General features: G+C 57.4%; 3 protein-coding genes across 6 annotated transcripts in view; 2 read left to right on the plus strand and 1 right to left on the minus strand.

The window, feature by feature from the left end:
- The window catches only part of LOC111147089 (cullin 4A), a 43420-nt gene extending 31558 nt beyond the window's left edge, over positions 1-11862 (plus strand). For all 3 annotated transcript variants that reach the window (XM_022502974.1, XM_022502972.1, XM_022502975.1), the window contains exons 16-20: positions 2857-2970; positions 4430-4535; positions 4720-4892; positions 8553-8705; positions 10274-11862. In XM_022502974.1, the coding sequence (XP_022358682.1) occupies positions 2857-2970; positions 4430-4535; positions 4720-4892; positions 8553-8705; positions 10274-10369 (642 nt within the window). In that variant the 3' untranslated portion in view covers positions 10370-11862. The remainder of the gene's footprint in view (positions 1-2856; positions 2971-4429; positions 4536-4719; positions 4893-8552; positions 8706-10273) is intronic.
- A 10419-nt stretch (positions 11863-22281) lies between these two features.
- Positions 22282-39226, plus strand: LOC111146989 (lysosomal associated membrane protein 1). 2 transcript variants are annotated; one of them, XM_022502809.1, is made up of 9 exons: positions 22282-22406; positions 28052-28173; positions 29801-30017; positions 30145-30303; positions 35775-35962; positions 36641-36766; positions 37560-37626; positions 37702-37872; positions 38245-39226. In XM_022502809.1, the coding sequence occupies exons 1-9, from the start codon at positions 22355-22357 to the stop codon at positions 38382-38384; spliced, it is 1242 nt and encodes a 413-aa protein (XP_022358517.1). In that variant the 5' UTR covers positions 22282-22354; the 3' UTR covers positions 38385-39226. The 2 variants fall into 2 exon arrangements, with proteins under 2 accessions (XP_022358517.1, XP_022358518.1); XM_022502810.1 differs by having other exon boundaries at positions 28055-28173.
- Positions 39227-40669: 1443 nt separating this feature from the next.
- Positions 40670-59362, minus strand: LOC111147084 (growth hormone regulated TBC protein 1). The gene is made up of 8 exons (XM_022502967.1): positions 59280-59362; positions 58894-59045; positions 53241-53399; positions 50384-50508; positions 48447-48543; positions 42978-43150; positions 42709-42894; positions 40670-40759 (listed from the first exon to the last, which is right to left on the minus strand). Exons 1-8 carry the CDS (start codon positions 59315-59317, stop codon positions 40670-40672), a joined length of 1020 nt encoding a protein of 339 aa, XP_022358675.1. The 5' UTR covers positions 59318-59362.
- Positions 59363-68307: the final 8945 nt, after the last annotated feature.

The following is a 68307-nucleotide window of genomic DNA, read 5'->3' on the forward strand; positions in this document are numbered from 1 at the left end:
CACTTTCACCTTGACGAGGCGCAGCTTTCTCTGTACCACTAACGGACCCCTGGTTACTTGCCTCCACGTTCACGCTGGCGCGCCTCTCGCTGGCCCTCTTACAGGCCCTTTGTCCTTCTACGTGCTTGTGTGGTTTTTTAGTACTTTTTCGTTTCCTAGCTAAAGATGTTTGAGGCTTGCCATACTCTGCCTTTTTAGAAAATATGCCTACAGTATGAATGTAAATAACGCAATTGGAGGTGAAGTGTACCTACAGTTTAGGGCTTTAAGCTGTACAGTTGGGGGACACCTTCTAGTTCATTGCAGACAGAGCCTGCAGCCGTCGCGCTCCCTCCCATCCCCCACCTCCCCCAGCCCAGACCTCGGCACCCACCAGCCCTCCGTCTCTGGGTCTCCTGTTCTGGTAGTAACATAAACGGAACCTCACGCTGTGGCCTTGGTGTTGGGCCGCTTCCTCTGGCTTCCTGTTTCCAAGACCCGTCTATGCTGCTGCCTGTACCAAGCCTCCTTCCTTTTTAGGGCTGAGTGGTACTCCAGGGTGCGTACAGACCACGTATTATCCATCCGTCTGTCCGTCCGCCACGGATACTTGAGTTGCTTTTGGCTTTTGGCCGCTGTGGGTGTCGTGGTTGTGACGGGTGTGGAATGCGGGGTCCCTGGGGTCCTTGCTTTCAGTTCATTTGCGGTCCACGCCTGGGAGCAAAAGTGCTGGCTCACGGGAAGGCCGTCATCCCCCAGTTTCTGCAGTGGCTGCCGCTCCACTCCCACTCCTGGCGGAGGCACACAGGCCTCCAGCGTCTCCGCATCCGCGTCCACGTTCGTCATTTAGCTGTCGTAGCGGCAGAGAAGCAGCGTCTCGTTTTGGTTTGATCTGCTTCTCCCTAATGAATGACGACACTGTTCAGTGTCACTCCGCGTGCTCATCGGTCACTGTCGCTCTGGGAAGGACCGTCTGTGCGAGTCCCTTGCCCGTCTTGACACTGTGTCACCCGCCTTCCTGTCGCTAAGTCGCCAGAGTTCTGCATGTATTCGGACACTGCGTCTTCTACCAGGTGTGCGATTTGCAGGTCTCTTCTCCCATCGAGTGAGCTGTCTTTTTCCTTTTTTAATAGTGATTTTTGCACAGAATTTTAGAATTTTGATAGAGTCTGATCTGTTTCTTTGTTGTTACTTTTTGGTGTCCTGTCTAAGAACTATGGCCAGCCCAAGGTCATGGAAATGCACTCGTATGTTTTCCACTGAGGCCTTTGTGGTCGTAGCTCCCACTTGTAGGTCTTTGGTCCATTTGGAGCCTGGGGCTGTAACCGGCGCACAGTAATCACCCAGAATTAGCCGCCGTCCTCTCCCTCTTCTTGCTGCTGTCAGGAGTTAATCTCAGGGAAAACGTTTTTAAGAAGCGTGTCACTGTACCGGCTTTTTTTGTTTGGGGGTCGTACGGTGCCAGATGCACATTCTGAGTCGCTGCCTTTCAGATACATACCGGGAAACTTAGAGACGGGATGACAGTCACGTCTGGGATTTGATGTTGACGACAGGTAATGGGTGTGGTGATAGTTTCGAAGCATGAGGACAGGTTTGCCGCGTGGGTACAAGGCCGGTGGGCGTCGTGACTTGGAGGGAACGCACGGGAGGGGTGCAGGCAGAGCGGGTTCACTCCCTCACGCCTGCCGTGCGGCAGTGCGGCCCTGCCCCTGGGCTCCCTGTCCAGTCGTTGTAGCTGCTGTCAGAGGCAAGAAGAGCAGCTGGAGAAGACCCGTGAGGAAGGCGTTCTCACAGGTCGTGGGCGTGGTGGCGGGTTCCCACTGGGAGCCCGAGGGGGGTTGGCGTGGCGCACCGAGTCGAGTGGAGGAGGCCAGGAGAGGCCCGCGCGGTCGGCGGTTCAGATGGAGGGGACCTTGGCTAGCCTCGGGAGGGTCTCACTCTTGCTCCTTAGAACTTGGAAGCAGCCAAGGACGCTGACAGCGGATGCGCCGAGTGGCTGACACGGAGGGCCAGAAACTGAAGGTGCCACGGTGGCTGGGGTGGGCGGGAGACCAACCGAGGAAGGCTCCGAAGGACGGAGGTCTAAGCGATGAGTGTCGTGGAGGGCAGGGGAGGCTGCCGTCCGCCGTCCGTGCACAGAGCCGTCAGTCAGGTCGTCTCGCTAGTTGGAGCCTGAAGCAGCACTTGGCTGTCCTGGGCAGAGCGGGGGACGTCCAGGGACCCGAGCACAGAGAGGGTGGGGGGCGTCTGGCACCCCAGAAAGCACATGTGGAAATGCTGTCGGGGACATAAGAGAGCTGGTCTGTTAGGAAGAGTGGGGTGCCGGGGTGTAGACCGCACGGACACCTGGACAAGGAGGAGGGGCTCAGGAACTTGGAAGCAAGATCACAGCAATAAAGAACTGGGAGAATGTCTGGAAGGTGTGAGGAAATCCCAGAAAGTAAGGACAGAATACGCAAGCAGGCTCCCGGCATCTCACGGCCCCGTCCTGCAGGGGGGGTGTGGGCGGAGCACCAGGAGCTGGTGCAGCTGTGGGGCCTGTGGCCAGCGTCTCTGGGGCTGTTCCCGGTGGTGCTGACGGTCTCTGCCACTGGCCCGGGGAGCCCAGTGTACAGCGTGGGCACTGCTGAGCGCGGCCTGTGTGTCCATCAAGTGCCACTTCCAGCAGCATCGTAGGCGGGAGGAGACCCTGGTGTGCCGATGGCGCACAGCTCCAAGGGCCGTAGGTTAGTCCGGAACCACGGCGGTCAGAATACAGAGCTGATCTTTCTATCCCGCTGAGAAAACCTACAAAAACTCTGTGAGTTGCACAGTACGTGGTCTTAGATGACGGTGTTACTGCGATTACATGTGCTGTTTTCCTGCACTTGGCAGATGGTTAAACTTCAGGAAGTCTTTAAGACGTTTTATCTTGGAAAGCACAGTGGTCGGAAACTTCAGTGGCAGACGACACTGGGACATGCTGTTCTCAAAGCAGAGTTTAAGGAAGTAAGTTCTTTGTCTGGTTCACTTATTTTTTATAAACAGTTACTAGCATTTTTTAAATTGTGGTTGAGCTTCAGTAACAAACGAAAGGTCATTCAGTATAACAGCACTGGCTTTTCCGGGTCGATAGAATGAAATAGTTGAAGGGTTGATTCTCTAATCAATAAACGTCAATAAGAAATCAATAAAAATAGAAAAGCGTTTACCTAACTGAAAAAGGAGCAAAGGGAGGCTGGCTTGGGCGGCACGCGGACCGGGACCGGAACAGCAGAGAAGACGAGCACGAAGATGACACGCGAGTCCGTGAAGCGTCCGTGCTTTACAAAGAGCAAAGGATAGAGGTGGCTCGTGAAAGCCAGGCTAAGAAGATCGAGTTCAATGAAAATATGTTCTGCTTCTCTGCGAGTCAAAGGGTTATGTATTAAAATGCAGTAAAATAACACATTTTAAGTGCAGAAGTGATCAAGGCTAAAACTTCAAGGAGCAGCGCCTCTCACTAGTGGGAGCGTGGGAGTGTTCGGGAGGGCCGTTGGCATAGCCTGTCCAGCCTCTGACGTCCCAGGCCTCGTCACAGTAGTGCGGGCGCTGGAAATTCCTCTTAACGGGACGTTTGCTCAGAGCAGGAAGTAAGCCTGTTTGTCTCAGTGCTAGCATCAGAGGGAACGTGATGGGAGAGCAAAGTGCACACCGTGATGACAAGCGGTCACGAGACGGTGCCTTCGTGTTACTGGTGACTTCAGTTCTGTAAATAAGATTTGATGGGATACGCCAAGCAAAACCTTGACAGAAGTTCTGCTTTGCTGCTGTTACAACGTACTAGTGCATTGTATCCTGTAGATGAGGCAAACATACGTACACGACGTGTAAATCACACATACCCTGACCTGCCTCTGCACAACTGACCCTCCCCCACACCCTGCAGCTTTCCTCCGCATGGGGCTCCCTGTGTGCGTGCTACAGCGTGCGTGCGTGCGTGCTCCCTGCCCGCTCAGCGCGTGCGTGCGTGTGTGCTCCCTGCCCGCTCAGCGCGTGCGTGCGTGCGTGTGTGCTCCTTGCCCGCTCAGTGCGTGCGTGCGTGTGTGCTCAGCGCGGGCGTGCTCCCTGCCCGCTCAGCGCGTGCGTGCGTGCGTGCTCCCTGCCCGTTCAGCGCGTGCGTGCGTGTGTCCTCAGCGCGTGCGTGCTCCCTGCCCGCTCAGCGCGCACGTGCGTGTGTCCTCAGCGCGTGCGTGCACGTGCAGGCCTCTGCTGTGGGGACTTGGTGAACAGAAGCGGGAGATGCTGTGAGGTCCAAGGCCCAGTTTCTCTTTATTCTTGTATAGTCCGTTGCTGCTGCTTGTTTGGTGGCTGGTTAGTAGTTCCCTAGCCCCACACCCCATACAGTTTGAGAGAAAAAAGAAACCTTTTCAGCTTTTCCATAGATTGTGCGGACCACTCCCCACACGCTGTGCCCATTTTCTTTCAGGGAAAGAAGGAGTTCCAGGTGTCCCTCTTCCAGACGCTGGTGCTTCTCATGTTCAACGAAGGGGATGCGTTCAGCTTTGAAGAAATAAAAATGGCCACGGGGATAGGTAAGAGTCCTACTGTCTGGATGAACGCGTGGCTTCTGCATGTCCTTGTTGTGAAAACCTGTGTTCGTGGAAGAGAGGATGTGGGCTCAGGCTCTGCTGGCCGCACTGAGAGCATGGCTCCCTTTGTTCTGCTGAGTCTCCTTCCCTTTGACGGCGGCCGCTGCCTGGTTTTCTCCCCACGCAGAGGACAGCGAGCTGCGAAGGACGTTACAGTCCCTGGCCTGTGGCAAAGCACGAGTTCTGATTAAAAGTCCCAAAGGCAAGGAGGTGGAAGATGGGGACACGTTCACGTTCAACGGGGAGTTCAAGCACAAGTTGTTCCGGATAAAGATCAACCAGATCCAGATGAAGGAAACCGTACGTATGCGCTTCCTCGTGAGGGCCCGGTGCTCGCGGTCCTTCTCGTGCGCCCTGATGTAGCGCCGGCTCACTTGGTATTCGTGGTCGGGCTGAACGTGAGACAAGTGCGTGCAGGTCATCCTCCCTCCTCACGAGAGTGCGGTGACAGATCTTTCCCGGCCGGATTCTGTCAGCATTGAGAGCTCGTGTCCAAAACCCCATCACTTGCCTTTTTATTTGCGCCCAGCGCCCTTCAGCCTCAGCCTCAGCCAGGGCCTGGGGAGGAAGTGCTGAGGGTCGTGGTGTCGCAGGCCCGCTGACACGGTGGCTGCGGGCTGTGCAGGTGCAGCGTCTGGAGCTTTGACGGGACACCAGCTGTCTCGTGTCCAGAGCACGGTCTGCGCCGCTGCCCTCAGGCCCTTCCTGACGCGGCTGCCCTCACGCTCCTGGGCTGCTGTCGCGCACCCAGGCCAGGAAGGCAGCGGCCCCCCTGCTTCCTACGTACAGAACGGGGTGTCCAGGGGCCCCCGGGCGTGTGTGAGTGGAGTGGCCTTGTGAAGGCACGAGGCCGCCTCAGACAGTGTCCGGACAGCTTCAGTCGGCCTCAGGGGGCTTCCCAGGCGGAGACACTGGCTGCTTCACGGGCCTGCGGGCGTCCGGGGGGCCCAGTGGGAAGTAAGTTGAGATCACACAGAAAGGAGCGCAAGAGGCCGGTAAACTATGTAAAAGATACTCATTCTCATCAGTAATTGCTTTTAATTGGAATTAAAGTAATATTCCACTTTTCATCTGTCAGTGTGGGAAATGTTTAAAAGTTTGATAATATCCAGAGTTGGCAAGTATGTGAGAAAACGGGCATTCTCTTCGCGTTTCTGTCTTGAAAGATGCTTTTAGGGGCAGCTTGACACACTTGTTAAGGATTTAAATGCATTTGTCCTTTGATCCATCTTTTTTAATATTGGGAATTTCTGATAGATTAAAAGGCGTACCGTTTTAGAGCGCAGATTTCAGAGTGGAACTGTCCTCTTTCTCCCCTTGAGATAACCTCTCCCGCCACTTGTGTTTGCACTTGTGCAGCTTTCTCCTGCGCTGTAAATAGACAATCTTTTTTCTGATGGGATTACTCTGTATATGCCATTTGTATGTAGCATTTTGTAACCTGTTTTTACTCTTTATTACGGGCTTCTTTCCATGTCAGGACTTGGTTTTTCATGGAGGCGGAGTAGTTAGTTGTGTGAATCTGTGGGAGCTTGACAAAGCCGTGTTGAAAGGCATTTAAGTTCCTTCCATCTCTACTGGAAATAACGTTCCATGAAACATCCTGAGGAATCTCTGTGCCTGTCTGTTTCTTCAGTGTAAAATCATTGCCCTGGGGAGCACCTGGATGGCTCAGTGGGTTAAGCCTCTGCCTTCAGCTCAGGTCATGATCTCAGGGTCCTGGGATCGAGCCCCACATCGGGCTCTCTGCTCAGCGGGGAGCCTACTTCCCCCTCTTCCACTCCCCCTGCTTGTGCTCCCTCTCTCACTTTATCTGTCAAATAAGTAAATTTTTAAAATCTAAGAAAATAAAATAATAAAATTGTTCCTGTTGAATTACAGGGTCAAAGAACGTGTACTTTTGTTAGTTTGACCAGCCTTTGCCGAATGGAAGTCTGGAGTACTTTTACCAGATTTCAGTGTCCAGCTTCGCAGGAGAGCTGGCCCTCCCTCCACCTGCCTTTGCCCACCCTGTTGTGCCTGCCGTCTTAGCTTGAACTTGATCATCTTTATGCCACTTAGTAGCTTATGCAAATTCTGTAGCCTTTCTGATCCTCAAGTCTTCATCTTTTAAAGTAGATCTAATACGACCACAGGCTGTGTGAATCAGTGCGGTGCTCGCAAAGCCTCCTAGCTGAGACCTGTCAGCGCTTTGTCGGTGTGGCCGGTTCCTGGTGAGCCGTTGCTGTTTTGTCTGCTGAATCGCTTGTTCAGGTCACTGGCACGCTTGCTGGCGTATTCGTTCTCATTAGTCAATGTTCTTTGTATATTAAAGAGACTGACCCTTTAGTGTTTATGACAGTTTTGTCTTCTGAGATTTTTTTCCCCCACGTCGTAGTTTTTAAGTTCTTAAATATAGTCTTTGCCTTCGTGGTTTCTGACCTGGGGGGGGGGGTCATGCCTAGGAAAAAAGACCTTCCTTTACCCCAACATTTAAAAAATAATAACTTGTATTTTTCTGGTAGTTTTTACATTTAAGTTTTTCTTTGAGCAATGTAGAAATTACTTTAATATCAAAAAGCAATCTAACTACTTTTCCTGTTCTAAAACTATGGATTGAAAATACAGTTCTTTGACAACTTATTTGAATTGTTCCCTTTATTTATTAAGTTTACATATTATGGGTCAGTTTCTCAATTGTGTTCTACGACGTTGATTGATCTGTTTTATGACCAGCACTCAAATTCTTTTAATGAATGTGCCTGTTCCTCTAAACTTACTCTCCCAGTGAGCTTGAGAGTAATTTTACTTTGTCTTAGCCCTCTGAATAAGAACATACATTTTTTAATCAGAGTGCATTACATTAATTTCCAGTTTTCATTTTCATCATACTAAGTCTGATTTATATCTGTGTTTGTATGTATATGGATATAAATCTCTTCTCTTCAAGGGATTTTTCTACAAATACCAAGCGCCTTCTCTGGGCCAGGTCCTCTGTGAAGCACAGAGAACTCCTCTGTGAACAATAACACATTCTTACCAAGTGTCTGTCTTTTGAGCCAAGGGGTGCTAGATGATCACGTACCCATGAGCTTGTTAGACTTGAGGTCAGAGTCATGACCGAGAAGTCCAGGAAAGCTGGTCTAGTCCCGAGGGTCAGGGAGGGCTTTCCTCCAAAGCAGAGTGGAGCTGGGTGAGGCCTGGAGAGGCGTGGGGGAGGCGCTGAGGACTGCTGCACATTCTGCCCGCACGTGCGCGTGAACGCCCTTTGTCTTTGGGTCTTTATCTTGTTTCCAGCCCCTTTACAGAATTCTCATGGTCTTCGGTCATTCTTCAGTTGATTTTCTTGGGTTTTTGGGTTTATAGCGCATCTACAAAGAATTACCATGTGTCTGCTCCTCTTCAGTAAAGTTCTCTTAGTGCATAGCTAGAGCCTCTGAAATAACTTTCTCTGTTTTATTTTTAATTAACTTATAATGTATTATTGGCCCCAGGGGTACAGGTCTGTGAATCGTCAGGCTTACACCCTTCATAGCACTCACCATAGCACACATCCTCCCCAATGTCCATCACCCAACTTTTTATCCTGTCCAGGTTTTTATTTTTTATTTTTTAATTGTTCCTTGTATGTTAACATGTGTTTTAGATCAAGAAGATGTTCAGTTTCAGTAGTGGGTTTCCGGATGATGAGCAAAGCTGACATTTCTGGAGCGATCTCTGATAGCTGTTGTGCTGTTTTTACTGTGCTACTGGATCTAATCCAGAATATGTAGGATTTATATAGTGTTTTGTAGCTTTTTTGTGAGGGAAATGTAACTTTATTTTTGAAGGTCTGGTACTGAAGTCGTGTTGTCCTTGGGAAGCTAGGTTTTGCTAGCGTAACAGAACAGGATTTACCCAAAGGTTGGCCTTTCTTTGCATCAGAAGTTTCTCCTCAAATTCCACACTCTGAAATAACACATCGTGTGTCCGCGTGTGCAGGTGGAGGAGCAGGTAAGCACCACGGAGCGCGTGTTCCAGGACAGACAGTATCAGATCGATGCGGCTATCGTCAGGATAATGAAGATGAGGAAGACTCTCGGTCATAACCTTCTAGTTTCTGAATTGTACAATCAGCTGAAATTTCCAGTAAAGGTAAGTGTATATTATCTTAATGAAAAGTGTCGTGTTGTGCTGAACATTGGAAAGACGTGTTCCATTCTTAACACCATAGACTCATTTGTCCCACATCACGGGAGATTGTTTCTGCACAAACCCACCTGTGCGTCCACCAAGTGTCGAAAAACCGGCAGGTGAGGACAGCAGAGTCTTTATCCCAAATGCTGCCCTTCACCGTCGCAGGAATGAGAGGTCGCTAACCCTCGCCCTTGCAGGGATGTTGTACTTGCTGGGGAGGGGAGGCCTGCGGTGCAGCTCCAGACAGTGTCTCTCAGTAGTGTGGCTCTTCAGATTATGCCCAGGGAGATCCCACAGACAGCTCATTTACTCAGCAGTGACGAGCACCAGAGCGTTTTCTGTTTTGATAATATCTCCTTATTTCTGTGCGTAAGAAAGTCGACCCTGAACCATTCAGTCCGTGCACATGTCCAGGACTGAGAGCTGTCCTGGGCGTATGTGGGGTCCCAGCGGGTAGGGAAGCATTAGGGAAAACTTGAAAACGTGAGCCTCCACCTGGAGAGATATGGGATTCTCCTGAGACCTGGCTTTCCAGTGCCTGCGCCTGGCCAGCCCCGTGTTCCTCTGGGGCGGAGGCTCCCTGATCCCGTGCCATCTGGTTTGGTACAGGAGCAGCCAACTCTGTCCTCTCCAAGGGGCCCAGTTAGATGGCTCAGTGAGCAGACACCGATGCGGCCGCAGGGGTCTCCGCAGGCAGGCACAGGGCTGCTGTGCACACCGGAGACGGCACATTCTCCACAGTCACGAGACCCTGCTGCGGGCGCCGTCCTTTCCTGCCTCCGGCAGGGTGGGGCTTCAGTTCCCCTTTGCAGATGAGAGACCCACAGTTAAAGGACTGAACGGGGGCGAGGTGTGCAGCGGCCCCTTGTCTTGTGAATGTACGATCTGTTGCCAAACAGGTGGTCAGGCCTTGGATAGGGACCGTGTGCCTTTGCACAGGGGAAGCTGGTGCGTATGTGCCACAGGTGTGCTTCCTGCCACAGCAGAGCCAGGGGTGCCCTTTCCAGGCAGCCTCGCCACAAAGCCCGTCGTCTGCTTTCAACACAGGAGCACTTGCAGTCTGGGGCACCCCACCCCCCCCCCAGAGCATAGATCGCCAGGACGCGCTAACACAGCACGGGACTTAGGGAGACACGTCCTCACGAAGGATGAAAGTGCCCTGAGACGACGTCAGATTTCTCTGTCAAACAAATGCAACGTGTGGCCCCCAGAGTGGGGCTGCCGTGCTTGGGAGTCAGTGAGCACTGGCCGAGAACGCAGTCTCCCTTGACCCCTCATGGCCTGCTCTGACCATTCACAGGGGAGCACTTCGATCGAGGGAGAATGTTAGCATTGTCTTTGAAGTGCAGGGACTTCCACTGGGTTCATTTTGTAATTGGCTTACAATCGCCGTTGACATATGGATACGTACATCTCCTATAATCATGCACTGGCTTGTAACCATGTGCTTCCTGCGTATGTTCTGTTCCCCTTTGTTTGTAAATTGAATGCTGCTATAATGGAGGGGTTTTGTTTTTCTTTTTCAGCCTGGAGATTTGAAAAAGAGAATTGAATCTCTTATAGACAGAGACTATATGGAGAGAGACAAGGACAATCCGAATCAGTACCACTATGTGGCCTGATGTGTTTTTCTCTCAGCAAGACACTAGAATGTACCTTCAGAGCAGTGACGCACTGCCGTGCTGTTTCCAGGACTTCTGACATGGAGCCAGCACGGAGACTCTGGGATTAGAAGGAAAAGAGATGATTCTTGAGTCGCCTTTACAAAGTTCATGGGTTTGCAAACGACATATGTAACTTTCCCTCCAGTTCTCCTCTTATTCTCTCGGTGTTCAAATTGTTTCTGTTGCTCGGATGCAGATTGACTTTGCGATTGGACGAGAAGATGTTGGTTAGAAGAGTTTCCTTTGTGAGATGTTGCTCTTGTGGCAGGAAGCTGAAGGTTTGGCTTGGCCTGTGTGTGTGCGTGTGTGTGTGTGTGATCACGAATGCACAGCGCAGAGACCCTCCGGGCTGCATTTGCAGGCTGCGGGGGGCTCAGGCGGACTCCTGAAGGCAGGCTCTCGCGGTTGACAGGACGCCTAGTTAGAAACGAGAGCCCTGCGTGGCGAGCATTAGGAGGAAGCGGTCGGTGTCAGACACTGGCTCATCGATTATGTGACCCAAAACTGGCATCTGTTTGTTTCCTGTATTTTCCATACGTTTTCGCTCTGATGACTGACTAGAGCGAGGCTTCTCCGTGAGACTTCTCTCATGTGCCAGGACAGCACCGGGCCGGGCGTGCCTGCCGCGGGAGCCGCGCGCGTCTTTGTTCTTCTTCCACTGAGTTGTTGTGAATTTTCTGTTCGGGGGCTTGGGGGACGTTGTTTGTGTGCGTACAGATTGCGTCGAGCAGCCCCTGGCTTTGCGTCGGGGGAGCTGCTGTTTGATTTAATTGCTCGAATAAAGTTTGGTTTCACTGCCCTGCACGGGGACGGCCGTCGCGCTCTGTGCTGGGGCCACTGTAAAAAAGTTTTCTAGGGGACTTCACGCCTTGCTGTTGGAAGCAGAGGTTATTTTGACAAAAGATTAGAAGCATTTTGTTGGCACCTGGTTTCACGTTGTGTGTACATAGGTGAGGCTGAGCAGGGGACAACGATGTTAGTGCCGTAACTGTAACAAAGATACTTTTCTGGTAACATTTAAAAGTACTTTATATTTTACATAATAGCATGTTTCATTTTGATTAAAAGCTACCAAAGGAATTTTGATCATGGTATAAGTGTTTAAAGCAATATTTTCTGGGATATACCAAGTTTATATAATTTAATTTTGTGCTAAATAATTAAAATTTCTCCCTTTTTGAAACATGCGTGTTTAAAATACGACATCTTACGGGTTTCCATGTGAAAATCCTCACTCTTGAAGTATCATTATTTCTATATTTGTAAATTTTCATTTGTCTGTTCTATACTACATGGTCTGTAAGAGACCAGATAGATTTCTACTTCTTAAATTTTACGTTCATTGTCTCTAGAAATTGTTAATCTTGTAATTTAATGTAGACTTAACTCTGAATAAAATTAGTTTAATTGGCCTTAAAATTACATTAATAAAACTTGCAGTATGCAAACGACACATTCTCCTGTTAAGCAACTCGAAGTCCACGTCCAGGACGGTGGACAGAGAAACACAGAAGTGGGTCGACGGGGCCCCCTCTCAGGAGTGGAGCTGTCCCGTCCGCTCACCAGTCAGGGTTGGCGAGGGTGTCACTGCCCTGAAAGGCCAATGCGGCCCAACAAAGGGTGTTTGGGAAGCGGGGGTGGGAGGCAGGAGCCACAGAACTGGAGAGGCGGTGAGCCCAGAAAATCTGAGAGAACCCGAGAAAAATCGGTGACCAAAAAAAGAACAAGTTTTTATCAGACACAAAACTAGCAGGAAAGCCAAGATACAACGGAAAGGCATGTTTTCAGTAGCCACGGAACGATGACGAAATTTCTGGTGGCAAACGGGGATGGAAAAGCGTGTTTAAATGACGTGGGAGCAGAGAGAAAGCCTGAAGAAGGGGCCAGAGGCTGCTCTCACATTTGTCTGTGCATCGTCTGAGCATGCGACACGGCCTTACCTGCGAACACAGACCAGGGGACCCCAGAGTCGCAGGAGAAAACCCATCCTGGCATCGTGTCAGGAGATGACACGCTCCGGGCACACAGAGGCCTCCTGCCACCGAGCAGTCCGTAAGTGATGCAGGCGCGGGAGCACAGCGGCATGAGGGGCGCGTTGTCGGGCAGTAGGGAGTCACCACCTCGAGAAGACCACAGTTGGGTTTCCCTCCTTGACACCGAAATAAGTGCCGGAGCTCAGAGATTTAAGGGTTAGTAGAAACGAGACCATAAATATAAGGAGGAAGCACGAGATCGTTTTCTTCTAATTCTCACTGGAAAAAAGTCTAACCGCGAATTAAGTTATGTGTTCATTTCTCAAGTGACACGTGGCCCTCTGAAAGTTCACATGCCGACCAGTGTGCCCGCGAGGCGCGGGGTAGGGCTCCAAGGTGGACGAGCGCGGGCCAGCGTCAGGGTGGGCCTGCTCCGCGCGAGCTTGAGGAGTGCCAGACCGCGGAGGAGATGGGTGCGGCGAGCGCCCACCCACTGGGATTTCCAGAAAGGAGGCAGGGTGGGCTCCAGGGGTCACTTTGAGGCGTACCGGTTCAGAGCTCGCAGAGGTTTGGGCAGCATCATGGAGGGAGGCGTCCTAGCTGGGGGGTGGGAAGGGGTGCCACCCAGGTGGGCAGGAGCCGGGCAGCCGGGTGAGGAGTTGTGCGTGTCGGGAAGGGTCTGGGTGGAGAGGGAGGGGTGGACGGAGGTGGGAGGGCTGGGATGACCCGGGCCCAGACAGAAGGTGTGTGCTTCCGAGAAGCCGGGGTTCACAGAGTGGGGAGACGGGCCTGCAGGAGGCAGTGAGTGGAAGGGAAGCCTCCTACCCTGTCTCCAGGCCCAGGGCGAGGGGCCCGCGATGGTGGGCCCAGAGGTGCGGGGCTGCAGGAAAGCCGGGCCCCGGGGACAGCCAGGGGGCAGTGGAGGTGGGAGAGGAGCCACCGGGATGGGAAGGCTGCTTCCCGCAGGCCTGTGGCCAACATCCCCAGTCGCTCGCCCTGCTGCCCACAGGGGAGAAGAGAAAGAGAAGGGAGGTGCGCTGCCCGCCTCCCCTGCCTCCCGCTACTCCCGCGGGAACAGAAGAGCCAGGCCCGGTGCTGGTGTGGGTGCCGGGCCGGCAGAGGTCGCAGCTTGGGGCGTCCTGGCAGCCATGGCGGGGAGCCCTGCGTGGCCGACCGGGCGGGCCCTCGGTGCTGATGTGTGGACACGGTCTCTCAGCAAACCTACAAAGCATGTCTCAGCTTCGGAGTCGCCCGCACCTTCAACCCAACCCCCTCCGGTTCCAGGCAGTTGCCCGCCCTGAGCTGCCGCCCACCCCGGCGCATCACAGCATTCTCCGTGTCCACCGGCATGTGGCTGTGTGCGTGTGAGGGGGGGAGTGCAAGTGGCGTCCTGGGGGGCAAGGGACAGAGCAGAGTGGACTCTGCACCGCGTACCCTTTGTACTGTCGGGGTTTCTGTCTGAACAACACTAAGTAAGATTAATGACAAATTAAGAAAAACAGTGGTGCCCCCACCAGCCCCCGTCATGGGCCCCAGCTCGGTGGCCGAATCATTACTTCCTGTCATTTTCCAAACCTCCATTTCCTTGATCCCTGAATTTGCTGTTTCTCAGGAGAATCTACTAGGAACTAGAGGACGTCAGGCCCGCGATACCCCCCACGGCGTTCTCCCAGTTTCTGAGCGCTCGGTCGGGAGACTTGTACGTTGACGTGTGTTAGTACACCTGGTATGTTGTGTGCGGACGCCGAATGCTCGCCGGCGGTGGCGGTGTCACAGACCCCCCGGAGCCAAGGCTCAGCACGCGGACTTGGTGCCCAGACCGCCCAGCTCCCACCCACATGCCCTGCACTCCAAGTCCCCACCCCAGTCACCATGCCGATGGTGGCTTTGTGTTCTGCTGCCATCTCTGCTTGCTCTGCTGACGAAACATGTGCCTCGTCCTGTCCCGTCGCTGGGGTGGGCCATGTCCCGAGCACCCGCCTTTGCCTGGCGGGGCCCCACGCAGCCCTGCCTGCCACCCCGACACCCTGAGAGAGAGCGCCTAGGGGAGGCTCATTCTGGACCCCTGCCTGTCTCCTGCTCCAGGGACTGGCCTGCCGAGAAAACTCTAGGCCCCAGCCGTTTCCTCAGAACTGTGAAGGCTTTGTAAGTGTCCAGCTCCAAAGTCCACTGCCATTTTGTAACCAACCTGTTGGGCATTTTTCCCCCCAATTTTGAAGTCTTCCAGGGTGCCTGGGTGGCTCAATTGTTAACTGTCTGCCTTCGGCTGGGGTCAGGATCCCGGGGTTCTGGGATTGAGCCCCACAATTGGGCTCTCTGCTCGGCGGGAAGCCTGTGTCTCCCTCTCCCTCTCCCCCTGCTTGTGTTCCCCCTCTGGTTGTCTCTTTGTCAAATACATAAAATCTTTTTTTTTTTTTTTTTTTAATTTATTTGACAGAGAGTAGGCAGAGAGGCAGGCAGAGAGAGAGGAGGAAGCAGGCTTCCTGCTGAGCAGAGAGCCCGATGTGGGGCTCAATCCCAGGACCCTGGAATCATGACCTGAGCTGAAGGCAGAGGCTTTAACCCACTGAGCCACCCAGGCCCCCATAAAATCTTTTTAAAACCTTTTTTTTTTTTTTTTTAAGTCTTCTCTTCCAGAGTTTTGGGTGCTGTCCCGTCAACTCTGTTCTGGGAAGTGCTCTCCCTCCCTCGCATCTTCCCATCCCGTGTCCCTCCTGCTCTCAGAGAAACTGGCTAAGCAGACAGGCCACGAGCCCTGTGGCCTCCTTCGCCCCTGCCCAGGGCACACTGCTGTGTGCGCTTCTGCATTGGACAGTTGTTTCTGGTTTCCTGAGTGCCTGAGCTGAGCGGCAGACCCTCTTGCGGCCACTGGATCTACCCTGAGCTGAACGGCAGACCCTCTTATGGCCACGGGATCTAGTCCTGCGCCTCTGAGGCCCAGTTTCCAGGTCGTCGGGCTCTCGGGCTTGGTAAAGGGCCGCGCAGTCTGGAGCTCCGGCTCCGTGGCTGTGTGCGCTCACCGTGCCGTCTCCCCTTTATCTGACTTCGGGGCACATCGGGTCACGGGGCTGGCCTCAGCTCCTAGCTCTGGCGGTGCCGTCCCTGGGCTCCACGCATCCACCTTGGGGAGAGTTTTCGGGCACATCAACCCTGCGCGTGCAGCACCTGACGTCCGTACACATTCAGTGAATGCCGAGGCGCCGCCGCGAGACAGAGGAGCATGGATGGAGCCAGAGAATAAACACGGGTGAGGGTGCCAGGAACCAAGGAAGGGGTTTGGGGGAAGAGAGGGCCCCTGCACCAGGAGCTGGGAAACGTCCGGCTTTGGGGTAACCAGGGCCCCTGCTGATGGCATAGTCAGTGGCAGGTGGAGGCAGGGGCGAGGCAGCCTTTCTTCTGGGAGAGGACACAAGCAGGTGTGCACAGACGTAGGAAGGGGCTCCGGGGGAGAGGGGCCTGTGTGTGTGCGCGTGTTTACATGTGTGTGTTCATACACACGTGTGGTTTTGCTGAGACAGGTCACTATGGAAATGCAGTCGCAGACACAGATAAGTGCAAAGCCACGGGCTCAAGACCGGAGGAGACTTGTAAGGGTTCTAGTCACCAGCGACGTACATATCAGGGTCCACTGCTTTACAGGCTGAGACCTGGCATTCTCCCGCACACGTGCTGTTCTGGGTCTGCTTCTCCGTGATGGAGCACTCGAAGCACCAGGGTCCGTGGAGAGATGGTTTCAGGCTGCAACTTTGAAGTCAGATGGCTCAGGGGTCTGATCCTGGCTCTGTCACCATCCGGGTGCCCCTGCGAAAATTACTTAAATTCTCTGGACCCAGTTTTCCTGTCTTCTTGAAGAGGATAACGCTAGTTGGCTCGTGGGGTTGTTCTGAGTTACTGTGTGCGAAGGTTCTCCTGCTCCATACTGCCGCCACAAAAGGTTGAGTGGGGTCGATGCACGTCACAGATGATATCTGCCCACAGGAGGGCAAGGAGGTGCGGACGGGTAATCAAGAGCAGAGACGATGATTCCCAGGCCAAGAACTCAGACCAATGTCTCCACTGTCCACCAGACAGGCGTGGTAAGTAGGTACAATAGGCAAAGAGAAGTGATCCACCACGAAAACTGGTCGGGAAGGCTGGAGCGGCCTCATTCAAACTAAGCAGCCCAAGAACAAGGGTGCTCCCAGGGACGAAGAGCCAACTTTAGAAAGAGAAAAGACAGATCCGTCACCTTGAACCCTGACCCCGCAGGCCTCTAGGAACACACAGAGCAAAACCTGACAGCGGAGAAGAACAACAGGAGGCAGACAAAGCCGTGCTTGTGGTCAGAGCATCAGCAGCCCACAGACAAAATCAGGACACACCCGAAACGTGACCGGCCAGTTACGGGGATGTGCACCAAGGGAGGCCTGTGGTGGGACATTAGCAAGTCTCACTGTCGTCTGACCACAAACTAAATCAGAAATCTAACAAAGATAACTGTAAATAACTGTTCGGAAATTAATACGCTTTTTTTTTTTTTTTTTTGAAGATCTTATTTTTAAGCAATCTCTACCCTTGGCAGCTTGAACTCACAAACCTCAGATCAGGAGTCATGTGCTCCACTGACTGAGCCAGCCAGGTGTCCCTAGCAATACACTTCTAAACAAATAATCCAATAATCCTAGCATCAATAGATGATGTAAGTAAATGGCACACCTTTAAGTAACCCGAGTCAAATAAAATTAGAAAATATTTTGAGTGAATGGGAAAACACACCATGTAAAAGTTTATTTTAAAAAACAAAGTAGTACAGGGAAATTTATAGTTTCAAACGTTTACATTAAAAATGAAAGGTTTAATTACTGTTGATGTAAGCATCCACCTTTAAAAACTAGAAAGAGAAGAACTACTTAAAACCAAAATAAATGGAAGGAAATAATGAGAGTAGAAATTAAAGAACTAGAAAACGAGCAGATACAGAAGACCCACAAAACTGATGAGCCTCTAGTCAGACTAGCTGAAGGAGAGGGAACAAAAATTGTGAAAGGACATGGTCACTGTTCCTACGGAGAAGGCTGTGAGTCGTTCACACTGGTAAAAAGTGGTAGGGCCACATTCCCTGAGATTCACAAGCTGTCCAGATGGACACAGGAAGAAACAAAACAGTTCAATCTGACATTTTCAATCTTTCAGAAAAAAAAAAAAAAAAAAAGATCAGAACTGGAGGGTGTACCTGGTGAATTCTACTAAACTTTTAAGGAAGAAGCAACACCAATCTTAGAGTCTTTCCGAAACAAAGGAGAGGATACCTCACAACAATTTTATGAGTCCAGCATTATCCCGACACAAAAACAAGACAGAAACATTACAAGAAAAGAAAATGACAGACCAGTAGCTCTTCACCAAATATTAGCCATTTGAATCCAGCAATAAACAAAATCCACAGTACACCAAAACCAAGTAAAATTTGGTGCAGAAGTGCAAGGTTAACATTTAAAAATCTAAAAAAGAAATAAAAACATAATCATCTCAAAAACAGCAGCATCGATGACATGAAACACTGTTGACTTAACTCCCAGCAAACTAGGAATGGAAAGGAGCTTCCCTAAGCCGGGAAAGGACATTTGCATCTACAGACTGAAGCTGACATTATGCTGACTGTAATGGACTGAAAGCTCCCCCCTCGCAGCCAGGACAGGTGGTCGCCGCTGCGCCGAGCCAGGAAAGAGAGAGGAAACGCAGAGGTGGGAGGGAGTCTGTGAAGTAGTGGTCACACGTGACACGAGCGTGTGAGCAGAACAAAGCTACCGCTAGAGCGGGTGCGCCAACTCAGCAAAGTCAGCAGAGGTCGCCAAGCCAAGGTCCACTCTATTTGCACATTCAAGCAACAACCGGAGAATGAAATTCAAAGGTGCAACCCCATTCACAACAGTACCCAGAATGTGTGGAATGCCGAAGTTACAGACTGCACAAGAACACCGATGCGGAAACCGCGAAGTATCGCTGAAAACAATTCAAAGAATCAAAGAGCTGCGTCCTGTCAGGGTCTGTTTTCCCGATGGGCGCGTTCAGTCCCACGTGGGAGTTCCGGCAGGGTCTCCTTCACACAACAGTGAGCTCAACTTAGAATACACATGGAGGGGCGCCTGGGTGGCTCAGTGGGTTAAGCCGCTGCCTTCGGCTCGGGTCATGATCTCAGGGTCCTGGGATCGAGTCCCGCGTCGGGCTCTCTGCTCCGCGGGGAGCCTGCTTCCCTCTCTCTCTCTCTGCCTGCCTCTCCGTCTACTTGTGATCTCTCTCTGTCAAATAAATAAATAAAAATCTTTAAAAAAAAAAAAAAAGAATGCACATGGAAGTGAGTCAAAGCAACTTGTGAAGGAGCCGCTGGAGAGCTAAGTGTCCCTAATTTAGACTCGCTCTGAAGCCAGAGACAGACACAGAGGAGCCGAACCGAGCGGGAGCGTCACCGCACGGCCACCCGCGCGCAGCTGCGCCACCTGCAGCAAGGCGCCAAGGGAACTAAGGCTTAGTCTTTGCATCAAAGAGCTGTCCATCCGTGGAGGGGGTGAACTCTGATTTTTATCTCACACCATCCCCAAAACTTAACTTGATCATGGGCCCAACAGTAGAAGCTAAAAGCATAAAACTTCTAGAAGAAAACATAAGAGAAAATCGTTGTAATGTTGGGAAATGCAGAGATTTTCAGACATAAAAAGCATGAATCATGAAACTAATATCGAGAAGTTGAATTTTAATTAAATTTAAGTTTTGCTTTTTGAAAGATACTATTAAGAAATAAAATGGCTAGCCGCATCATGAGAGAAAATGTTTACAGGACGGGGAAGTAGCACATTCAGAGTATAGTTTAAAAAACACTTAGAATTCACAAACAGCAATAAACTTTAAAAATGAGGAAAAAGGGGGCACCTGGGTGGCTCAGTGGGTTAAGCCGCTGCCTTCGGCTCAGGTCGTGATCTCAGGGTCCTGGGATCAAGTCCCACATCGGGCTCTCTGCTCAGCGGAGAGCCTGCTTCCTCTCTCTCTCTCTCTGCGCCTGCCTCTCTGCCTACTTGTGATCTTTCTCTGTCAAATAAATTAAAAAAAAAAATGAGGAAAAAGTTTGAACACTTAACCAAAGAAGATATGTGAATGGTAATGAGGCACATGGACCTTTTCATCTCGCTAGTCCTCATGCCAACTAGCACGACAAGACAATTACACAGCTATCAGAAAGACAGGGGATACCAAGTGTTGACAGGCTGTTGGTAAGGATGGGAGAGCTCCGACAGTTTCTTCTTAAACATGCACTCCCTGAAGACCCGGCTTTTCCACCCTGAGGTGTTTACCCGCGAGAAATAAAAGCCTTGTCTGCCCCATGATGTGGGTTTGGTTTTTCATCGCAGCTTTACTGGTAACAACCCGAACATCCTTCTGCTGGTGCACAGGTGACCTCGTGGTCTTACAGCGGGACCCGCCCCATCCCCTATGAGCACCATCATGGGTTACAAATGTTGAAATATCAGTGTTGATTTCAGTTCCCATTGTGTCTCCACTCTTGGGAAAGGGCTCTGGTTAACCACATTTCATTTCTCAAACGAGCACAGGCCCTAGGTGACACCACCCCAGACCCCAGGGCCCCCAGGTCACGACCAGGTGAGTGTGTCACTGGAAACGTGAGCTTAATTGAAGCTACACAGTTACTCCTGCAAGTGACTGGAGCTGTGTGCGTTACTCCGCTTTCCATTCCAAGAAAGCAAGTGTTTTGGTTCTTTTTTTATGAGAGTTCCTTTTTCATAACCGTCTGAAAGGAAGACTACCATGTTGGAGTATTTCAAGGAATCTACCCAAAAGCTATCAGAGGTGTGCGCAAGGCGTGGAGACGTTCTCAGTGGCGTTATTTTAAACCACAAACAAGCACAGGCAGTCTAAGTGTCCTAAAGGAGAGGGCTGGTCTTCACACGTGTGTGGGACGGGAAGCTCGCTTCTCTCCCCACCCGTGAGCACATGGTTCACTTGCAAGCTGACAGTTTCCCCGTTTTCCTGACGTGTTCCTCACTGACTCACCCTGTAACTTAAATTAGTTTCCAGCCGTGATCTACTTGCCTTTTGTACCATTAATAAGCCAAAGTAAATATTTTTGAGGTAAATTGGCAAGAGAATTGGGAAAGAGAAGTGAAAAAATCTTGTGTCCTGGTAGAAAATGACAGCATGGTACAGACCCAGCCACTGACTGCGAGGGCACCTCGCAGCGCCCTGCCTCCTCCAGGCCCGGTGCTGGCGACCCTCACCCTTCTGCGGGGGTCTGCCAGCCTTTGTTGGGCAAAGGAGAAATGACCGGTATCTTACGATACCTTACGAAAGTGGAATATGACCAAATGGTGCAGCCCGTATGATGAACGACCCGGCAAGAGCAAAGGTCATGCCCCTTAACAGTCGCTGCCCGCGGTTCACACTGTCCGTCCTAAACCTTGTTACCTTGTGAATCTACTGTATATTCCCAGGACTGTCCGTCTTCTGAGTCTCCAAGCACATGGCAGTCCCGGCATCACAGGGTCCGTCCTCACGCCCCCTTCTCATCTGTAATTTCTTTCTTCACAGGGAGGAACCTGCAAATTACTGTTACCTGCAAAGTATCTACTTATTTGTCAACAGCCGTTACCAAAGTAGTTTTAAGAACTGCTAACTCCTGCCCCTGAGCATTAATAAAGGAAACTGGTTTAGAACGGAGTCTGGGGGCTGGTGGGGGGACACGCATGCCCTGCCACTGTCCTCAACGGCACACCCCTCGGGAAGTCTGATAGGTCAGAAGCTGGACAAGAATGACGGGACGAGTTAACTAAAAGCAAGCACGTGGGAAACTACGGGGAAAAGCCCCAAGAATCAAGGACTGTCCGGTGCTGACAGTAAACGCATGCGCCTCTCGAGCTCGAGGAACACCTCCAGAGGCGGCGAGGGGCGGAGGCCTTGGTGGGGCAGCAGGAGGGGCCGCGACACTCGGGGTCTGCACAACTGCGCGAGCGAAGCGGGGCGGCGGGCGAGGGGAAGGGCGTGCGGCCGGAGCTCCAGGTCGCGATGAGCGCAGACCCGGGGAGCCTCTAGGGAAACCAAGGGCTCGGGGAAGGGCGAGCGCCGGGGAGGGGCCCCGCGGAGGCTCCAGCAGCGGGGAGGCCGCCAGCTCCCCTCCCGGGAGAGGAGGGAGGGGCGCGCTGCACCAGGGCTCCGGCCCCCGCAGGAACGATGCCCGCGCCGCGCCCCCGCCCGTCCTCCAGCAGGGGTCACGGCTGGCGGCCACCTCCGAATCCCCTTCCGCCTCGGTCCACCCGCAGCTCCGTCCTTCGTGGGGCTGACGGGGATCGCAGCGCCCAGTCCGCGTGTTCGAGTCCCGCCTTTCTCAGCCCCGCGTCCGGTCGCTTGCGACTCAGCGGCCGGTAGGAGCCCCCGGTACAGTACCCGGGCCCCGAGGGAGCAAATGGTCCCTGTCGAGGCTCTCGGGCGGCCCCGGTCGGCGCGGGCCTCGGCAGGGAACCGCCCCTCGAGCCACCCGTCTCCTCCGGCGGACCGGGAAGAGCCGATAAGGAACCCCCCCACCCCCGGCGCCGCCGGTGCCCTCTTTCCGCTTCAAGCCGGCAGTCCCCTCCCCAGCCCGTAGCTGGGGTCACGTGGAGCCGCGGTCACGTGCCTTCGGGTCACGTGCCTTCGGGTCACGTGCGAGGCGGGCACTGGCCGGGGCGAAGACGTCGTGTCCGCGTGCTCTCGCGAGATCCGCGGGGTCACGTGACAGCGCGGGTGCGGCGCGGACTCACGTGACGGGCGCCGCCGGCCGAAGGGTCTCTCGCTTGCCGCGGGCGCCACAGCGGCAGGGCCTCTGGACCGCGGGACCCTCGCCCTCACGCCGCCCCCCGGCCCGCCCGCCCGCCTCCGGCGCCCGCCCGCGGTCCAACCGCCCCCGACCCGCTCAGCTCCCGCTCCGGCCTCGGCAGCCCTCGCGCCCATGGCGGCCCTCGGCGGCGCTTGGCGGCGGTCTCTGCTCCTGCTGCTGCTCGGTGAGGGGCCGGGGGCTGCGGGCTGGGCGGGGTGGGCGCCCGGAACCCGGGGGAGGCCGACGACGCGAGGGCCGGGGGTGGGGGCGGGCGGCGGGCCGCGGGCCGTCGTTGCCTCGGCCGAGGTCGGCGCCCGGGGTCTGGCGCGGAGCCGTCCGGCCGCTGCTTGAGGACGTGGGGCGAGAGGTCTGCGGTGGCCGCTTCCGCCGTGGGTCAGCGAGCTCGCTGTCTGGGCGTCGAGTTGGGAAACCCGCGGCTTGCGGGCTTCGGGATAGCTGCGGGGGGCCCCGGGGCCGGGGGCGCTGTGCAGCCGGGGCGGCGGGACCTGCCTGGGTCCCTGTCCTGCCGCAGACGCGGGTCTCCCCGGGAAGGGCCGCGGGGCGGCGATCCCGGCCTCCTTGCGCTCTGGGTTTTCTTCCGTCAGGTCGGGCCGGTGCGCCTGCGGTGCGTGCGCGCGGGCTGAGCTGCCGGGCGGGGGCGGGGGGGGGCGGGATGGGAGCGCAGCGCCCCGGCCTCACAATGGCCGTGCCCGTGTCTAGCGCGCGGTGCAGAGGGCGCCGCTGCTGTGCCGTGGCCGCTGGCCTCCGGCCGGACCGACCTCGGAAGCGGCGGGGGTGCTCGGTGCGTTCCCGAGTGGGGGCGTCTCAGCAGGAGCGGGGGCCGCGTGCTATCTGTCGGGGGGTCACTGCGCGCCTTGATTTAAGTCTGTTGAGATGCCCTCGATGAGCCTCTCTGTGGCCCCTTCGCGAGCCCCTCCCCGCTAGTACGGGGACTTCTCCCAACGGCAGCGTCTGGAAGACCCTCCGAAGGGGGAGCGCCCGTGAGGGAAGCGGGCGTCGGGCGCCTGCCTGCCGCGGGTTCGCTCTCTGCCTCTGGGAGTCGGTGACGGTGACCGTGGATTCCGGCTCCCGTGTTTGTTCGGCTTGTCGCGCGCCATGAGTGGCGGAGCCGCACGAGTAACCGGAAGGGCGGCCTCGCTCGGGCAGCAGACCCGGGGCTCTGCCCTTCCCCAGCAGGCGAGCGTCCTGCCGGAGGAGTCGCTGGAACTCGGATGGCAGCGCTGTGCGTTCCTAGAAGGGCTCGCAAACTTGAGAGTTTCGCATTTTGTGTTTTGAAACTCACCTTGAAAATGAAGAGAAGCAGCCTTGTTCCCTGCGTTGTGCTAGCTGGGGGTCCTGTACGTGTCCTGGCTGTGTGTCCTGAGCTTGCCCAGGCTCACTGTCTCGTCTTTTCAGGTTTTAGATTCCGTTGAAATTCAACTTTTAGTAAAGGTATATTCCTTTGGATTTAGGTCCTTTTTTTTCCTTGAAGATTTAATTTATTGATTTGGCAGAGACTGTACAAGCGGGGAGAGTGGGAGACGGAGAGGCAGGCTCCCGGCTGAGCAGGCAGCCCGCTGTGGGACTTGATCCCAGGATACCAGGATCGTGACTCGAGCTGAAGGCAGTCGCTTAACCAACTGAGCCACCCAGGCGCACCAAGGGTTTTGGTCTTTTTAAAATGTTTATTTTGATGCATAATTTTACCAGAAAGCATCTTTTTAAAAAATACTTCAAACTTCAAAACTACAGATTCTTCCTACATTCACAATGAAGTAATTCTTAAAGCTTCATTTGTGTTTCAGTATTTGGTAGAAAGCAAAACCAAGGGTGAACTGAAAGTGTCCAGTACTTGGGATTAGGTGACATTGCATAATGTGACTCTTTAAACCACTGGTGTTAACTAGATGACTTCCTTCCCCTTTCCTAATAAAAAACTGTCACCTAGGAAGCTTGAAAAGTTTTATTCTGATTAGTCGTATTCTTGATTGTGGGACTTTTGTCAGTTGCTTGGGTTGGTGACCAGATTCTTAGCTGTATTTAAAGTTGAAGTTCTCAGGGTCCATGGCCTCTAATTCCTCTTATTGGACACTCCCTACTGTCTGCGTCCAGAGGACTTGACTGTGTGTGTGGCGTGAACGTCAGTTCAGTTGTGCTGTGATCACTTACACACAGGTCTCCCCTCCTCGTCTCACAGCCCGTCTTGTGCCTCCCACATAGCAAGTCCTCCCTGCGTGCACACAGGCGCCCCAGGTTACAGTGGCGGTCCCTCACCAGACAGGCAAAAGTCAGCTCTTCAAGAGTGTGCGCACCCAGGCCCTGCCTCTGGGATTGGGATTCCCTGTGAGGGATGGAACCTTGGTCTTTTTTTCTTCTTTCTTTAAATTTTCACAGATGATTATGTGTTACTGATTAAGAGAAAAATACTGGGTTTAAAAGCATCTAACCGAGACAGACTAGAAAGTACTTCTTTAAAAAAAAATATTTTTGAGATTTTATTTATTATTTGAGAAAGAGCATGCATGAGCGGGGGGGATGGTGGGGGGAGAGGGAGATACAGACTCCCTGCCCCGCAGGGAGCCCAACGCAGGACTCAGTCCCAGGACCCCAGAATCATGACCTGAGCCAAAGTCAGATGCTTAACCCCTCTTACAAAAATTTTAATGTAGAAGTTCATTGATGTGTTTATTCGGGTGGCAGTGTCTTCGTTTCAGAAATGAGTGTTTCACAGTTCGAAACCTATTGCTCACTTGGCCTTTGTTGGAGAGAAAGCACGGTCGCACGTGGCACCAGGTCTAGATTACTCAGCTTCACTAACTAGCTGTGTGACCTTGAGCAAGTTAGTGTCCCTGTCTCAGTGTCTGCAGCTGTGCAAGGGAATCCTGGCAGTGTTCACCTGTTAAGGTTGCCATGATAATTAACTGCAAAGTGCTTGGAGCAGGGCCTGGCACGTAGCAAGTGCTGTTAAATCAAACACTTACTCTGCATTTTGTGTCACGTACTGAGGACTCAGTGATGAACTTGGTGGTTGAAGTCTCAGTAGTTCTATCTAAATAAACCAGTGCGCGTGAAACCCAATGCCGATGCCCGGTGCTGACTGCTCTGCACACACGGGCTCATCTGATACTCCGATAGCCCCAGCGGGTCGGCACGCTTGTTCCAGCTCACAGGCACGTACACGGAAGGCAGTGGTTGCTACCAGCCCAAGGTCACACGACTAGTAAGTGACGGAATGGTCTCTCGTAGTCCTGCTGCTGACAGCTGACAGCTGTGCTTGTTTTAGAGCGTGGAGTTGCTACCAGTGGAAGTGCGTGGAAGGAACAAGCCGGATGTGCTCCTTCGAATGACCGCTGGAGAAATGACCAGGTCCATGCCTGTGGGGAGCACTGCTGCGGTTAGCCATTGCCAGCAGGCCGGGGAGCTAGCTTTGAAGACGGACATCCGCTCCTCAGATCACTGCGACATTTTAATTCATTGAAGAAGATTTTTTTTCTTCTTAAGCAGCTATGACTGTTACAGAATTTTCTTTTAAAACACCTCAGACCATTAAGGCTCCTGGGTGGCTCAGTTGGTTAAGCGTCTGCCTTTAGCTGAGGTTGTGATCCCCGAACCCTGGGATTGAGCCGCGTGTCTTAGGCTGCCTTCTCGGCCAGGAGCCTGCCTCTCCTGTCCTTTGCCCCTCCTTGCTTGTGCTCACTCCCGCTCTGTCTCATCTCTTCCAAATGAATAAGTTTATTAAAAATCTTAAAGAAGAATACTTTTGACCATTACCATAGAGACATTTAAAGTTTTATGTTCTGATGCTCTTGTAGAGCTCTTTTTCTTGACTGAAATCTGGCTTCTGGGGCTGAGTTTCTTGTTTGAACAACTGAAAATGTCTGGACCCCTCCAGAATAATGGGGGGTATCTAGTGCTGGTAAAACTTTAAATTCGTTTTGGTAGTACTTCTTATACTTTGAAGGCTTATATCCTCAGAGTATTTACTAAGTGAAAAAATTGTGTTTAAAAAGTTATTTAACGTTAAGTATATTCTGATGAAGTGCTTTGAGTCAGTAGAAAGTGTTTTGATGATTTTGGGAACTCATTTGTGGAAGTGCAGCGTGGTAAAAAGGGGTCCGTGCATAATCCCATGCGAGGCAGCGCCCTGCCGTGTCCGCGGCGTACACGCAACCACGCGTGACTCTGCGGTAGCCGCGCCAGCCCCGCAGACCTGTGAGGGCCTCAGGCCCAGGAGAGCCTTTGACTGGTGCACAAAGTAGCCCGTGTACACCCGATCTGGGTCAGCGTCCGGTGTCTTCCTGACTCCAGCGCACGGGCTTTAACACGCTTCTGCTCGCCGGCGTCTCTCTGCACCCCGGGGACGCTTAACCTGTCCTTCTCTGAAGGCATGAGGATGATTTGTTTGGTTTTTGAAAGCCTTTACTGAGTCAGAAACAAGCTGTGGCATTTTCTCTAGGTTTTACAGTGGAAATTCATTTATCAGAGTTGCCTTTAGTGTGGTCTTAGCTGAACATTCTGGGATGTAGGTTAAGATTTTGCAAAGCAAAACAAACCGCGCAGGTTTCTTACTTGCCCTAGTTTGCTTCGTTCTCGTGTACCAGCTTCTTGTGAACACAGACTTCGGTATTTCTTGTACCGGAAGCTTACAGGAAGGTATGTGGGGCTTCTGGCTACGTTTCGCTTTGTGCCTGAATAACAGTTGGCTTTAAAGATTTTATTTTGTGAAAGTTCGAAGGGTGAAATAAATTGTGTTTGTTGGAGTCATCTACTTTGCTAGGGACAGGGATTTTAGAATGCAGAGTTACGAGTGTCCGCTGAGTGTGTGCCTGTGGCACATCGACACTCAGAGTGGCCAGAGGATGGCTAGAGGGTGTGCAGGGACCGGCAGCGGCAAGGAGGGAGGCGTGTCCCTGCTGCACCCTGCAGTGCACGCTGCTGGCTGACGGTGGTTCGGCTTTAGGACGAGCGGAAACACCTGTTCTTTCCGGCTGTGGAAGCAGAGCGCACGGACACGCGTAGCTTGGAGGAATCAGCTGCTGCTCCACCCCATGGGCTGGGTGACACCCACCGCTCGCCTGCTGGGGTGCTGGCATGTCACGAAGCCAGACATGTCACTGACCCTGAGAATTTAAGGAGGAAATAGCCGTCATCGCTGGCGAGCTGGAGGGGCCTGTGAGAATTTCATTTTGTCCCCTCCTTCTGGGGTATAGCAGCCCTCCCTAGACATGGTGGCCAGTGTGCTAACATCACACGGCCACGTCCAGGTCCTGTTGAATTGTTTCTGGAGAAGTTTTCCGAAGTTGGGCCCAGAGCTCGGATCTGTGAGCCCTTGGCTTTTCCTGCCGCACCTGCGGCCCATGAGAGATAACACGATCTGACTTTAAATAGTAGTTTAGGACCGTGGCACCGGATAGAACCAGTTCTCTCACGGGCTTCTGCAGGTCAGTATTTAGGCTGAGTCGTGCCTCCAGGACCCTAGCACGTCTTCCCAAGGCCCTCTGAGGACTGAGCGTGGAGCAACATATGCCTGGGGTGACCTGGAAATGGACAGGTGACCTCCCCATCAGTATCCTGACGCCAAGCTATAAAGAGCGGTCAACCAGGTTGGCAAGCTGATTGATGGACTCAGTTACCATTTCCAAACTTGTATCTAGGAGAGACAGGACAGAAGACCCAGCTGAAACCAGCCTGGTCACCCGCCTGTCTCTTTCTTTTAAGCACAGTGGTGTCTCCTAGTAAAGCCCGTTGTTGCCACAGCTAGAGGCAACAGAAGCACCCACTTGTATTTTCAAAACTGTCTTTGGCTATTTCTGTCTTTCCTGGAATTAGCAGGCCTCGTACATGGCGCAGCAGCGATGTTTGTGGTGAAGGACGCCCAGGGGACAGCCTGCATCATGGCCAACTTCTCCGCTGCCTTCACGGCCATCTATGACACCAGGAGCGGGCCTAAGGTAGGAAACACCAGGGCCTTCATGCAGCGTGTGCGGTGTGTGTGAAGGTGTGTTTATTATTATTTTAAATAAGTGTTTGGAAAAGGACCTCACTGTAACACGGTGGGCGTATGCATGTACCCCACTGGGCCGTCGCCCGTGCTCTCTGTACCCTGAAGCCGCAGTCGTGACTAGTAAGCCGTCCTGTCCTCCGCTCTCACTGTCCGGTAGGAGAGTTGTCCCAGACTTGTGCACGATTCCTTTCTCTGGTCACAGTGCTGACCAGCCTGGTGTGCTGGAGTCCCCTGGGACCCCGGACGTCTCACATACTCTCAGGCTCAGGGCACAGCTGTGTCTGCTGTTTGCCGGGCCGCCTGCGAGCACGGTCCTACGCTGAGATGCTCCTCAGTTGTCCTCTTAAAGCACCTTGTACTCCTGCAGGATAAAAAAGGCCTTTTGCGTTTGTAGATTTCTAACAGGCTGCATTTGCATATCTTTCTTTTGTTAATTACTTTGGCGGACATTTCACTTCTTCTGTTGAACATTGACTCTTAAATGTATCTCTGAACCAAATATTTTCAGTTCTTTGTTGAAACCACACTTTTTCCCTGCCCAGCCCCAGTGTTGACAGCATCAGATCATCTTACTGCCACCGCAGGATGGTGGAGTGGGGCCCGGCGTTGGTGGGAAGGACAGAACTCCTTTGGAACACTCGGGGCTGTGTGCCACACGGTCAGGCCTCATCAGCTCGTGAGTGCTGTTCTCCACAGCACTGTGCTTGCACCCAAGACAGGCGGTGTCTGGCAGGTTCTGTACCGCAGAAGCCTTTCAAGTTACAGAGACGGGTCCAAACACCTCTCGTGGTCGTTACTACTATTTTGTGTTTGGATTTTTTAAATGTCATTTTGATCTATATTACGTTCCACAAATGTCCCTTGTGCTGCAGTGTGCCCTCCTGTCACCGTAGCTCTGTCACCTCATGGAGTTGTCATTTCTTAGAGCAGCTTCAGTGGACAGCATGCCTGCACTTGGGTTAGTCGGTGCAGTTCCTTTGGGGGGTCTCCGGATGGTTTTGTCGTGGTTCGTGTTGCCTGCAGTGGGCGACTCAGCAGTTCTGCAGCAAACACCCCCTCGTCTGTGTGTAAAGACACTGTTTTCTAAGTACAGTTGACACACAGTTGTGTCAGTTTCAGCTATGTGACTTCGTGATTTGACGAGTTGATCCGTTACGCTGTGCCCACTGCACATGTAGCGAGCGGTCATCTGTCCCGTGAAGACGTGCTCCTTCAGCGTTTTTATAGCAAACAAGTAGTGGCTTTGCCAAGTAAAAATAACACCGCTCACTTGAAGCCTGATGAGAAGTATTTCAGTGTAACAACATGACTTTCGTTTTAATTCTGCCGTGAAGTTAAATTACGTTAGCAAAGAACGTTTAATTGAGTAATTGGCAGCTTTGTCTTAAACATTGCTTTTCACGTACCGACACGTAATACTGATTCTCTATGTTTTTATTTGTGTTGAAAACGAATGTGCTAATGGTGGCGTCTGAGAAGGGGCTGAGGTCCGACTTCCTGAAGGCCGGTCTTTGGCGTGTCTGAATCCCTTTTGTGACCTGGGTTCTGACTGGGTCTGTCATCCTTTGCTCTAGAACGTAACCTTCGACCTGCCGTCTGACGCGGCCGTATCGAATAGCAGCTCCTGCGGCGGAGAGGGCGCGGCGGACCCCAGCCTCAAGATCACTTTCGGAAGAGGACACGCACTGACCCTCAATTTCACGAGAAACGCAACGCGTTACGGTGTTCGGCTGATGACTTTTGTTTATAACTTATCTGACACACAGATTTTCCCCAATGCAAGCTCCAACGGTAAGGACCCAAACTGACCAGTTACAAAGTTAAGAAAATTGGATTGGAGAGTATCTAAAATTTTAAAATTTTAGTACTTTAAGTAGTTAAAAATTGATTTTTATTTATTTATTTATTTTTAATACAGATACCCAGACTGTGGAATCTGCCACTGACATTAGGGCAGACATAGATACCAAGTACAGATGTGTGAGCACCGACCGGGTCCACGTGCACAATGTCACTGTCACGCTCCGCGATGCCACCATCCAAGCGTATCTTGCCAACAGCAGCTTCAGCAAGGAAGGTAGGCGACTGCCGTTGACCAGGGTGCCCAGTCCCAGCGCCGGTCCCGCACACCTGGCTTTGAGCCCAGGCCTGAGGAGGACGTGCGTGTGAGAGCTCGCGCAGCCGGGACTGAGCTGGGGGCTTGCGCTAGAATTGCGCGCTGAACGTGTTTCTCTCTGGAGAAGGTAATCTCTTTAGGTGAGGTTGGACAGATACTGATTTAAGAGGGCAAAGCAGTTGCATCCCGTCAGGGTCACAGGATCTCTTCCCGTTCAAGCCAAGTGTCTTTTGACCAAGACCTAGGCTTAACTTCGTCCAGCTTGGCGGGCCGAGGGGCAGATGGTGGAAGGCTCTCGAGTGCCTTTTGGGGCGGGGGTTGGGCAGACGACCCACCAGGGAAGCACCCGCCAGCCCAGCTCCACTGGTGGGCTCTGGGTTCCAACAAGACAGGGCCCCAGGCCCCCCCAGCTCTGTGGTCTTGGGTAAGGTGCTCAGCCTGTCGTCTCCTTCCCTTGTGAGGTAAGAGCAGCCCGTGTAGCGGGTCCGTCAGGTTGAGGTGGAAACCTGTGCGGAGAGCTTATCTCAGGGCCCGGCTCCGAGCGCGCAGTACAGCGCGTTGTCACTCGGCTGTGACCGCAGAAGGCTCTCTCCTCAGTCCTCAGTCAGCTCCCAGGTGGCGGTCGTCTCCTGGAAGGGTGAGTGGGGCGATGGCCTTGAGGAAGCCTCCTTCCTCCTGGTGCTTAGCCGAGCTCTCGCGAGCCTTCGGTCGCAGCGCCCCTGTGGTGAGACTGGCTCCTCGGGGGTGCCTGCTGGCCTGTGACTGACGCGCACCAAGGCACTGCCGCGGAGGGGCGCGACGGGCCGGTTAGCGGTTTGCGTCGTTGGGTGCGGCCCTCCCGAGAGGCCTGTCTGCTCTGGCCGGCAGATGCCATCCAGCTCACCTCCGGTTTCTCTAAGGCCAGGAAGCTAACACTGGATGCTGTGCTTATCAGTTCAAAGTGAAGAGAAACCAAAAGAATGTTTCACGGCACATGAAAATGGCGTGAAAGCCAAGTTTCAGTGCCTGTAACGGGAGTTTCTTGGAGCACAGCCGTGTTTGTTCACACACCCATTCTACGGACGCTTTTGCGCTGCCACGGCAGAGCTGGGACGGCACAGCCACCGGACAGCCCCAGAATCTAGAACGTTCGCTGTCGGTGACTGGGAAGAACGCGTGCAGCCGTGTGCGGGGAGGGGAGGGAGGTCTGTGTGCCCTGCAGCCGAGGAGACGGGCTAGACTGGCACTCTCTCCACCCCCACGTCGGGAGCGGGGTGTGTGCGCATCCACCAGCAGGCTCAGTTGTGCGTGCCAGCGCCTGCCCGCTCAAGTGGAGGGGCGACCGTGCGGGGCTTTGAGTCACGCAGAATGCCTCCGGTCTCCGGGTGGTGGCTGCGTTTCGTCCCCAGCAGCCTGGAGCAGAAGGGAAGAGTAGAAACTGCCAGAGGCCTTGGGAAATGAGAGCGTCCTGGTTTGCTGGCTCAGTGCAGCGAGCTCACTACTGCCTGGGCCTCTGGTGGTCGTGGGGTAGAGCTCCTCACCTCGACAGCTTGTTTTCTTCTGCTTGGAAAGCTTCCGGCCACAAGCCGAGATGACCCAGCCTCCCGTGTGGGCTGCCCCGCTGCTGGGGCTCCTGAGGGCACTAGAGCCCAGGGCAGGGCTTGGTTTCTGGGCTAAAATCACACGCGAGAATGTTGAGAGGCTAATTTCTTTTAAGGTTATTTTGTTTTTTGAATAGATTTTATTTTTCAGAGCAGTGTGAGGCTCCCCGTTAAGCAGCGAGTGCAGGCTTCCCAGAGCCTTGTCCGCACACGCACACAGTCCCTCACCGTCGCTGTTCTGCGTGTCGCTCCCGGCAGAGGACGTATGCGTATGATTCCAGAAGGAAAAGCTGCTCAAAGGAGGCGGTTCCTCCTGTGCCTGCGTCCCTGCCGCTGGCCCCGTCTTCGGAGGCCTCCCGTCATGTCCTGCAGAGGGTTGCCTGGGGGGAAGCTACCTGCTGTGCTCTGTGAGCTGTTGATCAGAAACCCAGTCGCAAAGTTCCACCTCACTCCCCACCCGCCTCGTGCCCCGTGGTTCATCAGAGCTTGCTTCTGTTTCATGTTAAAGCTGCCTCTGCTGATCCTAGCGAGTCCGCTGGGAAGACGGGGTGAGAGGCATCCCCGAGATGCACAGAGTGTCCCGTACAAGTTGGCGTGCCCCTGTGACAGGCTGGCGGGCTTGGTGAGATCGTGGCACGCCTGCTTACTCTACACTGGACGGGAAGGAGTCCCCATTGGGCTTTTGGGCTCCTGTCCCTATCAGGTCACATTATCTACAGTCACCCCTGATCAGTCTTTACCTGGTGTGCTAAGAAACGAAACCAGCAAACAAAAAATACGGCCAGGAGCTCCAGGGACACCCCCGCCCCCACTGTACCCCCCACGCCATGATGTGTTTTTTGTTCTCTGGGATGTGGACCTCCAATAGCCTGGGGCCTAGTGACTGGGGGAGTTCTCAGAGCAGCCGGGTAGGCGGGGAGGAACTCCAGAATGGGCGTCTGCTCCATGGGGAGGGGCCGCACCGTTCCCAGAAATGGCCGCGGCACGCCTCGAGCAGCACAGGTGAGCCGTGCGGGCCCCCTTTCTCCAGGTGCTGCTTCGGGACATGCTGCGCGGTTCTGTAAACGTGCTCACACGCTTTCGTTTCCTCTGTCTCTGTGGGAGGAAACAGTATGCAGTGTCTGTGCCATACAGAATGTGTGTTAATTGGAGGTGGTATTGGCAAGGCTTCTGCTCAGCAGTAGGCTTTTATGACTAAGTTTTGGGGGGGTCAGAAGTTAAAGTGGGTTTTCGAGTTTGTGGGGGCCGGTGCCCCTCCCCATGTCATTTAGGGTCAGCTGTAGTTGATGACCTGACCTGAGCCATACTGAAGCTCTGCTGCTTTCGTGTCCCACTGTCCTCAGCTCCCTGTGAGCTTGGGGTCTGGTCTTCGGAGAGCCTCCTGGCTAGCTAGCACCTGTCACACCACTCTTAGTCTGTGCTGCAGTTTGTGACCACGGTTTGCCATCCAAGGGACGCGCGTCTTTTCCCTACGAGCAGGAGATCTGGTGCAGCTCTCACTTGTATCACGACAGCATGTGTGGCTTTTAGAAGTATTTGGTTTCTGTTAAAATTGAACCATTTGTTTATCTCCTTTTGTGCCAGTCTCATTTCTTTGGTTCCTAGGCACAGTGTTTTTGTTTTTGTTTTTGTTTTTTTGGTCTGTTAACCACATTGTAAGCTTCTTCAGGGAAAAGATTCCATTTTACGTATGTTAAGTATATTTTATCTTTTTGTAGTTTGTTCTACTCGTAGATTCTTCATTAAGAATTGTTCCATAGGGGCGCCTGGGTGGCTCAGTGGGTTAAGCCGCTGCCTTCGGCTCGGGTCATGATCTCCGGGTCCTGGGATCGAGCCCCACATCGGGCTCTCTGCTCAGCAGGGAGCCTGCTTCCTCCCCTTTCTCTCTCTGCCTGTTTCTCTGCCTACTTGTGACCTCTGTCTGTCAGATAAATAAATAAAATCTTTAAAAAAAAAAAAAAAAAGAATTGTTCCATAAAGGGGTGCCTGGGTGGTTCACTTGTTAAGCGTCTGCCTTCAGCTCAGGTCACGGTCCCGAAGTCCTGGGATCGAGCCCCGCATCAGGCTTCCTGCTCCACTGGAAGCCTGCGTCTCGCTCTCTCACTCCCCCTGCTTGTGTTCCGTCTCTTACTGTGTCTCTGTCAAATAAATAAACGAAATCTTAAAAAAGAGAGAATTGTTCAGTAAAGACAATATCCAAACATTAGTAAATTTTCGGTCACAAAAACCCACGTAAAGTTTTTATTTGATGAACGGCAGTGTTGGGTCAGGCTTCTGTGGCTTCACTCGTCTGCTGTGTTGTGTGGTGGGGGCCTGGCCAGAGAGCCCCGGTTCGCTCTGCCCCTTCGTGTGCGCTGTCCTATGGGAGGAGCCTGTGCTTGACAGATTCTGGGTTAAGAGAACCGAGCTCGGGCCAAGGCTGCCGAACTGCCCGTCGGTTTCGTGGCTGCATGTGCCGCCTGGGAAAGCAGCGGCGTCTTTTCTCCTCTGCGGGGCTGGTAGGCGGTGATCGTTCTGGTCAGTGCGGAGAGCTCTGCCTGGAGGTGGGCCAGGGGCACGTTCCCCTCTGTGGGGGCTGCCATTACTGCCCCGGGCCCGCAGAGGGTTTGTGTTCACTCATCTTGGCGTCTTGAGTTGTACGTGGCACCGTGACGCCTCTGGCACCGCTAGTTCAGAATAGGGACTTTTCGGTATGGTGACCCCAAGTTCACGTCCCACCCAGTGCCACCCAGTCTGGCATCATTTCTCCCTTAGGAGTGACTCCCAGTGTGGCTCAGGGTGAGGGGCTGCTGCTCACGTGTCCCTCTCCACGCGAGACTGAGCGCGCAGGCTTCCCAGCAGGTCGGCCGCTGGTGGGTCGTCTGGGGCCTCCAGGCCAGGAGCCTTTGAAAATCAGGTGCACAGGGCTCGTGGAAGGGCGCGCAGCCTGCGCTTCCTGGGGCCCCAGGTCTTCCCAGAGGCGGCCTCACGCGCGGGTAGCACTTAGCACACGCCGTGCCTCCTACTTGTGATTTCCTCGTGGTGGACGGCGCACTCCTCGAGGAGGGCTGTCCGGAGCGCGGACTTGGCATTTGCACGCAGGGGAGGAGCACGCTGTATCCGTGCGGATTCCCGCTGAGATCTCCTCGGGGGGCATTGTGTGCCCTCTGCCAAGGCCCGTCCTGCTCCGGATCCTCACTCCTGGATGGCGGTTCCTTCCTGGGAGTTTCCACCCACACTTTACGGGGCCTTCTCCCTGCCTGTGGGTGCCTTCACCCCTTCTTGCTCCAAATCACCCCCGCAGCCAGCGACTCACGTACCTGGTCTCCGCTCTGGTCTCGTCCCGCAGGGACCCACCTGACACTCATTCCTCTAAGGCCCTCCTGGGTTTGTCTCCCACGGGCACCGTGCTGACGCCACTGGCTTTGCTGGTGTGTGTTTCTGGGGCTGTCTCTGTCCCTCCGGAGCCTGTGAGGTCTCCGGCGCCACGGCTAGCACGCAGCCACATGGAGAACTTGGTTGGACCGATTGCCGCTCGCAGTGGTGTTTGGCCGCCTGTCCCGGCGGTAGTACTCCACGGTACGATGGGAGTTTTGTCGTGCAGAGGGTTAGGTCTGCGAGGGCAGGGTTGCCCAGAGGCTGAGCTGAAGGAGCATCTAGTCAGAGCCGTGGTGCGGTGGCAGGGGTGGGGACGGCCCTGTGGGACAGCGGCGCCCACCTGTCCCGTACTTGCAGCGTGGGTTGGCGTGTGCCGTCCCCGGGCAGACTGAGAGATCACATTCTGCGTACGGGGCTCACTGAGCACCTGTGGGGTGCCGAAGCTCCCGGCAGCCATGAGGAACTAGGACTTTGTCTTCCCTCTTGTCTGTGCAGAGACGCGCTGTGAGCAAGACGGGCCTTTCCCAACAACGGCGCCGCCGCCGCCTCCCCACCCTTCGCCATCCCCAACGCCCGAGAGCCCCTCCGTGTACAAGTACAACGTGAGCGGCGCCAACGGGACCTGCCTGCTGGCCAGCATGGGCCTGCAGCTGAACGTCACCTACGAGAAGGAGGACAACAAGGTAGGCTCAGCCCCCAGAGCCCTTTTTCTGTGTGTGGAGGGTTGGTCCGGGAGCAGCAGGGCCCCGCGTGTGAGTCTGGTTGAGGTCCAAGCTCTGGTCGGCTTCTCAGCCCATGGCCGTACCCACCTGTCCGCGCGCAGGGCAAGGCTCCTGCTCTCTGAGACAGAATCAGGGAGTGGTAGGTGGTCCCCAAAGCCGAAGACGCGTGTCGCTCGGCATATTCTTTGGGACAAGTTTACTGATCCCTAAGAGAATGTTAAATTTTGCTTTAAACTTCACTGCTCCAACTTTTTTTATGCTTTTTTTTTGAAATAATAACTGTCTCTGCTGGTGACCATGTCTTCAGGATTGCAGGGCACATGCCTGTGACGGGTGTGAAGTGGGCGGCTTTCTGGAGACGGGGCGGAGGGCCGGGTGTGCGTCCTTGTGAAAACAGCAACAAATAGCAACGGGAGGAGCCGGGAAAACGGTTTTGGAACCCAGAAATCTGCGCTAGAGTGAACTTCAGATGTTTTCCTTCTGGTTTTGGTTAAAATGATTGCGGCCTTGATTTAAGATTCCTTTTGTGATTTAAGATTGATTTAAGATTGTGGCCTGTTTTAAGATTCCTTTTGTCTTTCCCAGAGCGGGAGGAGCCAGGGCAGGACCGCAGGGTAACCCTTTGCTTTCCTCACTCAGACCTCGACGAGAGTGTTCGGCATCAACCCGAATATGACCACCGTCGGCGGGAGCTGCGGCCCCCAGCTGGTGACGCTGGAGCTGCACAGCGTCAGCGTCCCCCTCCTGGCCTTCCAGTTTGGAATGGTGAGGCTCCGGCTCCCCCGCAGCCTGGAGGCTTTGGTGTCAGAACCGGGTCGAGCCTCGCTCTGCCGCCCACTGTGGCTCTTTCTCCCGTCCCCTCGGGCCTGCTGCTGCGCCGCGGCGGAGCCGAGGGCCCTGTGCGCTGGTGGGGGCGGAAGTCCACAGCTCTGCCTTTGTGAGGAAGGGGGCGTCTGCTTTCTCTGCCTTCTTTTCCTTGCTGGTGTTTTGGGCCCTCGCCCCTGCTCCCGTCCTGTTTCCGTGAAGGAGCGTCTTGGTTGGTTCTTGACATGGCAGACGGGGGAGCAGCCCGCCGCGCTCGGCCCAGCCTCCCCCTCACGCACTGTCGTCCGCGCACTTGGTGGCAGGACAGCGGCTCTGCTCCTGGCTCTTCCCTTCCTTACGCCCATCGGGGACGCCTCCTCTGTGATGTTAGCGAAACCACACAGGGAGCGGAGCCGAGCCCTCGGTGGGTGTTGACCACACACACCGCAGATGAGCCAAGCGGCCGCTGGGGTTCTGCTGACGAGCGCGGCGGCATTGGGAAACGCCCGCTTCCGTAGCGTAGGACTCCTGCAGTCCCCGTTTGAGCAGAGGCTGATTCTGTAAAAAGGTCTAGAGGGAACTAATCCACATTTCATTCTCGAGGGGCATGCCATGCCTTTAACAGACGGCGCACCCCACAGCCTCATGCTGGAGCGAGGAACGCAGGGTCCGGTGTGCCACCAGACGGCCCTTCAGGTGGGACGCTAGCGCGGGAGTCTGGCGGGTGGTTCAGGGCTCTCGTCTTCTCTTTAAGAACGCGAGTACAAGCCGGTATTTCCTGCAAGGAATCCAGTTGAATATGACTCTTCCTGACGCCAGAGGTGAGACCCCCACAGTACCCCCCCCCCCGGCCTATCCAGGCGCCCCAGAGCACTTACTCTCCCCTGCCTTTGCAGAGCCCACCTTTAAGGCCTCCAACAGCTCTCTGAGGGCCCTTCAGGCCTCCATCGGGAATTCGTACAAGTGTAACGCTGAGGAGCGCGTGCAGGTCACAGAGGCCTTTTCCGTCAACATCTTCAAAGTGTGGGTCCAGGCATTCCAGGTGCAAGGCGACAAGTTTGGGTCTGGTGAGTAGCCCCGAGGGCAGCGTTGCAGACTCCGCACGGGCCTGCCGGCTGTGCTCCTGGGTGGGCAGCTGAGGCACTCAGCCGAGCGGATTCCCCTTCCCACATCGCCTTGCTTTTGAGAGGCCCAGCGTCGCAGACGTGGGCACGGGGTGCCATGGGAACGGAGGTCATGTTAAGAGCTGGCATGTGTCTTCCCCCGTGAAAGCAGGATATGGGAATGCTGGCGCACGGGCTGCGGTGTCCGGGCGGTAGTCGATGAGTCTGTGCTGTTCCGTCCTCCCGGCCGGGCTGTGGGCAGGGGCGAGGCGGGGGGCGCCCATGAGGTCGCGCAGGGACAGCTGGCGCGAGCGTGTGCGCTCCGTGTCTCCGCAGTGGAGGAGTGCCAGCTGGACGAGAACAGCATGCTGATCCCCATTGCCGTGGGGGGCGCCCTGGCCGGGCTGGTCCTCATCGTCCTCATCGCCTACCTCATCGGCAGGAAGAGGAGCCACGCCGGCTACCAGACCATCTAGCGCGGCCGCTAGAGGTGCGGACCGGCCGCCGCTGCGGGGCCTCTGCTCGTTCCCCTGAGCTTAGATGGGTGTTAAGGGAGACACACTTTCTCGCAAACTGATTTTCAAATCTGCTTTATCCAATGTGAAGTTCATCTTGCAACATTTACTATGCACAAGAGTAACTCTGAAATGACGGCATTAATTTTGCTAACTGGGTTAAATATTTTGCTAATGGTTCAGCGTTAATATTTACCAAAGTAGAACTTTAAGGTGGGGAGGGTAAGAGTGCTTTTCTGAGAGGGCACTGGCTCCGCTGTATTTGGCTTTTTAAGGTTCTGGTGTTTGGCCTCTTTGTTCTTGACTGAGATTTTCAGCCTCGCCAAGGGGGGTCCCTGGTCTCGACCTTAGGACCTCTGAGGAGGGCTAGCTAGGTGTTAGTCTGGTTAAGAAACTAGTAGAGAAAGATCTTAAAACAGAAGTACTCCAAAAGGTGAAAATCTGGAACGCTTCAATTAAGCTGTAGAAGCCAGGACAGGCCCGGCCACCTGCCCCCAGGCCGCGCCTCTCAGTCCTTGGGCACGGGCGCCCCTGCGCCTCCGGCCTTTCCGTGCTCTGCCACTCGAGAGCCGGCACTTTTTTAAAATAGATAAATGGGTGTTATTTTTATTTACCTTTTTGTACAGTGATTCTCAGTCTTCTGTTGGAGGTCCAGGGGGAGCCTGTGCTGCACTTGTGTAAACACTGGGTATCGCGCTCCGCTCTACCCGCTCGCCGCTCGGGCGGCTGTGCACTGAGGACCCTGCACGTCGCGCGTCGCTGTAACAATGCTAATAAAACGTGTCTTTCTTTCTTGGTCTGGACCTCGTGCTTCTGTCTGCTCTCACGCGAGGTCTCGATGAAGAGGGGCGGTGGCGGGCGGGTGTGCGCCGTGCCCCCGGCTGTCGGGAGAGCTGGTGTTGCCGCTGGTCTGCTGGGCGGCTGGAAGGAGAGCGGCAGTTGGGACTCAGCAGCGGCGCGCGGCGTCCCACCCGCACCACGAGGAGGACCCTGCGGCCCCCCCTTCGGAGTTGGGCCACCTTCATCTCCCCCCGGGTGGTGGCAGCAGGAGGCCCCTCCCGCCGTGCTCCGCACTTTCAGAGCAGGGGCTGAAGCCTAAGGTTTGTTTAAATCTTCTTAAAGCAAAGACCTGTGCCCTCCAAGGATTCGTGGACCTGCCGGTGGGGACTGAGGCTGACGCCGGTCTTCCTGCCAAGCAGCCTTGGGACCACAGCATCCCAGAGCAGCGCCTGCACACCTGCACCGGGGCCTGCCCCAGAGCTGCTTCCTGGGAGGGGGTCGGGGCCACGCGGCTGCTGTGTGTCAGGCCTCGCCGGGCAGCTGTGCCCGCCCCACGCTGGCGAGCCCGCACTGGACTGTGCCACGGGGGCAGCCTCCGGGACTCCCCAGACTCCGGCCACCTGCCCTAGCCACCACCTCCTCCCTATGAGAGCATCTGCGTGCAGTTTGGTCCCGGTGCAGTGTCCTCTGTGACACCAGGGAAGGGCCGGGCCTCTGCTGTGGCTGCGCTGGGAGCGAGGACAGCCAGGCCCTTGCCGTCGGCACAGCCGCCATCATTCAGTGCCTTGGCTACACTTCCTGTTAGGGGTGACCCGCAGCCGCAGGGGGGCCGACAGGTAACCCCTCTCCCATGCGGAGCTCTCTCCGCAGCCAGAGCCAGTGCCCCCGTCGGGGCCAGGGAGAAAGGGGTCTTGTCTAGGGACCCGGGGTGACCGCAGCTGCGGCTGGCACTCACGGGCCCAAGGCGGCCGTCTGCCGTCCCCAAGGCTCACCTCCTTCGTCTGCTTTCTTCGCGGGACGTGGTAATTCCGGAAGCCGTTTTGAGCAATGCCCATCTAAAGCGGTCACATGCCACGTGCACAGACCTCGGGGACCGCTAGACGTGCCCTGGGAGGGGACAGAGGACTCGGGGGCGCTAGCCACGCCGCCGACAGTCTGCGGCCTGTTTCCGCGTTCAGCCAGCCGACGAGTGGACAGAGAACCGCACACTCACAGTGTTGCCACAGTTTATTACAAATACGTACGTCTCGCGTTTCATGGATGAACGTCTCAAGTACAAATAGAGTTTTAGAAATTTAGGACTTTCTGGGCCATAACTGAGTTAGAGAAGGACGTTATGCCAAATCGTTCTTTTTAAAGAGTCACCAGTGTAGAGACCGAGTATTCACAGCACTAAAAAGGGGAAGCAGCAAAAGCCGGTGGGCCCTGGAAACGAGGCCTCGCGGTGGCCGCGGGCAGGGTCCCGGTCAGCCCTGTGCCAGCAGCCTGGCCCGGCAGCTCGCACGCAGCCTGCTGATCGTGGCCATGGACAGGCTCCCAGGCTCGGAGAATACCTTCTGGAACAGAAACAGAATCCATTTAAGAAACCAGCTCAGCACGTCCCCACCCACCCAGGTGAGGGCTTGCCAGCAGCGGCCGGGGGCCTCAGCCCTGCTGTTGCGCTGTGCGGGGGAGGGGCGCCCGTGCAGACCCTTGAACCCCGAGGGCCCGGGGCGGCTCCGAGGCTGCCTGGCCGAGCCCGTGGGGAGCAGAGGGCCAGGCCGTCACACCCTTTACGCTCCGTAATTACTTCCGCGGTTATGGCTGAGAAATTCAGTTACAAACTAGGCCACACGCAAGGCTAGCATTAAAAAGGTTTTTTTAAAGAAATTTCAGAAGTTCTCCCACAGGTGCGTGTTCAGCCGGCCCTAAGCCCGGGTGGAGTGTTTGCGTTCTAACTGGCCACGTTCCCGAAGGGGTCAGGCGCGTCCTCTGCCGGGCGCCGGGACATCGGCGTGGAGCTGTTTCCACACCAGGATGGCTGCCCTGAGCTCGTGCGAGGTCACCACTTTATTCTCCTGAACATTCTAGATGTCCCTGTGCGGACCGACACATGAGCTGCAGTCACCGTGCTGACGTGCTTTAATGCAAAAACGCACGTTCAACTCCCTGTCCCAGGGCCGTGTCCCTGACGACATCCCTCGAAGGGGTGTGTCTGCACTCTGTGAGGCCGCGCGGCGGTGTCGTGTCCCCGCGGGCACACTGGGGAGCAGGCCTCCTGCTCGTCCACACTGCCCTCGGGCAGCTCTGGGAACACCCGTGCGCGTGCCCCGGAGCGTGTGTGTCCTCGGCTAGAGTCCCACACGGAGGCGACCCCACACGCACACACGGGGGGCTGCTGGGTGGGTGCAGGGGTGATGGCTGCACACCTGGGAAGGGCCCAGAGGCCCCCCAGCCATCACTTGTGTTAGGGAGAGCCCCATCTCAAACAGAAACCCCCCGGTGCCCCATTCAGGGCAGCCTCCAGCTCCTATGAACTCCTGGACACAGGATCGGACTCGTTCGCAGATGCCTGCCCCTGCCGTCTGCCGCTCGGCCGCTCCCAACGCTGGCGCCAAAGGGCTGGCAAGGCCGAGAATCCCTTCTGGACCAGGCATCCGGTCCTGCATGACCAGCCTCGCAGTGAGTCAGCTGCCGTCCTGCTCCCCGTCTGTACCCCACCATTCAGAAAACGCTACAGCCCCTGGTGACCAGGGTCCCCAACACAGCAGCCACACGCAGCTCATCCCATGTCCTCGGGGCTGGCCTGAGCAGGGGCCCCCATCCTCCGAGCCCTTGGGCAGAGACCCCAGCTGCTCTCCGGCTCTGTGCAGGGGCAGCATCCTCGACTCTAGGCGCTCCGCTGGCACAAGGCCACCTGACAGCCAGCAGCCAGTGCCCAAGTGGAGCTAGCGGCTTGCTCCCTCCTGGGCGGAGGGCAGAACCCCCCGGCCCCTGGCCTTCCCAGCACCCTCCGCCACCCGCCCCTGCACCGGTGATCCTTTCGGGTGGGAAAGTGGAAACCCAAAATTTGCCTTTCCCAGCCTCCCTCCGCGGCCTCCTGGAAGGCCTGTCAGTCCTTTGAGCTCCAGCTTCACTCACTCAGCAGGTGAGTGGTCTACACGGCCGTACCGGGTCCAGGACCCTGTTGAGGGCACTGCCCTTCAGGGGAGGACAGACCCCAGTGGGGCTAAGGACAGCCATCCAGAACCAGAGACACCAGCAGCAAGGGAAGGGCTCCAAGAGGACAGCGGATCAGAAGGCACTGTGCTCTGACCCGGGGAACCTGGGCCGGCCCAATGGGGATCCCAGCCGCCCTGGAGCCACCACGGGGCTTGCAGACCAGCAGGGGTGGCACCCATTGTCATGGGGCTCCAGGAGGAGGTGGGTCTACGAGGTCTGAGGGGCCAGCAGAGGCAGAGGCCCAGAGGGGCCAGGGACAGGCAGAAGGGTTCTCCCCCAGACTACCGCCCGCCCAGACACTCACCTGCATGAAGGTGTGGCACTCGGTCACGAAACTGCCCCTGGTGATGGCCTTGAACCTCTCGCAGATGTCCACCACGCTGGTCCCTTCCAAAATAAAGGCCTGATGCTGCTTGAGCAGGGTCAGGGCCACTCGGAAGATAATCTTGGACCCTTCGTTAAACAAACAGTCCCAGATCCGGAGCACAGTCTGCAGAGAAGCATGCAGCGTGTCACGGGGCGGGGGGGCGACCCAGGCAGCCCCGGTCCCAGCAAGGCACATGCCGCGCTCACCTCCACGGGCAGGATGTCCACAAACAGGCAGATGAACCAGCGCGACACCACCAGGGGCCACAGGACACCGTGCCCGTCCATCAGGGCTGCCACCGCTGGTAGCCTGGTCCTCACCAGCTCTCCCAGGACCTCCTGGTCCGTCTTCAGGCCCAGCATGGCAGGACTGTAGTAATCTGCCGCACGGAGAGATGAAACCCAGGCACTGCGTCCCTGGCCGCCTCTCCACTGGGAGGGGAGGCGGAGCGTTCCAGGGGGCCTCCGCGGCAAGACGCCAGGAGCCCTGGAGCGGCTCCCAGAGCAGCCCCTCTGGACAGCGAGGCCCTGCCGTGCGGCAGCGAGAGTCCACTGGCTGTGGGGTCTCCCCGCAGCGTGTTCACAGCAGTGGTTCCCATGACCACCGCACGGAGGACGCAAGTCTGTGTGTGCCCCCAGGGGAGCACGTAAGAGAGGTGCACTGTGCACACAGTGGGTTAGCACCCAGCCTTAGGAAGGGGACCCCGACACCTGCTACCACGTGGGCAAACCACGAGGACACTGTGCTCAGCAAACAGCAGGCCCCGGAGCCAACATACACGGGAAGTCGGACCCAGCCGCCGGGGCCCACCCACCCGCTGCCCAGCTAGAGGAGGCTATGGGGCACAGGGGCAGGCCTGGGGCCACCGCACCCTTGGGGACAGTGCAACAGGGAGGCCCTTCCCGGGAGCCAGGGCAGCCATGGGTCCAGGCAGCCTCGCAGAGGACAAGACTCTGGCCACAGATGTCTACACGTGGAGCCCGACGGGCTTGTCACCTCACAAGCAGGCCTACATGCTGTCTGCACAGTCGAGGGCCCAGGACAGTACATTTCCCAGAATTCTAGAAGGAGCCCTCTGACCACAGAAAGACAGTGTGAGGTCTACAGTCTGTCCTGTTCATTCCCAAGGAAAACCGACGGCTTGATGTTGGAGACATTCCTCGGTGGCCACAGGAGCCCAGAAAACATGACACGTGCCGGTGATTTCCGCCGTCCCAGGGCCTGGGCACCTTTGGCTGCGAGACGGAACCACACCTCCCACTGCACGTCTTCTCGGGATGTGCGCCCATCCTTTCTAGCTCATCAAGCGACGTGTTATATTTTAACGTTTAGTTTTACTACTGAAATTCAGGAAGTCACCTACATAGTAAAATACGGAAACGCGGCACTGTGCCAGTTTCCGGTCGGGCTGCCCCTGCACGCCGTGGCCGTTCACCGTGGCGAAGGGACGAGACATTCATTAACTGGCCCGGTGAAAACAGGGTCCCTACGAAACGGACACGATGCCACATCACGTTACAGATCTACCGAGCCAGGCCACGTGTGATAAAGGACCCTGGAAATGATTTCATAGACGCCAAGTCGGTGGCAAAACACCAGGCATCCTCAGTTCTCCCTGCCCCCGTCCTCCTCCTGCATCTGGCTCCTCGTACACTGAACACCACCCCGGCCACCCCGCCCCCCCACCCCGGCGAGACAACAACAGTCTCTGTTGTCCCTTCAAGTGTCCTGCTGGCGACCCAGTTCTCTGCGGCACATCCCGAGGGAGCCGGGGTTAAGCCCTGGACGGGTAAGAGGGTTTGCTCAGCTCCTGAGCACGGTGGCCTCGTTCCCGGCCCCAGAGAGGCTTACAGCAGCCTCCAAAAATAGAGCCGCTGAACACGTGCCCAGACGGCCACGGGCCCAGGCCAGTCACCAGGGCAGGAGCGCCTAGACCCTCCCTCCTCCCTGCATCGCACTGGGATGCGAAGGCAGACGGACCCTGTGCCTCTGGCCCGTCTGAGCAGAAGACCCAGCGCTCAGTGAAGCCCGAGCGCTCAGTGAAGCCCGGAACAGAGGAGCCTCTTACGTGGCCCGCAACCGGGCCCGGCGTCAGGCTGTCCCGGGGGCGGCATGCTTCTGCAAACGGCCTCATGGCCACGTCGGCGCATCAGAGGGCTGAGCCGGGTGGTGGGGGGCGGGCGCCCAGACAAGAAAGGGCCGTGGGACAACAGCTGAGGAGCGAGTGGCCAAGCCAGGTCCGAGCAGGCAGAATCAAATTCCAAAACCCGTGCTCTCCGGCCCACAGGCAGGGGGCACGGCCCACAGGCAGGGGGCACAGCCCACAAAGTGCAGCAGGGACGACTGTCCTGGGTGTGTTCATCCTGGGGACTCGAGACGCAGGCCCGCCCCTCTGCGACCCGGGACCCCTGAGCCTCCCCATTGCGCTGCTTGGGTCCTCCCCGGGGCCACTTCGCTTGCGCTGGGCTACGAACCACCTGTTGCCTGTGCCTGCAGGGGCAACAGCTGCCACCCGCTTCTCAGGAGACCACCCTGCGACAGCGCTCTCCCCGCACTTCCGAGGTCACAGCGCTGTCAGCACCTGGGAGCTGCAGGCCCAGGAGGCCTCCACCTGTCCCCTCCTCCTCCCGCTAGATGTCTGGGTTTCAGTGGTGATGACCCAGAAGAGGCTGCCCGTGTCCCCGTGGCTGGTGTGAGCGGCCAGGTCTGGGCGTGCAGGGCCCAGCTGAGTGCGCACAGACACCCTGCGCTGGCGTCCCGGAACATGACTCCTACCCTACGCCAATTCTGAAACTGGGGTGCCACTGGCCCAGGGCGGTGGCCACTGGCTGCTGAGGCTCTGCCGTGTGCGTCGGGCCCAGTCTGTGCTCGCCAGAGACCCCGGCCAGCCACGCGGACCCCTCTGTTGCCAACGGACGATTTCTACGGAGCTGCTGCTGCTGAAGTGTAGGAAGTCTTCGCGCGCAGTTTCACGGTCACAGACGCCTTCCCCCATACTGCAGCTTCTCCCTTTGCTTTGCTTACGGTGTCTCGTGTCAAAGTCGGTTCTTCATTTTCAAGTAACTGAGATTATCAATCACATCTTCTGCAGAATTTCGTGCAAGAACGTCGTCTGTGCTCTGCACTCGTGAAGCCACTGTACGTCTATGTTCTCAGGTCCAAGTCTGGCTTTTCCACATATGTCCTGAGTTCACCCAGAATAGAAACAAGGGTCTAACCTTGTTTCCTTCCAGGCAGACGGCTGGCACACGAAGCCGCTGACGGTCTTTCCCCACTGACCTGTCTCCCGAGCTGGCTCCCGCAGGCCTGCGCGTGGGCAGACCCGTTTCTGCCTCAGCACCGTGCTGTCCACCACTGACCGGACCCCACAGCGTTCCACAATCACAGCATCTGGACGCGTGCCCGGGGCTCCTTCCAGCCTGGGGGGCTTCACGCTGCCCTCGAGCTTCTCAGGCCTTCCTGCATCCCGAGAGACCCCGTAGCCCGTCAGGATCCCGGCGGCTGCCGCTCTGCCAGTGTGGCTGTGTGCACACACGAGGTCGGCCGGCATGGGGAGAGGTGCTGCGGGCCCCGTGTCGGGAGCAGACGGGCGTTTCTTCCTCTATTTTCTGCAAAACCGATGAAGAAATGATCAGTTCCTCTGAGGTCTGATGCGACTGTGCGTGTCTGCCCGCGGGTCCTCCCAGACGTCTCGGCTCCCTCCGTCAGCTTTGTGAGGTATGTTTCTGCAGTTCTCCATCCGGCCTCTTCGTTTTATTCATACTCGCTTGGAGTTCTTAATCCCAAACTCCAGCACTCTCTTCATTTCTAAATACCTCGCCCACTTTTTTTTTTTTTTTAAGATTTCATTTATTTATTTGACTGACAGAGATCACAAGCCGGCAGAGAGGCGGGGGGGGGGGGGGGGGGGGGGGGCAGGCCGAGCAGAGAGCCCGACGCGGGGCTCCATCCCAGGACCCTAAGATCATGACCTGAGCCGAAGGCAGAGGCTTTAACCCACTGAGCCACCCAGGCACCCCACCTCGCCCACTTTTTCTGGGCCAGTCCTGCCTGTTCTATTGGTTTTTCAAAAAAAACAGCTTTCATGTCTGCTTATCTTTCCGACGGCTCCTGTTCCATGTTGCCGGTCCTCGCTGTGTGGTCTGTGTGTGAGCGCGTGTGCACACGAGCCCCAGGAGCCCGCGCGGCACGGGCACCTGCCTGCAGGGAGGAGGGGACCGCGCGGCACGGGCCGAGGTTCTAGTCTATCCTGGCTGCCACCTCAACTCCTCGCGGGATGCTGGCGTTGGAGCCGTCCCGCTTGTTTGGCCCATGCGCCACGCCTCCTGTCCCCTTCCATCCTGGCCATTCTATTTGGATATTTTGGTTTTGAATCAAGACCTGTGCATACTGCGGTTTGGTTCAACGGCACCTTGTGATAGTAGGAAATGACCTCACGGGCTGACAGAGGGTCAGCCGGGAGCCCCTCTTGTTCTCCAAGTTGGTGCTTGTCACCTCCTGACACCGGCTCTGCTTTCCTGGGACGCACTGAGCCAGGGCAGGCCGTTCACGCTCCCTTCCCAGACGAGTCCAGGCCCCCAGAGCAACGCTGGGACGCGGCGGGTTCTCGACAAACCCGTGCAGACGTCCCGGTCCAGGACGCAAACATGCCTCACAGTTCAGTCTCTGTCACCACAGCATCAGGCATCCTGCCCCAGCTTCCTCGCTGTTCCTGCCCCCACAGCGCAGGCCCCCACGATGAAGCCAGGACATCCAGGGCTCGTGCCTTCCTCAAAGGTGACCCATCACGGCAGGTCACCGGCACGGGTGCTGGTACCCTCGTGGATGGCGGCACAGGAGCAAGAGGAGGCCCCATCGGGAGGCTTCCTTCCTGTCCCGAAGCCACTCTGGTTCACGCTTTCGTGAGACACGGGCCAAGGTCTAACAATCATGGGGTGGAGGCCTCAAGTGTCCTCATCTGTAAAATGGATTCGCTCATCAGGCTGTGTGGCACGGCTGTCCTGACGCCAATACGTGCTGTGTGCCACGGGGCAGAAGCCACAGTGCCCACCGCCACACGGATGGCCCACACTGCGGGGGGACGCCAGTCCACAGCCTGGCCCCGCGGGAGGTTGTGCGCGGTCCCCACCCCCGTCACAGCCGCAGAGGGCACAGGTCCTCCCCGACCCGCCACAGCTCTCGCCACGTCTCTCCCCAGAGCGAGCTCCATCTACACCGTGCACAGCCAAAACCAGTGGTGTTTATTAACGAGTAAACGGATGATTCACCTACAATTAAAATAGTTAAAATTAGTTAATAAAGAGAAAAGTAGAACGCGTGAAAAGAACGATTTCCACCTCCGTAACAGCAGCAGTGCTGCAGGCTCTTGAGGACGGGTCTCTACCCTGGGACCAAGTCTGCACAGGGCCAGGCGGCCTCCCCCGCAGGCCGCGGCACCTGCACGGGGGTCCATGACGCTCCCCACGATGGTTCAGGTGGGGAACCGGGGCCAGGCCCCCAACACTGAGGATTCCAGCTCCGAGACGCAGCGTGCAGAAGCGGCACAAAGACCCTCCGGTGCTCATTTTCCCCATAAGCCCATCCCGCTCCCGGACGGACCCTCCGAGCCAGCGCGGCCGCCGTGAGGGCAGCGGGCCTGGGTCGGGGAGGGCCCATGGCGGAAGCAGTCCACGTACCCGGCAGTATCCTTCCCACGAGAGCATCCAACAGCCAGAAGGACTCTTCCTCACTCTTGGTGACGAGGATCAGGTATCCAGCTATGAAATTCATGCCCTGAAGGGAGAAGAGGACATCTGAGCCCCTTGAGGCTCCGGGACCTTCAGCTGCTCACCACGAGCTGCGTGTCCCTCACTCGCCCCTGAAACCTGCGCCACCCTGGGGTGGCCTTCTGGTGACACACTGGGCACAAGAGGCAGAAACACTGCTCAGTATGAGGGAGCTCCTGGGGGCTTGGCCTGGAAGCCTGCGGTCTCTCTGCCTGCCTTCCACCTCGGGACGACACCGGCTCACAACCAGATCCTACGACGGTCAGACACGTGGCTGCATCAGACAGGAAACCAGACCCGGAACCAAGTCTCCCCCAAACCATGAGGAACATGCCTGACACGTGGTGCGGACACATTCTGTGGCAGGGAGGGGGACGTCACGGGGCCCACAAGCTGCAGGCCGGGGCTGGCCCACCGCAGGATGGCGTCGGCGCGACAGCCTTTCAGACCCGCCCTCCGCGACCCCCTCCACCGTGTCTCCATGTTCTCAAAAACGCATGTTCCCCTCCAGTCACGGGGGACCAGTTAGCTTCTCCAACTTCTCACAGCCAGCAAGAGGAGTGTGGACCCACACACCCCACACAGGGAGAGGCCACATGACGTGGGAGGCCCACGTCAGGGACCACCAGGGGCCAGGGACCGGGAGCAGCCCTCTGCAGGCCTCCGAGGGACCCCGCCCGCCACCCGCTCGGACGGCTTCCCACACACCCCAAACCCGGTGACCCACGAGCTCTGGCCTCACCCACGCTCACAGCCCCGAGCAGCTCAGAGTCTGGAGCCGTTTCTAAAAACCACAAGAGCAGAGGCCAGACTGTGGACAGGTGGTTTCCCGACCGCGAGTTCTCCACAGCCCCTCCAGGCCGGTCCTCGTCCAGGACCCTAAGTGACGATGGTGAGAGGAGCCCAGCCAGGCCTCCTCCCCAGTGGCATTGCCTACAGCAAGGGCCAGAGGCTCCGAACCGCGCCCACCTCTGCCACCGGCTTCTGCGAAAGGCCCCACCCCGCCCCCACCCGAGCCTCGCCCACGGCTGTCCGCGATCCAACCGCCCGATGCAGACTTCCCACCCGGGAATTCCGGCATGACCAGGACGCTGCAGACTTCCCACCTGAGAATTCCGGCATGACCAGGACGCTGCGGAGGCCGGAGCTCGGGGAGCAGGAAGCCGCACCACCCCTCCAAGCCTGGAGGCCACGGGCACCATGTGCCGGGCTGACGACGGACCGCTCACACGCCCCAGCAGCACAGGCCCATGCGGGAAGGCCCACGTGTCCCCCCACAGACCCTTGGGCCCTTCTCTCTTTCCCTCCCCACCCCCCGGGCAGAGTGACGTCTGGGAGGAAGGATCGGTCCACACGTGGCCTGCTGCTTCCTGCCGCACACCCGCACGACGTGACAGCCGTCGACAGGTAATGAGGCCGTTACCTGCAGCTGCGGGGAAGACCGGGGAGAGCGGGTGCCCGAAGCGATGTGGAAGGGACTCCCACCACGTCGTGTGCACGCGCGCGCACATACACGCACACACATGCAAACGTGCAGACGCGAGCGTGTGCACACACACCCATAGGCATGTGCACACGCACTCCCTACACTGAGGCCAGGAGGTCCGCTCACGTAAGGGACTTCCCGTCTGCTCCCCAGCCTCACCACTGCCTACGGTTGGCACCAAAAGAAATCCCGAACAGGTGCGGTACTGATTCCAACGGCACAGCCCTGCGCCTGGGTCTCTGCAGCTGGGAGCTCAGGAGCAGGACTGGGCACTTAGCCTGCCCAGGAGAATGTCCCTGCCGCGGACTGGGGCACTGCTCGCGCTCACCTTCCCCGCTGGCACGTGTTTCCTGGCGCTTACCTGGCAATAGCCCACACCTTGGTTGTGGCGCCCATAGGCCAGCAGCACGTTGTACAGGGTCTTCTGTAAGCAGGGGTCTGCGCTCTTCCGGAACTTTATGTTGTCCGGGAAGGTCCTGTTCATATCTGCAGGGAAATTCACGACACGGAATCATCCAGAGGGCAGAGACAGAACACTGGCCCGTGATGGACAAAGCAGTCGCTGCGTCTACCCCCGACAAGGTCTAAAACCCCGTCTGGAGACCCTGGTCGCCCTTCACAGAGTCAGGACAGAAGATGAAGGTACCGGTGGGGTCACCTTCCCTGTCCAGCCGCAGCCCCACAGCCCAGGCGGCCCCAACAGCACATTCTCCCCGAGGGCGCTGGTCCCGCCGCCCCCAACATCCCCCCCAGCCGGGAGGCACTCAACTCCAGGACCCCAGGTGCCAGGTGAGTTCCGCTCACAGCACTGGAAAATCCTCCCAATCCTGAACACAGAAGCCCACTGAGCAGCCCTGTCAGAGCTAAAGGACGTGAGTGAACACAGAGGACAGACCCCTCGCATACCCCGGCCGGCCTCTCTCCGCCCTTGGCACGCCCCGGCCGGCCTTCTGCCCCGCACCGGACAGCCCGTGCAGACCCGACCCTGCTCCTGGGTGTCAGCCCTGACACGGCTGGGAGGGAGCGGGTTCGTGTCTTTCTCCCACGTGGGATGACGGTGCACTGGCCGCCACGCTGGCTGCATCACCGGAGCGGATGGGGACACGCCGGACCCTCGGCCCCCCGCTGCGCCATCGAAGGCACCCGGAGCCCGCCTTGGCTTGTGCCGCTGTCCCCACCACAGACGGACAGGGCCGCTGTCCCTGCCCGCGGAGACCGAGCGGGACACCTGCTCGTCAGAGCCCAGCCCTGAGCGCACCACGAGCCCAGCGCCCCGAAGCACGGTGCTCCCCATCGCATGTTTGTTTCCAGAGAAGCTTCTGCTCCAGAATTCTGAACGTTCCGGAGCGAGCATCCCCCAGGACGGAACCGGGGTCTTTCACTAATCCAGACTCTGGAGTGACCAGCTGTGCTGGTTCCTCGACACTGTTCTCCACTGGGAGCTTTTCCTCATTTTGAAACCTTTCTCTTCCCATCCTGGGAGGAGGTGTGGAAGGGGCGGTCCGGCTGTGCTCGCACACGGCGTGGATGCTTCAGCCTCTGCCCCGCGACGGGACTCCGCCTGGTCCCTCCGAACGACCACGGGACCCCGCAGTCCCACCTCCGGGCCATCCGAAGCACGGGAAGCAGGTGTCCTCGGACTCCGGTGCCTGACAGCAGACTCGCGTGAGCAGGCGGCGACCAGAGCGCCCGTCACCCGGCCCGGAACGGGCTCTGTCCCGACAACGGTACTTAGCCCTGAGAAGGAAGGACACCCTGACACGTGCGGCAACACGGGCGACCTCGAGGCCCCGGCTGAGCCTAGCGAGCCAGACCCAGCAGTGCAGGTTCTGCCTGTGTCCCTCAGCTGGGACAGAAAGGAGGAGGCCGGGCCGGGCAGGGGCAGCGAAGTCATTGCCGGTTAATGGGGACGGAGTTTCAGTTTGGGAAGATGGGACGTAAATTCTGTTACGTACACTTTGCGGAAAAAAAAATTTTTTTTTTTTTTTAAAGATTTTGTTTATTTAGTTGACAGAGAGATCACAAGCAGGCAGAGAGGCAGGCAGAGAGAGAGAGGAGGAAGCAGGCTCCCCTAGAGAGCAGAGAGCCCGATGCGGGGTTCGATCCCAGGACTCCGAGACCATGACCCGAGCCGAAGGCAGCGGCCCAACCCACCGAGCCACCCAGGCGCCCCCGGAAAAAAATTTTTATCCGAAAATGCCGGCACTAAACAGAGCCTTTAAATTCACTTTTCTAACCGACAGCAGCAGCATTCTGTTGTATTTGACACGCGTGCCCTCCTGTGGACCCCAGGCCTCCCCCAACGTGAGGCATCCCGGCGGCCCCTCCTGCCCCAGGCTCTGGTGTGGGGGCTGCCTTGAGGGCTGAGGGACCCCCTTCCTTGGGTTGGGCACACAGCCCAACCTTACTCCACCAGGAGCCCCACCTCTCGGCAAATTCAAGTAACTGTGTTTCAAAAAATTATTTTGTGGGGCCCCTGGGCCGCTCAGTCGGTGAAGCCTGTGCCTTCGGCTCAGGTCACGGTCTCAGAGTCCTGGGATCGAGCCCCACGTCGGGCTCCTGCTTGGCGGGGAGCCTGCTCCCCCCGGCCCACCCTGCACCCTCACTCATGTGTGCACACTCTCTCTGAAATAAATAAAAGTTAAATAAAAATCAGAAAGATTTGGTGTTTAAGTTTGTATCTCTCAAAAACAAAGTCAGAAAGGCAAAGACACACCCTCAAAATCTAATTATTCAGTTTAGATCGTCGGGGCACTCTGCACATGTATGAACTGGTGTACCACTGAGAAAATCTGGGGACCCATCAACTCCCAGACGATGACGCGAGTATGACACAGGGGCGGGCCACCACGGTGTGCATCAGCACTGCGTCTAAGCCCAAGGGCACTGCCATCAGCACAAATCCCTCAAGCGATTACCGATTACCGCCCAGTCCTGACTGCTGGCTCAGCAGCCGCGCCCCCCCACTTCTAGCTCCCCACGGAAGAAACCTGGTCCTGCCCTCGCCCCGGTCCCTACCTGCTGGCTGGGCATGCCGCGGTTTGCAGAAGCAAGGGAACCACTGTTCTCCCCTGGGAATGCTTAAGCTTTGGTTTTCCTTCAGAAAAATAAAATTTCCACTTCAAAGCAGCAGGTGCCTCTTGAACAATGTGTGTTTCCTCTGGAACGTGACTGTCCTGGGCGGCTGCCCACCCCACACCCCCGCCTGGGCGGCTCACCTGTCCTGATGGCCTCCTCCAGCCTGTCGTTGTGCTCGCCCTGGAGCAGGCGCTGGTAATAGCCGGGGTTCTGGTCCATCTGGGCCTGGGCTCCACTCACCCCCATCCAGACACGGGCCCGGTGCTCGAGGGGGATGCCTTTCCGGATATAGCGCTTCACTGAAACGGAGAGAGGGGGCTGCATCGGGGACAGGTGCGTGCTGCCTGGGCTCCGAAACCACGCAGAGGCCATTCAGCCAAGAGTGCTCACTTCTCCGCGCGTGCAACAGAAGACGGGGACACACAGGTGGCACAGACCCCACTGGCTGTCCCACGCTGTAACAGGCAGGGAGGGGATGCAGGCAGCTCCCGGGGCTCCCCCTCACCAGCACGGACAGTGCCAGACGCCGCAGGCCAGGCCCCAAGCTCCAGGTCAGGGCCATGCAGGCCCGGATCCACACACGGGAGGGGACACCTGGAAAACCGGAGGGACAGAGGCCACGCTGAGTGAAGGGACAGAGGCCAGGAGAGGCCCTTGCTGATCGGAGAGCAGGAAGCAGAGCATCAAGGGTCAGAGAGAGGCTGTGCGCGGGGACGGCAGCTGAGGGACATGGTCCAGCCCTGGGGTGACTGGGAAACGGGACCGAGGTCAAATGGTGGCTCGGGAAAGCACGAGCATGAGCCAGAGCAAGGGGGGAGGCCCAGCAGGTTTTGGGGCTGGGGTCTGCATGGCCCCGCTGGGTTGGGGGTTTCAGCGGCAGCGGTCACCGTCCTCCTGTCCTACACCTGCTCTGTGTAAGTGCACAACTCTGTGTAAGTGCAAAACTGGTTTGGGAGGAATATTTTTGCTGGTAAGTATGTGAAAAAGTAATCACTTATTTCCTAATAGCCAGAGAAACACAGGAAAAGAAGCCGAAAGCCGGGAGCTACCTGAATGAATCACTCATTTCCCAGGTAGGTGGGAAAGATTTGTGACGCTAACAGTCAAATGAATTACAGTGACTGGGGGCACCACGTTACGCTTTTAATGATCTTAATTTAACCCTCAAAACAGTCCATTTTCAAAGGAAACACTCAAAGCACTGTTGTTTTCCTCTCATCGTGTGTTGTAAGCAACTTAAGTATTCTTAAAAAAGAAACGCACTTGAAAATATATAAAAATTTTTAAAAAGACTTTAAGAAAAAATAAAAGGTCCTATAATGAAAGAAGCTCCACCGTCCACTGTGGGAAGAACAACACCGGGGGCGCCCGCCGTGCGCCCCGGGAAGCATTGCAGGAGGAACGGAGGCTCAGTCCCACAGGGTCCCACGACCGCAAGCGCCCGGCATGGGCTCCCAGAGGAGGGCCCGCGGCGCCTCCTGGCTGAGTGCGACCACGGCCGGGGACAGAGGGACGCTGCTCAGGGAAAGCCCAAGGCCACCAGAAGCCCCCTCCGCCCCCAAGGCAGCAGTCTCTGAGCCGGTGTCCTCTTCCGGCGCAGGACCAGGACAGCGGATGCGCGGGCCATGAGCGCACAAGGGGCTCCGGCGGGCATCCCCCCACCATGCCTGGCACCTTCTACCGAAGGAGCTGCCCTCACCTGGCTGCCCCCACACCGGGGGGCCCCAAAAGGGAAAGACGCACAGGACAACGACACACCACTGGAACTTTCACCCGATGCGTCGCTGTGACCTGGTGCCCAAAGTCCCGGGGACAGACAAGGGAACGTCCCCTCGAGGGGAAGCCAGAGTCCCTGCCCGAGTTCAAGGTAGCACCGACCGTGTGGGGCTGGTGGAAACACAGACACGGAAGGGAACGGAGGACACGAAACCCAGAACCGGCCCCGCACAAGCTTTCTGACCAAGTTGCGAAGTGATGTCCTGCAGGCCGGAAAGCCTTTCGCACAAGGCGGCAGGTGACAGGCACGGCTCGAGAAGGCGGGGGGAGGCTGGGCTGGTGGCCACAGAGGGAAGGCTGCGGCTTCCCGCACAGTCCACACCGTCACCAGCAGCCCTGCTCCGCGGTTCACAATGCTAGCTGGTCGCCTCTCCCGCATCGCCTGCCCGCCGCACTCAGGCACAGCCCATAGTCACCGGACCCAGAATGTTCCTCTGCGATACCCAAACCACCGCCAGCAGACCCAACACTGGGGACGCAGCGCCAAAGCAGCTCGAGGCAGGAGCCAGCCTCGGAGGCCCCAGAGGGATGGGCAGCAGGTGGGGACTGTTCTCAGTCTTGCTGGGAGGGACACAGGGCTCTGTGCGTTTGTCTAAACTCACAGAAGTGTGAACAGGTTAAGAGTGACTCTCCCTGCAAATTAAAACTTTTTTAAAATAGAAGAAAAGCAAGAGAAAAATGCTTGAACCCCTTCCTGGAGTGAGACACTGGGCTCTGGAGGGACCTGCCAGCCCCACCGGGCCAGGACGTCAAGGGTCAGAGCTGTTGCAACAGTTTCCAAGGACAAAGGTTTCTGCTACTTTTGCTGCTTGTTCTCTGGAGTCACACCATTTCTTCAGCAGAAAATGAAACTAGTTTCCCTGCGCCCAGAGCCTGACCTTCCCTGGAGGGGCTCACCCATCCCTGACCTCGGGGAGTGCGGACAGTGCCTCTCTAAAGAAGGTGCAGCAAATCCCCGTGTTCTTTGGTATTTGCCTTTGAAAGTCTGTTTTTGCAATTTAGTCTAACTTAGATGGTGCTGATTCTCTAAGCCACGAGGAAGGAGATGGGAAGCAGAAGAATGCCTGGCGCTTGGGCCCAGGGACGTGGGCCGGAGCAGGAGCAAAGGACGCTTCAGGCCGGGCTGAGCTTGCCCAGCTGCGCGTTCCAGGGCAGAGGGGGAAGAAGCGGTCTCTCGGTCCCCAGCGGATATCTGCTCCACACGGAACGAAAACAGAGGACAAAGCAGACCTTCATCGCGTCCGTCACATCCACGAAAGTGCAGTCAAGCCGGAAGTCCCGGCTGCCCTCTGCAGACGTGGCTGACGCCACGTGGTGTCCTGACACCAGGATCCAGAGGCCACCGTGTTACTGGTGACCCGAAGATTGGCGTTCAGATGAAAGTCGTCCAGAACGAAACCCCACAGCAGGATGGCGACACAAAACTCGGTCCCAGGACGGTACCAAAGTGGGGTATGCAGCGGAAGCCAGGGGGGCTCTGAACAGCTCCCGGGCTGTGAACGGGCACCCGCTGGTCCCCGCACGTCGCCGCCTCCCCGGGACACCACATGCCCGATGACGCTGCCATCAGCCTGGAGCTGGCGGGAGAACTGGAGTCTCACGGTTGGAAGGACTCACGCACCCCTGTTCCTGCCCAACAGCTCCCACCCGCACACCAAGCACCAGCCTCGACACCCAGCGTGATGGAACTGGGTGGCCCACACGCCTCGCACCGGCCCGTGCCCCGCTTCCTGAAGACGGCAGGCCGCGGGCACCGCCGGCCAGGGCCCAGGCGGCAGGCGCATCAGGAACCCGACATTCCTGCGTCCAGACCTGCGGCGCTGCTCACACTCGTCAGCACAATCACACACCAACGTCACTGAGCCAAAGAAACAGTAAAGCAAAAATCAAGTATTTCAATAAAACCAACTTCCATCCTTAAAGCCGACAGGTTCCAGTGCTGAAAGAGGGCAGCAGCAAAGACGAGACAAGACCTTTGAACCACGAGAGAAGGACAGGCATCTGGAAGGTTCTGCACCCAGCTGCTCTCACTCCTGCTCCAGCTGGAGAGAACAGATGCTGGAAAACAGACACGGGACACAGAGCGTGGCGCGTGGCTTCGGGAGGCCACGCAGACCGTCAGCAGGCCCACCTCATTCAAAGGGAAGGATGCGACTCGCTAGAACCAAACGATAAAACCAAAGGTCAGGAGACGAAGGCGCATTTGCGCTTCACGTGAAAACACAGGCTTCCGCACACACCCTGACAGTGAGGGCGCGGTCCCCAGCCGCTGTCAGCCCTGCGGAGCCAGCCGTGGCGGCCGGGAGGCCTTCTCCTGCATGAAGGCCAACGGGCTGTGCGGCTGTCGGCACACGTGGTGTTTGCACGCGTGTGTGCGTGCACCGTGCTCCCGCGGAGACACAGAGCGGTCCTGACCATCGCCTCCGCCTCACGCAAGGGTCTGGGCCTGGAGAGGAGCTCGGGGTCACTTTACACCTTCCACTGCAGTTTTTTTGTTTTGTTTTTTTTTTTAAGAGAGAGAGCACAAGTAGGGGGAGAGGCAGGCAGAGAGAGAGAGAGGAGGAAGCAGGCTCCCCACTGAGCAGAGAGCCCGATGCAGGGCTCGATCCCAGGACCCCAGGATCATGACCTGAGCTGAAGGCAGAGGCTTTAACCCATGAGCCACCCGGGCGCCCCTGTGTTTACTTCATACACTTGTACATTTTTTAAGGACAAAAAACCAGTCAACTTTCAAGAATAAAGAAGGAAACAAAAGCAGATACGCTCTGGAAACATAGTAACACAGGGGACAGTAGGGGATGGCCGTTCTGGCCCCTGGAGGAGGCACACAGTGCACGGGCCTCCAGGATCCACAGGGCCACAGGGACCAGCTCAAGCCCCCCCGGCACCCGCCCCCCGCCAGCCCTCCGGGAATGAGGCCAGCTTACCTCAGTGCTTACCAAACCCTCCCCCATCGGCGACAGCCAGGAGGGGGCCCAGCAGGGGAAGCATGTTGGTGGTGGGGCCCCTTGTCGAGCAAGAGCCTCCCTCCCCCACGACCGCCACCCACCCCCCCGGAAGATCAAAGTGCCTCCACCAACCCTCCTGTTCACCTGCCCCATGCACCGGGACCACTCTGGGCCCTATTCACTAACCCCTTTACAAGCAAAAATGGTTCTTGTCACCCCCTTGCTTAAAAACCCTTTTACAGGTGGCCTCTCTAGGCCTGGTCATGTGACAACCCTGGTTCCAAGTCCAGCACGCCGGCATTCCATCCCGGTTCTGGTCACACGGCTCTGGCCCAGCAGCTGCCCTCCGTCCTCATCCCTTCTTCGTCCTAAAGTCCTATTTCAGAAGGTCCCTTATCTTAACTCCTGGAAGCACACACCTACCAATGCCCTCGGCTCCGGCCGGCAGGTCCCACCCGTCCCTTCTCGGCAGCCTGGGGAACCCGGCAGACAAACACTTCTTCCTTCATTCCTTCAACAAATTCTGAAGCTATTACAGAGACCGTCCCCCGCCACAGGTGTGGGCCTGACTCCCGCAGGGACACACGGAAGCGACAGGCCCCAGCCACACGGCCAGAGAGGGAAGGCCTGTGGGGCTGTGTGGTGTAACAGGAAGGACCAGCCGTCCCAGATAGGAGCTTGGGAGGGCCTCCCAGAGGCGGCATCCTGGTCAAAGCCTGGAGGAGGGGAGAAGGCCAGAGAGGCAAGCTCAGGCCAGGTATTCCTGGGGGGAACAGGTGGCAGCAGCAGGCCTGGAATGAGGTGGGCTTCGCCCTCAGGGAAGGCGGGAGGGAAGGCTTCCCTGCGGGTACAGGCCAAGGGAGAACCGCGCTCGCTCCCTGGAGAGCAGGACAGCGGTTTTCTCGCCAGCCAGCCCCCCACCCCAGATCGGGTGCCCGGTTTGGAAGGAAGGCCGGGTCCCCATCTCAGGGGGAGGGACGGGTCTCCTGCGCCTTCCCAGAGCAAGCTCTAGCGAGGTCGTGGCTTGCGCCCGGGGGAGCGCTCGGGGCAGCCCGCGGGCCCCACTCACCTGTGCCACTTCTCTGGACACGGCCCCTCCCCTTCAGAAGTTTAGACCATTTTATGGCTCTTCTGGTGAGCACGACCAGGTAGGCGGAAGCGAACTCCTCATAAGCGGCGTAATCGAAGTCCTCAGGCCTCTCAAACCCGTAAGGGTCCACCCTGCGGCCCCAGGAGGAAAGGAACCCGTGAGCCCCAGACAAAGTTTCGCGCGCACGTGCGCCCCGTGGCCCTGCCCAGGGTCCCCGCGGGCACGAGGCCGCCAGCGCGCGTGGGGCCGGGGGACGAGTGCAGCGGGGGGACCCCGGCCCCCCACACCACCCCCGCACCCCAAACCCCAGATCCCCATCCCGCACCCCACGCTGGGCGAGGCGCGTCCGGCCCTCACGCACCCACCTGGGGACCCGGTCCTGGGCGCGCCCCGCGGACTCCATGCCGGGAGGGCGGGGAGGGGGCGCCCAGGAGCGCAGGAACCGCGGGGTTGGCGCCGGGGGCCGAGGCCTCCTCCCGGGATCGGAGCGCGTGTCCTTCCGCCGGGCCGCGGGCGCGGGAGGCGGGGCGGTGGGCGGGGCCCAAAGGATGAGCAGGGGGCGGGGCGGGGCGGCGAGGGCGGGGCGGGGGCGGGGCTGCACCTGCTCCTGAGGCCCCGGCGGAGGGCGGTGTCCGGAGCTGCGGGAGCGGGGAGCGTGGGAGGGGTTAGGCCTGGAGGGAGGGGTGCGGGGTGGGAGGCTGGGGGCGGGATCAAGGCTCCTTGGGGGCGGAATGGGGTTCGAGGGAGGACGCTGGGGCGGGGTGCGGTGTGGGGGAGCATCTGGGGGCAGGAAGGCGGTCTGCTGGGAGCACGAGGCGGGGGGTGGGGTGAAGGGGGCGGATAGTGTAGGCAGGGGTGGGGGGGCGCCTGGACGCCAGATGGGGTGTGGGGGGGCACCCAGGAACCGGGGGGGGTGGGGGGCACTCCGGGGGAAGGATGGGGTGATTGGCGGAGGGGTCTGGGTGTGGGATGGGGTGCACGCCCACCCCCAGGCTGGGTGGGCCATCAGGAGTCCCCGTCACTCCCTTTAGGAATCCAGTTGGATGTCTCAGAGACACCCCCAAAGGCCCTGCCGGGCAGGTCCAAAGCTCAGAGTTCTGACCTGCGACCCATGTTTTACTTTCTTTCTGCAGAAAAGAGCGAGTCTTATTCTGCACTTGCTCTTTTTCAGTTTACGGTTGCCGTCTGAGAACAGCGCATCGATGAGATCCTAATCCCTGCACCCACCTGGGGGCCTGCCCCATTCCTTCCTGCCTTCCTGCAGCAGACTCAGACTGGGGCCTGGGTTCCACTCCCGGGGAGCCCGGCCTGGGAAAACCTCTGGCTGGCTGGGGCTCCCGCGGCCCAGCAGATGGGGGTACAATGCACCGCCTCCCCTCACGGGATTGCCCCCAGGGTGGGTGACGCGAGGCTAACAGCTCGGGATGTACTGTGCTCCCCACAGGAGGCAGAATTCAGGGCTCCCTCCGCGGCTGCCTCTTCCCAAACTTTGTCAGAATCTTGGGAGCGGGGTCACGGCCAGGTGCTGTTAGCAGCTCAGGAGAACGTAGGCACACGGCTCCATGTGGTTGCTACTCGGGACAGAGCGGTCCCCCCGAAGCAGCTCGTCAGGCACCCCCTGACGCTCCACAGCAGCCCCGGTCCCCGGCCCTTTACTCTGTTCTGAGACCTCAATATTGGGGCATGAAAACCATGTCTAAGCCACTTGTCAAATGGGGGAAACCACTGAAAATTTGCCAAAGCTGTTGTGCACTTTGGTTTAGAAATGTGAGAAGCGGGGCGGATTTAAGATACTTTCGTAGGGTGCCTGGGTGGCTCAGTCGGTCAAGCATCTGCCCTCTGCTCAGGTCCTGTGGTCCCGCGGTGGAGTCCCGAGTCACACCCCCGACTCGGCAGGGACCGGCTCTTCCCTCTCCCTCCGCTGCTCCCCCTGCTCGTGCTCACTCTCTGTCTCTCCGTCTTCAATAAATAAAATCGTAAGAAAAGAAAAAGATACCTTTGTAGCCTCAGCCCTCCTCATCCCAAGAGTTGTTTTGGAAAAAAGGGGCAGGAACAGAAAGACAACTTCTCTGTGAGCAGGAGCCACGGCCCCTGCGGCCAGCCTCACCTGAAGACGTGTCTTTCCGGGACACCCCAAGCGCCTTCTGGTGGGAAGGGCCTCTGGGCCACGTCTGGACATGGTGAAGCTGTGACAGCACCCACTGCCCGTCTTCCCAGGCATCGGGGAACCTGCGGCACCTGAAGTGTTTCAGAGGCGGTCCGTCCCGGAGGGGTACCCGGAGAGGAAACTGCCGGACAAACTCTGCCCCCAGCTGGAGGCGTCCGTCCAGACGTCCTCATGCTTCTCCAGACCCAGGAAGACTGCAGGAAACTTAGCGCACCCCTGCACCTAACCTCAGAGGCCAGTTCTGCCAAAGGTCCTGGCTCTGGGGAAACCCTTCAAGCTCAGCAGAGTTCACCACATTTTGCTTTTGAAAGACCATGTCCCTTCTTCCAACTCCCCTCGTCCATGCTCTGACCTCCTTGGGACAAGCAAGCATCCTTTCTCCTGCAGAGACTAAGTCCACAGATCAGGTGACTTACCCTCACGGCACCTGCTGGATGGGTGCCTGTCCCTGTCCTCCCCAAGCCACCCCTCCTGTCTTTGCCGCTTCCTTCCTCAGCAGGTTGCCACCAAAGTGAATGATTCCCTGAATCCCCTCCCGTTCTGAGTCTTCTTTGGGTCCAAACCCCATTTCCTGTTTCCTGTCACCGTGCCTACCAGGGAGCCAACACTCCTGCCCCCACTTCTTTAGGACTCAGCACCCTGTTTCCCCAAACCAGCCCAGCTTCCTGCCTGCCTAGACATCCTGGGACGCTCCTCCTTCCTTCCCTGTAAGTTCTGCTCCTCTCCTGGTTGGGGGCAGGACCCGGCCTCACTCCCTGCCATGCACTTTCTCCCAGCTGCCTTGAAGAGCAGTGTGGGCCTTGGCACTCATGCTCCAGGGGACACCCAGACCAGGGGACGTGTGCACTTGGATACAAGTGGGATGGCAGTACCCCAGCCAAGGATATTTTGGGGCCAATGAAACTGGACAGCAAGTGTTCCGTGTGGGGCACGCTAGCTAAGAATGACCACTCCAGGAAGTGAGGGAGGGAAGAAACAAGGAGGGGACCCCAGGTGGCCGAGATGGTCAGCAGCCAGAGGGTCTGGGGTTTATGGCCGCTGGCTGCTTGGCCCAGCGTCTGCCCGAGCCCCCCATGTTGGAGCAGGAGGCAGCTGGATACCTGTGTCACCTCCCCACACCGAGGGCTCTGACATCCCCGACCGCCCCACTGGCCAGAGCCCCCCTGCTCAAAGCTAACAGCCACGGTCGTCCAGCACACAAAAACTGGCACCCCACGGGCGGGCACCCCATGGACCGGCACCCCACGGGCCAGCCAGTTCCCAGTCTCTCCAGAGCACCTCCTCCCTATGCCCCTGGGAAGGCTGAAGCTCCTGAGGGCCGTGGCCAGCTCTCCTGTGGGAAGAGGGGCCCCCAGCCCGGTCTCGAACACCATCCCGTCGGTGCTCTTGCTGCGGGAGCCCCGGCTCTGGGCCTGACTGGAAAAGCAGCCGCCAGAGAACTTCAGCTCTGGGGGCGCCGTCCCCTGGCCAGTGCCTGAGCCCGCGCTCCCTGGAGACCACGGCAACTGGCCGCCACATGCCCGCTTCCCGCAGAGGCTGTGGGGCGTGGGCAGGGAGGCTGGGGTGGGCACCTGCCGGGACGACGCACCTGGGCGGGGACCCTGACTCGGAGACTCTGCATCTCTCATGAGCTCTGACAGCCCGGACCTGTACCACACGGTGCCCCACTCTCAACGGGGGCCGCGGCGGGCCGCAGGGTCGCCTGGTTTGGGTGAGCAGAGGCTGCAGAGGCGGGACCACCACCATCCTTTCGAATAAAGTGCGAAGTCCAGATGTGTTTTCCATTTGACTAGAGAAGACTATTGATGGGCGAAACGGTATGACGTCTGGAGTTGGCTTGAAATCTCTTCCAGCAAGAGAGAAAAGAAAGGGCTGCCTGAAGCCACAGCAGAGCTGGAGGCTAGGACTTGGGTCCATGCAGGGGCTTGCATGTCTGACAATTTCCAGAATAACGTATGTAGCCAGTAAAGGAGTAACACCCCCACCCCAGTGGGGGCAGGAGGGCCCCCGGGCCCTGCGGGCTATGCCCCCCACCAGCCTGGCTGTGGGCCTGCCTCCTGGTCCGGGCAGGCCAGCACTCGGCCTCCCAGGCCCACTGGGGCTCAGGGGTCAACGTGCACAAAGCCTGCGCCCCTGCCGCTTGCCCGGGGGAGGGCCCTCCGCACAAAACCAGAAGGAGCACACACAGATGGCGTTAGTGACGGATTAAGGAACTGGGTCAGTTGAGGTCTCCAGCCACCCCACCAAATGCCCACATCTCTGCATGTGAGCGGCCACCTGGCTGGCCCAAGTGTGGGGCCCTGTCCTCGGGGTGCTTTCCTCCCACAGCAAACGCCCTTCCCGTTCCTACAGGGCAGGGCTGGCCCAGGGCTGCACTGAAATCGTCATCCTGGGGCTGCAGGCGACCACTGGGCCCACCCCAGCGCACCCGGTCTTGGGATCCCTGGACATGGGCCCTTCTCTTTGGGGGAACCATCTTCCTGAGATTGCAGTGGGGAGGACGTGGGTCCTGGAGGCTGTGCTGGTCCCCAGCTCACACTTCTGGGCACATGACCCCGGCCGCGCCAGGTCTCCATATCCCCGGAGGGGGTCCAGCTGGAGGCGGGCGGGTCTTCACGGGTGCTGGGTGCGCAGCGCGCTCAGCAAAGGCCAGGCGCTGTGTTTCTGTTCTGGACCCTCCCAGACCCGGCATCTCCCGTCTGTCTCCCCTGGAGAGCATGTCCTGTGAACCCTGCGGGGAGTCACCCCAAGCTTCCCACCCTGAAGCCCTTTACAGGAGATGTCAGGCCCACTGGGCCGTGGGAGAAGAGCTGTGGGGAGCCTAGGACGCTCGAGGGAGCATGTGGCTCATGGGCGGCAGACGGAAGCAGAGCCCTGGGGTTTGCTGGCGTTTCTCCTTTGCCCACGACGGACTTTGAACGTCAGGTATCCGGCACGTTCTGGGCATGGCGAGAAACTTACGGTTTGGTTTTGGAGACCGTTTTCAGGAACTGTTACCCATAAGCAAGTTTTATTTCATAATGAGATAAAATGGACTTTTTAAGAACAGATTTATTTATTTATTTATTTGAGAGACAGTATGGAGAGGGGGAGGAACAGAGAGAGAAGCAGACTCCCCACTGAGCAGGGAGCTCGTCGCAGGGCTCAGTCCCAGGACCCTGAGATCATGACCTGAGCCGAAATTATGAGTCTGATATTCAATTGACTGAGCCACCCAGGCACCCCTAAAATGAACATTTTAAAGAAAAAATATTGTGATACGACCTATTCTACCATAACCCTCAGAGGTCCTGCAGGATGGGAGCAGCTGCTTCTCCTCAGGCCAGTGCAAGAGCCCCCGCTCCCCCGGAAGCCGACCGTGGGAGACAGGTGGCTCTGGACCGATGGAGAGAACAGCCGGCAGGAGGGGCTGGAGGCCCCCAGCTCAGGACAGCCCTGTGCTCAGTACACACTGCTACCTGTCCCCATCATTCTTTCTCCTGTTCTTCCTTTTTTTTTTTTTTTAATGTTTTAAAGATTTTATTCATTTATTTGAGAGAGGGGGAGAGACAGAGAGACAGAGTACCAGCCAGGGAGAGAAGAAGATGGAGAGGGAGAAGCAGGCTCCCCACCAAGCAGGCAGCCGGACACGGGACTTGATCCCAGGACCCTGAGGCAGATGCTTCATGACTGAGCCCCCCAGGCACCCCTCTCCCATCCTTCCCTTTGTAAGAGATCCTCCCTGTGTTAGTGTTGTTAGCCGGGCTGTGGACTACAGCCCGGATGGTGAGCACAGCAGGCACTCCTGTCCACACAGTCCTGGAGTCTGGAAGTTCCAGGTCCTGGCTCCTGGACGTTTGACACTGTCTCCTCCCCATGTCCTCATGGGGCCGCCCAGTGCATGTGCAGCCTGATCTCCCCTTCTCATTAGGACACTCATCATGTGGGATCATGTGTCTTACTTAGCCGATGTGTCTTACCTCTGCTCACTTCTTCCAAGGCTGGATCTCCAAACGCAGTCACATTCAGAAACATTCCTGTGGATGAAAAGCGACGGCATTGTCGACTTTGGAGCACAGAAGCAATAATGTGAAGAAAGATGTCCCAGTTCATGACAGGACAGTCACACACGCAGGGAAAGCCACCACACGGACACCGAGGTGGGGCCAACATGCATGTTCTGTGTGGCTTCCCGCGCGGCTGGGCCTGGGAGCAGCGGAAACGCCGGGCCCCAGGCTCCCATGAGCAGGGGTAAGCAGATGCTTTCTCCCTGAGAACCTTTCTCAGAGAGTCTGTTCTGCAGGAAGAACACCAGCACCCTTCGTTTCTGTGCTTTTCCCTCTGTACTTGGAGAACACTCCCCCCACCCCTGCCAGCCCGGGAAGTGGACGGAGCCCCTGGTCTTAGGGAAGCAGGTCCCAGGGTTACAGGAGAAGAGCGGCAGGGGCTTGGTGGGCTGGGAGCGAGCGTCTTGGAGCCACCACGCCCCGTGGGAGATGTCACGTAAGCCGAGGTAGGTGTCTACACTCTACCAGCGCCAGGACGCGGAGCAGCTGAATTGGTCACACGGGCGCTGGTTTTGCGGGACCTGCTGGGAGGCGCTGCTTGCAGAGCGAATACACCAGCACCCAGAGCGGCAGAAGGTGGGGGTGGGGCGTTATTTTTAGAGGCCTGTTGACCTTTCTCAGGTGCCACCTCCGGCCGGCAGCTGGGCAGCAGGCTCAGAGCTGCCCCCAGGCCCTATCCCTTCACTCCCGGACGCACAGCGCTCCTGTCTGCTGATGCCAAGGCCTCCTACCGACCTCTCCTGCTTTCAAAATTGTGCTAAAATATACATCACGCACAGCGGAACACTGGACCTGGTTTTAAGTGGGCCCTAAACACGTTCCCATAACTGTGCGGCCAGCACCACCGTCCGACTCCGGAACTTTCTCACCTTCCCAAACTGAAACTGGGTCCCCATAGACACTGCCCCCAGCCCCTGGGCCCCTCCTGCCATCCGCCACTGTGAACGGGGCTCCTTTTGTGACGGGCGTCTTTCTCCTGACATGACCTCCTGCGGGTCCTGTGGGAGCCCAGGTCCTGACCAGGTGGAGCCCATTTAGCCAGAAGACACAGTCTTGTTGGTTCTCTTCCGTCAGAGGCTGCCGGACGCAGTCCTGGAGGGCAGGCCCTGTGTGGGCGGCAGCTTCTCTGCACGCCTGTGGTCCAGGGGGAAACGGGGGCCATACGTGCCCAGGGGCTCCGTGGGCTGCGCGGGTCTTCTATCCCAGCGACAGTGGGACAGGAAAGGCCCTCTCGGAGCCAACGGGACCTTCCGCTTGCCGAAGCCACAGAGGAGAGAAGCGCGTTTGCAGAGGAGGGTCCGTGCACAGCACGCTGGGGGCTCTCCTGGACGGAGCGGGCAACTGGGAGCGCGGCCCCGCAGTACCTTCTCGGGGAAGCCGCGCAGCGGCAAGACTGGGTGGCACGCGGAGACGATGGGGGGATCGGAAGAGGCCCCAGGCCGGCGGCAGGTGAGCCCCGCGGCGGCGCTGACGCGTGTGTGGTCGCTCACACGGGGAACGGGTGGTGCGGCGTCTGCGGGCCCGGCGCCGGGTGACCCTCCTTGCCTGGACTTCGAGGCCCCGGGATGCGCCCGTCCGCGCCCTTCTCGCAGCCAGAGTGCGGGCTGAGAGCAGGGTTACGTCCACGCGGGCAGAGCCGACCCGTCGCCGCGTGTCCGGCCGGCAGCCCAGGACTGCCAGGCCAGCGTCGGAGAGCGGCTGTCACCCACGAGCGGGAGCCTGCGCTGCGGCCCCCAGAGGACACCCGCGGGCTGGAGCTCTGCAGGCCCCGCCCCTAGGCAGGCCCCGCCCCGTCGCCCTGCTCGTCCCCGCTGCAGGCCACGCCTCCACTTCAGGCCCCGCCCCCCAGTGCCCGCCCAGCTCCAGGCCGGGTGCCGAGTGCTGACAGCACAGGCCCTACCTGGGTGCCCACGAGGACCCTCGGCGGTGCGGTGTTTTCAGTCTAGGGCGGAGAAAACTGCAGCAGGCTGTGCGCGCACACCCCCCCGGGACCCCACAGGTGTGCACGCGCGCACACACGGACCCCTCCTGAGGCTGCGGGGCTCTGTCCTGCACCCCCCAGAAGGTCTAGCGCAGAGGCCAGCTCGTGGGCTGCAGAAGCCTGTGCGTGCACACCCGGCCACTGGGAAGGCCCCTCCCCGGGGGCGCGGTTGAGAGCCGTGTTCCCCAAGGGGTAGGGCGCTTGGGTCGGCCTCACCTGTGGCCCCAGAGCGCCCGGGTGTGGTGGCTCCCGGTGGTGGCCACGCCCAGCCTGCCAGGCCGACAGCCGCGCCCCTGGTGTGCAGGGCTGTAAGGGACGTGCCCTCAGCCGCACCAAGATGGCCCCACCTTGCTGGGACAAGAAACATCTTTTATTTCTGCTTTTGAAATTGTCTCCCGTTGAATAAAGTTGGTAAAAATTCAAAGGGAAGAACACAACAGATACAACAAATTATAGTTAGTAGTTTTTTCCAGAGAAACCCATTTTCGAGATATTTGTATACAAAAGGGGATAAAACAGAACAGGGAATCAAACAGCTGTGGGTTATTACACAATCACGTAATTACAGGATCGAAACTCAAAGAAGGAAGAGACACTGAGTTGGTAGAATCCTAACCACGGGCACTCGCAGATGGCGCACCTGAGACACGGGTGGGTTCCTGGGAGTTTTCACCAACAGGAATTCCCCGACAGCGAGGCGGGCTGGGCACCCGGTCGGTCCGTAAACAGCAGAAGGAGCCATGCAGGCTGAAGCAGGCCTTCGTGTCCACGGCTGCCGCGAGAGCGCAGTGCGCCCATGGGCCGACTGGCTCATACACACGTCCCCTTGTTCCAGTGCCCACGGCCCGGGTGGCCCCCCTTCTGCCGCCAACTGTTCTGCTGCATGGGGACTCGGGGGCCTTCCTCCTGTGGAGGCACCTGCTTCCATGGGGGTCCTGGGCCGGCATGGCCTCTGTGTAGTGGAAACGCACACGGAGCTCCGTCCAGCCCCCGCAACGGCGAGCTGCTCCAGCACAGGCAGGGCACCCGAGGCCGGACTTGGTGCACGGGGAGCAGGGCACCCCGGCTGAGCAGGTCACAGTCACCCCTGGCGCTTGCCAGGCGTGGAGCTGAGCTGGGTGTGCAAACTGTTCGAAGCTGCGTCTGGAGGAGGCTCTGGTTCCCACTTGGACTCACACCGCTCTGAGCCTTCTCTAGCG

This window comes from Enhydra lutris, unplaced genomic scaffold (assembly GCF_002288905.1).
Source record: "Enhydra lutris kenyoni isolate GAN:26980312 unplaced genomic scaffold, ASM228890v2 scaffoldscaffold15, whole genome shotgun sequence".
Taxonomy (NCBI): domain Eukaryota; kingdom Metazoa; phylum Chordata; class Mammalia; order Carnivora; family Mustelidae; genus Enhydra; species Enhydra lutris.

Bases quoted from the DNA above. Each gene is read 5' to 3' on its own strand.
- LOC111147084 (XM_022502967.1), bottom strand. From the start codon at position 59,317: ATGGAGTCCGCGGGGCGCGCCCAGGACCGGGTCCCCAG. The intron at 50,509-53,240 runs GTGAGCCGCCCA...ATTTCCCTGCAG, and splicing joins GGAGGAGGCCATCAGGACAG to ATATGAACAGGACCTTCCCG. The intron at 42,895-42,977 runs GTGAGCGCGGCA...GCTTCTCTGCAG, and splicing joins TGGACATCCTGCCCGTGGAG to ACTGTGCTCCGGATCTGGGA.
- LOC111146989 (XM_022502809.1), top strand. From the start codon at position 22,355: ATGGCGGCCCTCGGCGGCGCTTGGCGGCGGTCTCTGCTCCTGCTGCTG. The intron at 30,018-30,144 runs GTAAGGACCCAA...TTTTTAATACAG, and splicing joins CCCCAATGCAAGCTCCAACG to ATACCCAGACTGTGGAATCT. The intron at 37,627-37,701 runs GTGAGACCCCCA...CTGCCTTTGCAG, and splicing joins GACTCTTCCTGACGCCAGAG to AGCCCACCTTTAAGGCCTCC.